We start from the raw sequence: 72,089 nt of genomic DNA, 5'->3' as shown, positions 1-72,089 counted from the left end.
CGGGGGAGGGGCAGAGAGAGAGGGAGACACAGAATCGGAAACAGGCTCCAGCCTCTGGGCCATCAGCCCAGAGCCCGACGCGGGGCTCGAACTCACGGACCGCGAGATCGTGACCTGGCTGAAGTCGGACGCTTAACCGACTGCGCCACCCAGGTGCCCCATCTCATTCTTATCACCATACAGTATTTTCTTATGGGAATATATAATAATTCATTTACCCATTCTCTCGTGATGAGCATTTGGAGAATTTCCAGTTCTGGGGTATTAGAAACAATGCTGCAACCATCTCATACATGCCTCTTGGCAGACCTACGTACACATTTCTAGTGGGGACATATTTGAGGAGTGGATTGCTGAGTCATAGGTTATGCATCAGTGGTTGCTACCAACAAAGTTTTCCAAAGTGATTGTCACAATATACACTATCCCAGTGAATGAAGGTTCACATCCTTGCCAACACTTGGCATTGTTTATCGTTTCCATTTTAGACATTGTGGTAGGTGTCAGGAGAGACTGAATTGTGGTTTTAGACCTGCTTCTTTCTTTTTCTTTCTTTCTTTCTTTCTTTCTTTCTTTCTTTCTTTCTTTCTTTCTTCCTTCCTTCCTTCCTTCTTTCTTTTTCTTTCTTTTCTTTCTCTTTTTTTTAAAATATGAAATGTATCGTCCAATTGGTTTCTATACAACACCCAGTGCTCCTCCCAACAGGTGTCCACCTCAATGCCCATCACCCACTTTCCCTTCCCTCCTACTCCCCATCTACCCTCAGTTTATTCTCAGTTTTTAAGAGTCTCTTATGATTTGCCTCCCTCCCTCTTTTTTTTTTTCCTTCCCCTCCCCCATGGTCTTCTGTTAAGTTTCTCAGGATCCACATAAGAGTGAAAACATATGGTATCTGTCTTTCTCTGTATGACTTATTTCACTTAGCATAACACTCTCCAGTTCCATCCATGTTGCTACAAAAAGCCATATTTCACTCTTTCTCATTGCCAAGTAGTATTCCATTGTGTATACGAACCACAATTTCTTTATCCATTCATCAGTTGATTGACATTTAGGCTCTTTCCATAATTTGGCTATTGTTGAAAGTGCTGCTATAAACATTGGGGGTATAAGTGCCCCTATGTATCCACACTCCTGTATCCCTTGGGTAACTTCCTAGCAGTGTTATTGCTGGGTCATAGGGTAGATCTATTTTTAATTTTTTGAGGAACTTCCACACTGTTTTCTAGAGTAGCCACACCAGTTTGCGTTGCTACCAACAGTGTAAGAGGGTTCCCATTTCTCCACATCCCCTCCGGCATCTATAGTCTCCCGATTTGTTTATTTTAGCCACTCTGACTGGCATGAGGTGGTATCCCAGTGTGGTTTTGATTTGTATTTCCCTGATGAGGAGTGATGTTGAACATCTTTTCATGTGCCTGTTGGCCATCTGGACGTCTTCTTTAGAGAAGTGTCTATTCATGTTTTCTGCCCATTTCTTCACTGGGTTATTTGTTTTTTGGGTGCGGATTTTGGTGAGTTCTTTATAGATTTTGGATACTAGCTCTTTATCCAATATGTCATTTGCAAATTATCTTTTCCCATTCCTTCGGTTGCCTTTTAGTTTTGTTGATTGTTTCCTTTGTAGTGCAGATTTTTATCTTCATGAGGTCCCAATAGTTCATTTTTGCTTTTAATTTCCTTGCCTTTGGAGATATGTCGAGTAAGAAATTGCTGCGGCTGAGGTCAGAAAGGTTTTTTCCTGCTTTCTCCTCTAGGGTTTTGATGGTTTCCTGTCTCACATTCAGATCCTTTATCCATTTTGAGTTTATTTTTGTGAATGGTGTAAGAAAGTGGTCTAGTTTCATCCTTCTGCATGTTTCTGTCCAGTTCTCCCAGCACCATTTGTTAAAGAGACTGTCTTTTTTCCATTGGATATTCTTTCCTGCATTGTCAAAGATTACTTGGCCATACTTTTGTGGGTCCAATTCTGGAGTTTCTATTCTATTCCATTGGTCTCTGTGTCTGTTTTTGTGCCAATACCATGCTGTCTTGATGATTACAGCTTTGTAGTAATCAGCTAACGTCTGGGATTGTGATGCCTCCCGCTTTGGTCTTCTTCTTCAATATTACTTTGGCTATTTGGGGTCTTTTGTGCTTCCATACAGATTTTAGGATTGCTTGTTCTAGCTTTGAGAAAATGCTGGTGCAATTTTGATTGGGATTGCATTGAATGTGTAGATAGCTTTGGGTAGTATTGACATTTTAACAATATTTATTCTTCCAATCCATGAGCACGGAATGTTTTTCCATTTCTTTATATCTTCTTCAATTTCCTTCATAAGATTTCTATAGTTTTCAGAATACAGATGTTTTACATCTTTGGTTAGGTTTATTCCTAGGTGTTTTATGATTCTTGGTGCAATTGTGAATGGGATCAGTTTCTTTTTCTTTCTGTTGCTTCATTATTCGTGTATAAGAATGCAACTGATTTCTGTACATTGATTTTGTATCCTGCGACTTTGCTGAATTCATGTATCAGTTGTAGTAGACTTTTGGTGGAGTCTATCGGTTTTTCCATGTATAATATCGTGTCATCTGCAAAAAGTGAAAGCTTGACTTCATCTTTGCCATTCTTGATGCCTTTGATTTCATTTTGTTGTCTGATTTCTGATGTTAGAACTTCCAAAGCTATGTTAAACAACAGCGGTGAGTGGACCTCCCTGTCATGTTCCTGATCTCAGGGGGAAAGCTCTCAGTTTTTCCCCATTGAGGATGATATTAGCTGGGGGCTTTTCATAAATGGCTTTTATGATGTTTAAGTATGTTCATTCTATCCTGCCTTTCTTGAGGGTTTTTGTTAAGCAAGGATGCTGAATTTTGTGAAATGCTTTTTCTGCATCCATTGACAGGATCCTATGGTTCTTTTCTTTTCTTTTGTTAATGTGATGTATCACATTGATTGATTTGCAAATGTTGTTGAAACAGCCCAGGGATGAAGCCCACTTGATCATGGTGAATAATTCTTTTATCAAAAATCTCCCAACAAATAAGAGTCCAGCACCAGATGGCTTCCCAGGGGAATTCTACCAGACATTTAAAGCAGAGATAATACCTATCCTTCTCAAGCTGTTCCAAAAATTAGAAAGGGAAGGAAAACTTCCAGACTCATTCTATGAAGCCAGCATTACTTTGTGTATAGTTTTCTCTGCCTGGAACCCATTCTCTGACATCAGTACCTGACTGGCACATATTCAGTCCTTATGACCAAGCCAAAACATTGTTTCTTCCAGGAAGCCTGTGCCGATCACCATGACTTAGCTGCTTATGCTGGGCCAAAATGCACACTTTGCTTGTTCACGTCCATCAGTTCTTCAAGTGCAAAGGCAACTTATGCTTGTCACAGTGTATAAGCGGCAAATGTTTGCTGAGTGAATGAATGAACAAACAAATGAATGCATTAATATGGGGGATTTGGAAATGGGAGCAGAGATTTGACTGTGTTATTTATCTAAGAGGATTAACAATAATGTTTGTAATAATAATAATAATAATAATACCCTGTGCTTCCTTTTGCTCAACTGGCTTCAGCAGAGGGTTGGTTCTGGAAAGCACAACAACACATTCTGCATTCAGTTCAATTCCAGTGTTGAAAGGACATTGAGAGACACTCCAAGTTCATGCGAAAATGAATTCCTTTAATAGCAGTTAGTCAATAGGCCATAGGAAAAGTGATTGAAATAGATGATTCACTGCTGGGTTCAGTGAGAAGTAGTTTCAACCCTCCCCCGAGTACCTGGCAGGTAGGGAAGCTTGATGTCCTTTCGGCTGTCTTCAGACTCCAACATAGTCAACACAGGTTTGATCACTTAATATTTCTTTCCAGATTTCTGAAATAGGGAAGCTCTTATAATCCAAGAATTATGTATGGAACAATGGGCCACCAGTGGGTACTGGATTTAGCTTTAAATATCAAAGTGCTATGATTCTTAATGAACAATAACATATTGATTGGTTCCAGACTTAAAAGTAATGATGGATAAATCTAGCAGTCTAGCTTAAGAAACACTGCTCTGAAGCAGTTACCAATGTATGCCAGTGATACTGGGCTAAAATAGAAAGAAAAGGTGTGTCTAGCTGGCTGAGTCAGTGGAGTGTGTGACTCTTGACCTCAGGTTTGTAGGTTTGAGACCCACACTGGGTGTAGAGTTTACTTAAAAATCTTTTTTAATTTTATTTTTAATTTTTTAAAATTTACATCCAAATTACTTAGCATATAGTGCAACAATGATTTCAGGATTATATCCCTTAGTTCCCCTTACCCACTGAGCCCATCCCCCCTCCCACACCCCGTCCAGTAACCCTCTGTTTGTTCTCCATATTTATGAGTCTCTCCTGTTTTGTCCCCCTCCTTGTTTTTATATTATTTTTGTTTCCCTTCCCTTATGTTCATCTGTTTTGTCTCTTAAAGTCCTCATATGAGTGAAGTCATCTGATATTTGTCTTTCTCTGACTGACTAATTTTGCTTAGCATAATACCCTCCAGTTCCATCCACGTAGTTGCAAATGGCAAGATTTCATTCTTTTTGATTACTGAGTAATACTCCATTGTATATATATACCACATCTTCTTTATCCATTCATCCATCAATGGATATTTGGGCACTTTCCATACTTTGGCTATTGTTGATAGCACTGCTATAAACATTGGAGTGTATGTGTCCCTTGAAAACACACACCTGTATCCCTTGGATAAATGCCTAGTAGTGCAATTGCTGGGTCGTAGGATAGTTCTAGTTTTAGTTTTTTGAGGAACCTCCATACTGTTTTCCAGAGTGGCTGCACCAGTTTGCATTGCCACCAACAATGCAAAAGAGATCCTCTTTCTCCACATCCTCGCCAACATCTCTTTTTGCCAGAGTTGTTAATGTTAGCCATTCTGACAGGTGTAAGGTGGTATCTCATTGTGGTTTTGATTTGTATTTCCCTGATGATGAGTGATGTTGAGCATTTTTTCATGTGTCAGTTGGCCATCTGGATGTCTCCTTTGGAGAAGTGTCTATTCATGTCTTTTTCCCATTTCTTCACTGGATTATTTGTTTTTTGGGTGTTGAGTTCTTTATAGATTTTGTATACTAACCCTTTATCTGATATGTCGTTGCAACATATATGTGCAAATATATGTTGCAAATATCTTCTCCCATTATGTCAGTTGCCTTTTAGTTTTGTTGATTGTTTCCTTCACTGTGCAGAAGCTTTTTATTTTGATGAGGTCCCAGTAGCTCATTTTTGCTTTTGTTTCCCCTGCCTCCGGAGACGTGTTGAGTAAGAAGTTGCTGCGGCCAAGATCAAAGAGGCTTTTGCCTGCTTTCTCCTCAAGGATTTTGATGGCTTCCTGTCTTACATTGAGGTCTTTCATCCATTTTGAGTTGATTTTTGTGTATGGTGTAAGACAGTGGTCCAGGTTCATTCTTCTGCATGTCGCTTACTTAAAAATCTTTAAAAAATAAAATAGAAGAAAACATTAAATTCATAACCCAGATGGAACTGCCAGCTTTATTTTTTCAAATTCAAATAATCAGGATTTGTTGGAAGAAAATTACCTGCTAGTGAAAGTCATTCATTAGAGTTGCTTTAAGGATACAATGTTATTTTAAAATTGTTTTCTTTCTGTAAAAAGTAACAGAATGGGATCAAAACTACAATGAGATATCACCTCACACCTGTCAGAATGGCTAAAGTCAAAACCACAAGAAACAACAAATGTTGGTGAGGATGTGGGGAAAAAGGATCCCTCGTGCACCGTTTGTGGGACTGCAAACTGGTGCAGGCACTATGGAAGACAGTGGTGTATAAGAGGCAAATGTTTGTTGAGGAGTGGAGTGGATGTCCCTCCGAAAGTAGAAATAGATCTACCATACGATCAAGTAATCAGACTACTGGGTATTTACCCCCAAAATACAAAAACACTAATTCAAAGGGATGCACGCACCCCATGTTTATTGCAGCATTATTCGCAGTAGCCAAATTATGGAAGCAGCCCAAGTGTCCACTGGCAGATGAATAGATAAAGGAGAGGTGGTGTATATACACAATGGAATATTATTCAGCCATAAAATGAGTGAAATCTTGCCACCTGCAGCAACATGGGTGGAGTTAGGAGTATATTACGAAGTGAAATAAGTGTCAGAGAAAGGAAAATACCATATGATTTCACTCATAGATGAAATTTAAGAAAGAAAACAAATGAACAAAGAGGAAAAAGGAGAGAGAGAGACAAACCAAGAAACATATTCTTAGCTATAGACAATAAATTGATGGCTATCAGAAGTGAGGGGGCTGGGGGATGGGGGGAATAGGTGGTGGGGAGTAAGGAGCGTACTTGTGATGAGCACTAATTCTGAGTATAGAATTGTTAAATCACTCTATTGTACACCGGAAACAAATGCAACACTGTAGGTTGACTATACTGGGATTAAAATTAAAAACTTAATAAAAGAGAAGAAAAAAAACCCACCCCAAAAGGCCAAAACCAAAGCAAAGCAAAACAAAACAAGACAAACAACCAGTTCCTCACCGTGCATGTCTAGGATGTGGCCTTCATCCCCAAGCTCCAAGATGCCAGCTAGTGTTGCAGGATGCTCGGAGCAGCAGGATGGAGGAAGGGACCAAAAAAGGGGAGCAGAGTACCTTTTTTTAAAACCAGATTTCTACGGGTGCCTGGGTGGCTCAGTGGGTTGAGCGTCCGACTTCGGCTCAGGTCACGATCTCACAACTCGTGGGTTCAAGCCTCGTGTCGGGCTCTGTGGTGACAGCTCAGAGCCTGGCGCCCGCTTCAGATTCTCTGTCTCCCTCTCTCTCTGCCCCATCCCCACTCATGCTCTGTCTCTCTCTGTCTTAAAAATAAATAAAACATTTAACAAAATAAATAAATAAAACCAGACTTCTGTTTACATTCCATTGGCCAGAGAGTAATCCCATAGCCACAGTTATGGGAGTACAGGGAGGGCAGGGGCATATACCTTTTATATACTTTTACATAAAAGTAAAGTTCAATAACAAATCTTTTGTCCGTAAGACAGACGTAGTATTAAGCCTTTGTCCTAAGAAAATTTGAAGCAGAGGAAGGTTACCCAGGTACTGGATGGCCAACTTAAAATTTAGGAATTCTAGTCTGTGTCATTATACCATGTCATCTCTCAATCTCTTATTTAACAAAGTAAATACATGATTTCTATACCAGTACATTTAAAATTATAAATTTGTAATGTACTAGTGGAACTGGAAACATGCTATTACCCAAGGGAGAAGGAAACTAGTATGTTCCAAGAGGGGGGGAAAAAAGGAGTAGCAGAATGGGGAATTCTATGTATCACCCTTGGAAAATGCTTGTGTTCTTTGGGGGACCACCCAGTATGCCACACCCCTCCCACAAGCACGAGCTCCACAGAGGTAGGGACCATGTTCTTCTCTCTACCTTCCCAAGGCTTGGTGCACAGCCTGGGTCTGATAGATGCCCAATAATCCTTTGAATGAGATGGCATTTATCACCCACACATCGGCCATCTCTGTGGATTTTGTTTTTGCTGTGCAGCCACTTTTGAAGCACAGCTCAGCACTTTCTTACATCTATAGCGAACGAATTGCATTAGCTTCCAACGTCGATTTGATTGAGAGGTTTTTAGGGAAACTAGAGAAAAAAGCTTACCTTAACAGAGCGTGACACACTTTGTCCCCCCTCAAACATGCACTTCTCATCTCTCACTGTGTCTTAGGTTTGAGCACTGATTCCTTCTCCCTTAGAAGTCTATGTTTCCCAAGGAGTAAGATACATATCCGTAAGAGACGCTTTTTGTCGTACATGGAACGATTTTACATCATTCCTAGAAATGATGTAATATCAAATCTTGTGGGCCGAAAAAACTATTCTTAACAAATGTTTTTCTTAATCCTTCTGAACACGCTGAGAATGATTTCAGTTTGCTATTCTGTCTCCTTTATTTTTGCATTTGTTCTATGCCTATCTTTTTGTTGTTTTTTTTTCCCTTTCTTTTCTTTTTCCTCTTAACAAAAACTAAGTAGTACTCAGGCCAGAACCTCGATGAGATGGTGGTTTCTTTTCCTTTTTTTAAAAATGTTTATTTATTTATTTATTTTGAGAGAGAGAAAGAGAGGGAGAGTGTGAGTGCAGAAGGGGCAGAGAGAGAGGAGAGAGAGTCACAAGCAGGCTCCACACTATCAGTGTGGAGTCTGATGTGGGGCTTGAACCCGTAAACCGTGAGCTCATGACCTGAGCCCAAAATCAAGAGTTGGACACACAACTGACCAAGTCACCCAGGCACCCCGAGATAGTGATTTCTAGCTAGACTTTAGTACCTTAAATTTCTTCAAATTGCATTCATTTTTATAATTACTTCTGTATATATAAAATTATACTAGCTTTTATTTCTTTTATTTTTAAGTTTATTTATTTATTTTGAGAGTGAGAGAGGCAGAGAGAGAAGAGAGACAGATCCAAGCAGGATCTGTGTTGTTAGTCAGAACCCGATGCAGGGCTTGAACTCATTAACTGCAAGATCATGACCTGAGCTGAAATCAAGAGTTGGAGACTTAACTGACTGAGCCACCCAGGTGCCCTTAGCTTTTATTTCAATGTAGTGCAATAGATCTTTCTTCTAGAATAAATTTAAATTTAAAATTCAGTCAATCCGGGGCGCCTGGGTGGCGCAGTCGGTTAAGCGTCCGACTTCAGCCAGGTCACGATCTCGCGGTCCGTGAGTTCGAGCCCCGCGTCGGGCTCTGGGCTGATGGCTCAGAGCCTGGAGCCTGTTTCCGATTCTGTGTCTCCCTCTCTCTCTCTGCCCCTTGCCCATTCATGCTCTGTCTCTCTCTGTCCCAAAAATAAATAAACGTTGAAAAAAAAATTAAAAAAAAAATTCAGTCAATTCAAAGAAAAATAGTAATTGATGATTGATAACTTTAGAAAAGTAGAAAATGGTAATATTTGGGGTTTGGAGAAATGGCATTAGATTGAGTTGGATTTTTCATTATTATTGTTGTTAAGAACAGAGACTCTGGGATGGCATAATGACTAAATTTATGTGTCAACATGGCTAGGCCACTGTACCTAGATAGTTGGTCAAACATTATTGTAGTTTTTAAAGATATGACTAACATTTAAATCAGTAGACTTTGAGTAAAACAGACTATCCTCCATAATGTGAGTGGGCCTCATCCCATTGGTTGAAGGCCTTGAAAGAAAAAAAACTGACCTCCCTCATGTAAGAGGGAATTCTGTCAGCAGACTGTCTTTGGACTCCAACTGCTACTCCTCCCTGGGTCTCCAGCCTGCTGGTCTACCCTGAAGATTCTGGACCTGCCAAGCCTCCACAATCATGTGAGTCAATTTCTTAAAATAAATCTTGCTCACTCTGTCTCCGTGTCTTTCTTCCTCTTTCTGTCTTCATATACACACCCATATACACACACCCACACGCACACACCCTATTGATTTTGGTTCTCTCTGGAGAACTTTGACTAATACATAGTGTTACCTGCATTTTAAATGAGGCTCAAAAGTTAACTGACATCCCTTAAACGTGGCAGGGCCAGGACTCAGCCATGGTTCCGAGTCTGTCCATGATCCCATGTGGCCTTTGCAATTACAGAACCTGTTATAGAAGAAAAAGAAGACAAAAGTGTTTTCAAACTTTAGTCATGGCCCAAGAGATCCATAGGTTCACAGGTCAGGAGAAGCAGGTAAAATGGATGTGAAATCCCCGTGGCCAAAGAAAGATTCCTCTTGGATGTCATCCTTCAGAAAATCCCTAACAGCGCCCGTGCATGCCTGTGCACACACACACACACACACACACACCAAACTAATACTCACAGAGCTCAGGTCTAGGATCAGTTACTTGTATTTATTCTTCAATGCTTCTTTATGAAAATATTGCTGGAACAATCATCAGCCAATCTGAGTTTATTGCCACCTTGACGGTATAACAGAATATTAGAATTGGGTGGGGGGCAAAATCAGGATATTTGGATATTTTGAGGTGTGAGGAGCTGGTTTAAGACAGGTCTTTCAATGCAGGGGCTTGATTAGGATCCGTGGACACAACGAGGCAGGGGCTACCAGGGGGAAGGTTTAGAAGCGTCTTAAGGTATAAACAGTCATTTGATATTCTCTATTGAAATATTGAGCAGTCTGATGTTCATTTACATCTGTTTGATTTCAGAAAGTTCCTAACAGGAACAATAAAGTCATTTGCAACTTTTTATCTTCCTGGGCAAGAGTTTCCCGGAATAATAAAGTCATGTTGTCAAAGACAGTAATGGTGCAATTTGTTTTTGCCATTTAACAACTTTGCAGCACGACTTATTTGTTTTTTTTTTTAACTTTTAATTTAATTTATTTTTAAATTTAAATCCAAATTAGTTAGCATATAGTGCAACAATGATTTCAGGAATAGATTCCTTAGTGCCCCTTACCCACTCAGCCCATCCCCCCCTCCCACAACCCTTCCAGTAACTGTTCTCCTCCTTATTTAAGAGTCTCTTATGTTTTGTCCCCCTCCCTGTTTTTATATTATTTTTGTTTCCCTTCCCTTATGATCATCTGTTTTGTATCTTAAAGTCCTTATATGGGTGAAGTCATATGATATTTGTCTTTCTCTGACTAATTTCACTTAGCATAAAACCCTCTAGTTCCATCCACATAGTTGCAAATGGCACCTTGTTTTTTTTTCTCCTTTTTAAAAATTTTATTTTATTTTTTTAGTTTACATCCAAGTTAGTTAGCATATAGTGCAACAATGATTTCAGGAGTGGATTCATTAATGCCCCTCACCCATTTAGCCCTTCCCGCTCCCACAGCCCCTCCAGTAACCCTCAGTTTGTTCTCCATATTTATGAGTCTCTTCTGTTTTGTCTCCCTCCTTGTATTTATATTATTTTTATTTCCCTTCCCTTATGTTCATCTGTTTTGTCTCTTAAAGTCCTCATATGAGTGAAGTCATATGATTTTTGTCTTTCTCTGACTGACTAATTTCACTTAGCATAATAACCTCCAGTGCCATCCATAGTTGCAAATAGCAAGATTTCATTCTTTTTGATTGCCAAGTAACACTCCATCGTATATATATACCACATCTTCTTTATCCATTCATTTATTGATGGACATTTGGGCTCTTTCCATACTTTGGCTATTGTTGATAGTGCTGCTATAAACATTGGGGACAGCACAACTTAGTTTTTGCATTCACAAAAAAAACTTGTATTGCTGTACAATGTTGATTTTACTAAGAGATTTTTTTTTAAAGCTATTTAGCCATTCTATTTATTTTTTTTTCAACGTTTATTTATTTTTGGGACAGAGAGAGACAGAGCATGAACAGGGGAGGGGCAGAGAGAGAGGGAGACACAGAATCGGAAACAGGCTCCAGGCTCTGAGCCATCAGCCCAGAGCCTGACGCGGGGCTCGAACTCACGGACCGCGAGATCGTGACCTGGCTGAAGTCGGACGCTTAACCGACTGCGCCACCCAGGCGCCCCTACTAAGAGATTTTTTAAGGGGCAGTAGAAAAAATAGGTTTGCCTTGCAGAGTAAAGTCATGTTGATAAAGACAGTAGAATACTAATGTCATGTCAAGGTAGACAGCATGTGGGTGTTCATGGGTTTGGGTCTTAGGATCAAGATTTTTGGTTACAAGTGGCAGAAAACACAACCCAAACAGGAATTTCAGACAAAGAGATTCTGTTGGCTCATGATCCTGCAAAGAATCCAAGTGCAGGCATGCCTAGAACCAGGGACTCTCACTGTTACATCATCTGTTATGCATATATGATTATTGAAAGATATATCACTACTGTGTTCCTCTCCATGTCCCAACTCTGCTGTCTTCTATATCAGCCATATTCTCAACCCAACCCCCTCTACTTGTGGGGAGTAGCACCATGGAAAATGATGGAGGGGTGCTATTTTAGAGAGACAGACCAAGGCTGTCTCTAGGAAGAAGGGATTTAAATCAGCCATGTGAATGCCTCGGTCAGGCCTTCTGGGCAGAGGAAAAGGCAAGGGGCAAAGACCTCAAGTCAGGAATAAGTTTGGGGTGTATGAAACTGGGAGCAGGCCAGTGTGATTGGAAAGGGTAAGCAAAACAGAGAAATGAGTTGGCGATGCTGCAGATTAGAAATGAGACCAGAGAGAGAAGCGAGGGTCGGATTATACAGAGATTTACAAGCGGTCAGACTTTATTCCATATGTGACAGGAAGACTTTGGAGGGTTTGGGCAGGGAAGTGACAGGTCTGTCTTATGTTTTAAACCATTCTAGGTGGAGAATTCACTATAGGGGAATGGAAGCAGGAAGACGGATTAGGATACAAGGTGAGATGAGGGGGGTTTGATGATAGATCAGCAGGGCTTGCTCATGGACCAGACGTAAGGCATAAAGGAAACAAGGGAGTCAAGGATGGGTACTAGGTTTGCAGCCTGGATGCAGGGATAATTGTGCATTTATAGAGGTGGGGGCACCTGGGGAAGGAGCAGGCTGGGAGAGTTCTGGACATGCTTCCTTTGAAATGCCTGCTGGACGTCCACGCAGTGTGTCAAGCACTTGGACAAAAGGGTCTGAACCCAGAGGACAGATTGGTCTTGGGACACTTTGGGAGGCAGAAATGTAAATGACAAAAGCATGGTTCCGAGAACCCATCCTTGGGCCACTCCAACATATAGAGGTTGGGAAGACACGAAACTGCCAAAGGCAACTGCGGAGTGATGACCCGTAAGGTGAGGCAAACCAGGAGTATGATGTCTGGTATCCAGGTAAAGTGAGTATTCCCGGAAAGACCGAGTGATCGATATGTCAGAGGTCCTCAGACTTTGAGTAAGGCAAGCTCTCAGAGCCCACAAGCAGAACTGAGCGCATTACAATTCAGATCTACAAAACACACATTTTCTGTGGATCATTGGTTCTGTGCTTTGAAATCTTCATTCCTGCTAATGATGGTGGAAGAGGGGGTTGGGTGATTCAAGATTCCTTCCCTTTTTTTTGGATTTTAATTATTCTCTCTGGGAGTAACTCAATGTCTTTGGGGTCAGTATTAAGTTCAAAGGTAGAACTGCTCATCAGCGTTATTTTTCCCTCTCTCAAGGGATTTCTCCTCCACCACCTTATTCTCAAAAAGGCTCTGGTGGCAGGAGGGAATATATGGGGCAGGGGTGGGGCCACTGGGTTCTGGTCTTTTCTGGTGTGTGGGTCTCCTGACCGATGGTTCTTTAGTCTTGGCACTGTTCCTGCTCTTGGCCTTTGTCAGCCTCCCAGGCCTCTTTTGCTGCATGTTTGAGGCCTCCCTTCTCAGGATGGGGAGCACAGCGCTCTGGGGGTCTTTCACTGCCCTTTCAAAATCCCTCAGCCATGGCCACCTTAATGTGGGTGCCATGCTAAATGAAGGCATTCTCCCAGGGTCTTGCCATTTACCTTAGTGATGAGAGGAGAGCAAGAATGAAGTTCCTCCCTTATATTGACTCCAACCTCATGTAGATATTTCTATTGTCTTTCACTCCCTTCTACATTTAGGGGCTTTTATCTTGAGTGGGCATAGCCAGGACACTTCCTTCTGATCCCTTTGCCCTATTCTTCTTGAATTGCCTTTTCCTGCAGAGGCACATCACTTACGTCATATCCAGGGGTCTTCCCTCTGGCCTGTGGTGTGATTCTGTGATCCTTGGCAGCCAGATTTGGTTCTAGATAAGTAAAGGAGAACTTTTCCAATATAGAGAAGACTTTCCTGAAAAAAACAAACAAACAAACAAAAAACCAAACAACTTGGTTTTTAGCCCTACTGTGTCCCTAGGAAGTCAACTTTGAGAGTCAAGGCTAAGAAAAGAAAATTTTTTTTAAAAGAATGAGTGTTGAAATTTGTCAGAAGTTATTCAGTACTTATGGAAATAGTAACATATTTTTTCTTCTTGAATCCATTGATGTGATGCATTCTATTCATGAATGTTCTTATATTGATATATCATATATTCTCTTTTTCAACTGAAGTATACATGACACACAACATTGTATCAGTTTCAAGGGTAGAACACAATGATTCACTATTTGTATATATGGTGAAATGATCAGCACAATAAGTCTAGTTAACTTCTTTCACCACACAGTTACAAAGTTTTTTTTTTTTTTTAATGAGAACTTTTACGATCTATTCTCTTAGCAATTTTTAAATATGCAATATAATACTATTAATGCTAATCACCCTGCCGTACATTACATCCCCATGACTTATTTATTTCATAACTGGAAATTTGTTCTTCTTGTGTATGAAGTTAATCAGAAATACCTTCTAATTAGCTCTTCTTCCAAAGCAGAGACATCCATCCATCCATCCATCCATCCATTCATCCATCAACCCATCCATCATCCATCCATCCATCCATCCATCCATTCAGTGTGATATGGAGCCACAGGGCAATATTCTCTAAAAGGAATGAATAATACAACTATTTAATCAGGCACACTATTTTAATAACGTTATCTCCTTTTTGTCTGGCCTCTTACAACACTGCCTGGGGTAGTATCATGAAATAATTGCTCTTACTTCTCGTGGGCTTTCCGGCCATATCAGAGCAGTTGTCTCTCATTCCATATACTCAAACCACTCAAACAGTCCATGTGCAGCGGGGCGGGGGGGTGGTGGTGCTCTGCTTCAGTCTGCTCCTGCCTTTGCCAGACAGACATTGTCAGACGGTCCTGAATTCAAATTATGTTTCTTGCATCCCCATATGTGTGACCATGTGTAAGTTACCTCTGCTTTCCGAGCCTAACTTTTAACTTAATTATAAAATGTGCATAATACTGATCTCAAAGGATCATTGCAAATATTGAAGGGAATTCATAAATGTAAGAAGCTGGCTATGGAGTTGGTATTCCAAAAAAATACAATATAAGAGTACTTAAAAGGGAATTCAAATTTCTGATCATAGCCTCCAGGTCTGGTGGCTGGGCACTCTCTACGTCTAATGACTTAAGAAAAAAATTTAATGTTTTTATTTTTGATGCAGAGAGAGAGCACGCGAGCATGAGCAGGGGAGGGGGAGGGGCAGAGAGAGGGGGAGACATAGAATCTGAAGTGGCCTCCAGTCTCCAGGCTGTCAGCACAGAGCCTGACACGGGGCTCAAACTCTTGGAGTGTGAGATCATGACCCGAGCTGAAGTCGGTCGCTCAGCCGACTGAGCCACCCAGGCGACCCTCTACATCTAATGATTTTTCTGTCTAACCAGCCACTCCTGCAACCCCAATGGGGTGTCAGACAATTCAGTTTGGTTCTGTTATGCCCAGAATTCGTGATCCCCAAAGACCACCAGGGAGCCGAATCCGATGCAAAAGCAAAGAGCCTTTATTCGAGCTAGCTCGAGCTCAATCCCCTACCTGCACAGACGCAGAGGTGAGATGCTGGAGAGAGAGCGGGTTTCAAAAGCACAAAGGTTTTATAGGGATCTAGGGGCAGTTGGTGGGGTAATGGTCGTGGCCTTAGCTGATTAGCTGGGGAAGGGTCAGAGTCCCATTGCGCAGGTTGCCGGGCGTGGTTTGAACGGGAAGTTCGAAAGGGAATTTCTTTCTGCGGTTTCCCTGGAAAGGGGGCCATGTCGCGGACTTAGTCACTCAAGATGGAGGACACAAAACAAAATGGAGTCGGCCGGTCTAGGTCCGCTCTTTCAGTTCTGACACTAACTGCCAGGAGTCCATCTCAGACTCACCAGGACGTGTTCCCACAAGACTGCCTACCCTCACTTCAGATGCCAGTAGCGAGTATCAGGTCCCCAAGCTTCCTACACTTTGGTCAAAGTTTGGCTACAAAGTCAAGGGTTCCTACCCTTCTCCCTCCCTCCGGTTCCATAATTTGCTTCTATGATTCACAGAACTCAGGGAAATGCTCTGCTTACTATCACATTGTGTTGTAAGGGATGAAAATGAACAGCCACATGAAGCAACATATAAGGCCAAGGCCAAAGGCACCTGAGCACAGGAGCTTCTGTTCCGTGGAGTTGGACTGCATCACCCTGCCAGCACACGTGACTGCCAATGTGTAAGCTCTCTGAGCCCATTGTTTAAAGCATTTTACGTAGGTTTCATTATGTAGGCGTGATTGATTAGATCTTTGGCCATTAGTGATTGAACTCCTCCTCCAGCTTCTGTCCCCTCCCTAGAGTTTGGGGCATTGGGCTGAAGGTTGTAACCCTCAAATCCTGGGGCTGTTTCCTCGGACAGCTAGCCCTTACCCTGAGGCTATCAAGAGTTACCTCATTAGTGTAAACTCAGGTAAGGTTCACAAGGGCTCTTTATGAATAACAAAAGTTGCCCCAATCATCCCTGTCACTCAGGGAATTCCAAAGGTTTTAGGAGCTCTGTGCCAGGAACTGGGGACGATGACCAAATTTATTTTTAGTATTATTATTTCACCAGTTTACCCCCTAGTCTTTGGCGACAGATCCCTCACAGCAAAATGATCATACCTGTCAGAGCATTCACATCTGATTTAGTATTTTAAAAACAGATACAGCAATAGTACCAATATGAATCACCTAACAGATTTGGAGAAGCCAATGTAAGCTAGAGATAGATTTAAAGAAATAACTAATTTGTCTCATAAAGCCATTACATACACTTTCATATTCTTGACAATTACATGCATTTTCTCCACTCTGCTTAAAAGTTTTCCACGCACAAAAACAAGGGTGATATGTATTTCTGCATAGCACACTGTGGCACATGGGGCTGCCGTTTTGTTATTTTAAGATTTGATTGCTAATTGCATTGTTCTTTCCCCCTATGATCTACTGCCTTTTGTGCTTCTCAGGAGCTTGGGCAGAACTACTTAGCATAGAAATCAGCTGATGGTTAGCTAGATCCAGTTCCTCCGCAGGCCAGTCAATTTCTGTAGGTGTTCTGTCCTGAAGAGCTTTTGACTCAATCCCCCAATACATTTGATAACCAATATCAGTGTTATCACACGACTACATGAAGTAGTAGCCTTACCGACAACATCAGTATTACACCATATGGCAGTAGGGTCATGGTACAACTTGGTATCATGAAAAATCTGAAAAATAGAAGTCCAAAGATACAGTTGTGTTACTAGAGCTCCTTTTGTTGGAGAAGTGGGTAAAGGGCACCAAAGATGGCTGATTGGACTAAAACAAACTCTGGTCTGTAGCTTCGAGACCCCTCCTCCGGTTTCTTCTTCCTTTGTTTGCCGTGCACGCGAAAACCCCCACAGATATGGAGGCTGTCGGCTATAAATTATCCTCCTCACTTGCATTCCGGGCTCAGACCTTTGGAAAAACAGCCTCCTCTGAGTTTGCCGGTGTAAAATAAATCTCCAATCCACCAAGATGTCTGAGTGCCGCTTGGTTTTTCCGCCAGCGTTCCAGCCTGGTTCCGTAACACATTTAGTCATTAGGGGATGGTCCAATTCATTATCATATCACATCATATGGCCAGAATGTCTTCCAGGGTGATCTCACTCAGATTTGCAGACTGCCATTTGACCTTGTCAGATTCCAGAAGCAGGAGTGGTCTTGGCAAACACTAGCTTCACACTTCTGGGTCTCCAGTATAACTGTGCTAAGAGATAATACTATTCCTTTGCTCTGAGTCTCTTTAGAGGTATTAATATAATATTGGATTTCACTCGTTGCATAGCTCACTTATCATTTCTTTACTCTCAGCTATTATTTCTCCTTCTCTCCATTTTTTTAAGTTTATTTATTTATTTGGGGGGGGAGGGGCAGAAAGGGAGGGAGAGAGAGAATCCCAAGCAGACTCCATGATGTCAGTGCAGAGCCCGACATGGGGCTCGGTCCCACAACCATAAGATCATGGCCTGAGCCTAGATTAAAAGTTGAATGCTTAACCAACTAAGCCACCCAGGCAACCTTGTTTTTTTTTGTTTGTTTGTTTGTTTTTTTACACAAACTTTTTCACCTTTGGAAGGGACATTGGTCCAGATATCTGGCAGTAATAGTAGCCTCGCAACTGCCTACCCTTCAGTCCACTCCCATTCATGTAGGGTAGGGTGACACATGGACAGAACTAGTGGGTCATCTCAACCACAGGCAGCACAATAGCATTTACTGTCAACTCCAACTTTCCCAGATGGGGTGCAGACACAATCTACCCATCGGGCCTTGAGGAGTTCTGACATAAAGGTTTAAAAGGGTTGTTATGGTTTCCTACTGAGGAATCATCTCTGCTTCCAGTAACTGCCGTGGGACCCCTGGCTCTGGAAGCACTGCATCATGTAGGAAAAAAGAAAGTCGTGGGAGAGAACTGTACGATTGGGCCAGCATTCCCCCTCACCCCTGTTCCCAGATATCCCAGAAAATTAGAGGGATCCATCCAGTGGGGACCTTTAGCCCCACTCGTGTTGAGTGTGAACACACGGTCATGAGGTTGTGTAAGCCAGCCACTCACACATTTATCTCTCCCCTCCCCATTTTATTAACAAGTTTCTTTAAGATTTTCTTTTTAAGGCATCTTAACTCCCAATGTGGGGCTCGAATTCACAATCCTGAGAGTCTCGTGCTCTACCAACTGAACCGGCCAGGTGCCCCTCTCCACTCCCCATTTAGACAGCAAATGTTCAACTGTCCATTTGAATTTGCTATTAAACCTCTCCTTGGAGAAATGATGTGCAGCTCATATGCCCATTTGATGTGATACCTCTTGCCCACTGTTGGACACTATGGGCTGTAAAGTGCATCCTTCGGTCTGAAGACATGTAACTCAGCCACCTCAATTGATCCAGTATATTCTGTTCCAATCCTTTAATAGTGGTGTCAGCATTTGCACACACTTGGGCACGCACGGCCCAGTCTGGAGTAAGAGTGTTCCGCTCAGGGCCCACCTATAGCCTCCTGGGGCCACCAGCATTTTTCCGATGCATCCACTCACCACCTGTGGGTGAGATTTTTTCCCCCGGGGAATTTTCCCCATTACCACTTGCAGCCTCTCTTGTTGGCAGACAGAGCAGTTCTTGGCATTTTGGGACTCAAGAGGGTGCACGAGGAATGAGTTTAGTCTCAGCTCATCTCCACGTTGCTGCAGCACTGCCCTGCCCTCTCATTTCATGGACTCAGGCAGTCGCTTCCCGGGAGAACACCAGAAAGGCCCCGTGGTGGTTCCAATCACTTTCTGAACCTGGAAAAGAGTTCTTCTGATGGGCATCAACATGTCTCACTTTAATACACTTCTTAAATTCCCAGAGTGATTTCCATAGGGTTGTACACTATATAGGCACCCTTGAACAGGCCAGTTTTCTGCTGCTCATTTACCTGACCACGTGGCCAGGCCATTGGCTCCTGCCCATGAGTTGGTGAAAACTCAAACACAGGGACCTTTATCATTGTTCAATTCTGCCATCGCTGTTACAAAAAGGGCATGCAGTTCAGCCAATTGAGTTTATTTATTCTTCCCTCCTTCAGAGTCTTTCCATCCGCTGGTCTTAAACTTGCAGCCTTGCAAACAGGATACTCTCCATTCGCCTTGGAACTGCCCCATGAACCAAGTGGCTTGGTTGGTCAGTTGAGTGCTGTTCATGCGATAGGTTTCAGCAATTTCTGAGATGATCCCAGTCAGTCGTAGGAGAAAAGCGGCTACTTGCCTAGGTGTAGAGGCAGGTGCCTCCTCAGTTCCCCTGGTAGCATGCTCCTGTAGGAACGGTTTCCATTTTCTTCTGGAACTCCTCTGGACCCTGCCTTCCTTATTAGAGTGCTTCTCTGATGTCACCCAAGGCATTATGGGTATCTCAGGGGTCGTGGTTATTTCACGTCTTTCAGTCATACAGACAGTCTCAAATTCCCAAGAGCAAGCTAGTAATTGTCTCCCAAATGCTGAGTACTGGGCAGTGACATGTGGAATTTTCTGGTCCAAAATTCAGTGCTTGTCCCTGGGAAACACACACAGGTTTTTGCCGTAGGCTTCAGTCTGCATGTACAATAGCAGATACTTCTAAAATTATATCTGAGCAGGGATCACAGGGCTTAAAAGCACTGAGAGAGTTATCCTTTTATATAATTGAGACGTGGCCTACTTTTGGTCAGCTCCCGGCTCAAACATGGCCTTCTCTAGGGAAGTCTTGTGAAACTAGCAATATTTCCAGATGTGAAATATGTGTTCTCCAAAATCCAGATAAACCAACCAAATGCAGGGCTCTTTGTTTGGTCCTAGGGGTGGGTAATAAATAACAGCGGTTTGTTTTCAGTCACTTGTGGAATGTGCTGGATGGTTCCTGCCCAGATTAGTTTTCGAATATCGCTGGTTGAGTAGGTCCTTGGATCTTTGTTGGATTTATTAATCTACCTTGCACGTTCATGTGAGTCACTGCAGTGTTCAAGTCAGCCCTAGCTTGCTCTTAGGTTTCCAATATTATCATAAAGTCATCAATATAGTATATATTACACTTGGGAGTTGCACCAAATCCAATCCCTTCTGACCAAATTATGACAGTGAACTGGTGGATTCAAGATCACCCTGTGGCTGTAAAGTAGATGTATATTTGGATCCTTTGCACATGAGGGCGAACTTCTGTTGGTTCTCTTTTGAGACTGGAAAGTGTTTGCAAGATCAATCACAGAGTATTTTATGATCTGTTTTTACTCATAATACTTCTGACAGTAAATGTGTGTGTGTTTTTTCCCCTCCACACCAACCAATTCTACTTTCTGGATACCAAATAGCTGTTCTACAATTCAGTTTGGATCTGAGGCCAACCTCTTGCAGTTAGTCTCAGACTCTACAGCTTAAAAGTTTTTTTTTAATGTTTATTTTTTAGAGAGAGAGACAGCGCATGAGCAGGGGAGGGGCAGAGAGAGAGAGAGAGACAGAATCTGAAGCAAGCTCCAGGCTCTGAGCTGTCAGCACAGATCCCCATGCAGGGCTCGAACTCATGAACTGTGAGATCATGACCTGGGCTGAAGTCGGACGCTTAACCGACTGAACCACCCAGGCACCCCCCAGAAACTGCTATATTCCTAGTTTGTCTAGTGTTTCCTCCTGGTGTCATTTAAGTTGTTCCTTAAGCCCCTGTATTTCCTGCACTCCCGATGATATACAGATACTTGACTAGATTCACATTAAATACTCTTTCCCAGAATACTTAGCTTTCCTATAGCTGCTGTAACAAATTATTACAAATAATTTGTGTGGCTTAAAACCACACAAATGCATTACCTTGAAGTTCTGGAGGTTAGAAGTCCTACTCAGGTCTCACTGGCTAAAATTAAGGTGTCAGCTGGGCTGCGTTCGTTTCCAGAAGTTCTCGGGGAGAATCAGTTTCTCGGTCTTTTTCATCTCCTAGAGGCTGCTCACGTTCTTTGGCCATGGCCCCCTCATCCACCTTCGAAGTCACATTGTGTCTCTTTGGCCATTCTGCAGTCACCTCTCCCTCTGAAAGTTCTCTTTTAAGGGCTCCCATGATTAGATTAGGCCCACCTGGATGTTCAGGGTGAGCACTTACCTGCAAAACTCCTTCTGCCAGGGAAGATAGCACATGCACAGATTCCAGGAACTAGAACACGGGCGTTTTGGTGGGGATCCGTGTCATGCCTACCACAAGTTCACAGGTGATGCTTCGTGGGTCATCAGAACAAAAGCCCCATTAGGAAACTGTCCTTCTACTAGTAAAGCCAAGTTTCAGGGGGTTCAATCACAGAGAGGAGAGCAGTTAGCAAAGCCATGTGGGCACAGAGCTACCTGGGTGTGCAAGGGAGGGGATAAAAAATGTAGCTGCCAGAACCCTACCCCAAAGATTCTGATTCCTTAGGTCGGGGCTGGTAGCTGCCATACGACGTCCTCTTTCCTCCTACAGAAGCGGGTGAATCACCCTTGCCCAAGCCTGGGGCCCAGTCTTGGAGGAAACAGGCAGGAGAGTACAGGTAGAAGCTTGTTTTCTTGATCTCCTTCTGAGGTCTGGCCTCTCAAGGGCACCTAGTTGGTGGAGTCATTTCCCCATTTGCCAATAGTCACCAGCAAGAACGAACATGCAGGTGACAGTCAAAATCGGTGAGCTTCCTCAGGGAAATGGTCACTGACAGATTTACTTCCGTGGGAGACAGCAGACTTCTTCACCCAGGTCATTTGCCAAAAAAAAAAAAAAAAAAGGAGGGGCTGACAAATTTTTTTTGCAATATTTAGCATTTAAATTATATGAATTTAAAAATGTGAATTTTAACTGATTATATTAATTTAAAAAAGGCAGTAGAAAAGTTGAAAAAAATCAAATGTGTAAAAGATAAGCCTCCTTCCCTAGTTCTCCTTGTTAGAAACAGGAGATTGGTTGCCTTGTCAGTTCATCTCCTTGTTATCAACTTGTTATGTATCCTTCCAGAAAAATATTCTGTTTCCACAACATATTTATGCAGACATGCCTGTATCTTATACAAATGAGACCATCCTATACAAACACCATTCCATATTTTGTCTGGACCTGACTTCATATCAGCATGTAAAATCTCCCACATTCCTTTTACAATTGCACACCTTGCATGGGTGACAAGGATTTATTGTGCTATCTCCCTATTTATGTTCTTTCAGGTTCTTTCCAGATTTTGCTACTACAATCCCGAAGTAATTACTACTCTTGCATAAATAGCATTTCCCACACATCTGAGTCTGTTTTACGGCAAATATCTAGAAAGGGATTTCCTGAGTTAAAGGGTTTATTTGTAAGTTTGATCAGATACTACCAAAAAGGTTGTGGCAATTATAGTCCCAGCCAACAGAGTGTGAGAGTGTCTATTTCAAAACACCTTCTTTTGGGGCACCTGGGTGGCTCAGTCGGTGGAGCGTCCGACTTCGGCTCAGGTCACGATCTCGCGGTCCGTGAGTTCGAGCCCCGCGTCGGGCTCTGGGCTGACGGCTCAGAGCCTGGTCCTGTTTCAGATTCTGTGTCTCCCTCTCTCTCTACCCCTCCCCTGCTCATGCTCTGTCTCTCTCTGTCTCAAAAACAGAGAAAACATTAAAAAAAAGAAAAAAACACCTTCTTTTACCCACTCTTAGGCAACTGGAGTCTCGAACTAGAGTCTATTTTAGGAGATAGGCCAGGTTTCTGAGTGTGAGGGAAAGAGCACCAGTCTAAAAATCAGAGCAAATAGGCCCTAGTTCTGGCTCTCTCATTCCTTAAAAGACCTTGGACCACTTATTCTTGGGACCCAGGTTTCTCTGGGACCCAGGTTTCTCATCTGATGACAAGACGTTTGAACTAGAGAGATGTTGACTCCACGAACCCATGTGACTCCTATCCAATATGGCGATGGTCCTTCACCACAATGTGTAAAGTAGCTCAATCCATACACTCTGGTCAAGTCCCCTTATGAGCCATCGTCATGCGTTCGGTGGTAAAAAGATAAAGCGTGAGCCTTGACCTTTTAAGAACCATAGCTAGCAAACCTCAGGGAAGTAGCAAACTACAAATGACAGCATATAATCCAGGGTCGTACTGGGTGGCGTAGACTATAGGGCTGAGATGGTTCAGAGAAGGGAGGCCGGACACCAGACACTTGGTCTCAGCAGAGGATTCATAGAAAGGTGCTGTTTCCTTAAGATTTTCAAGAGAAGTCGAAATTTACCAGGCGAGGCTGGCAGGAAGGAACCTGGGGGCATATGGTGTTGTGAAAGCCCAAGTCACGTAATGGAACATCACACTGGGGCACGGGGAAAGCCCCCACACCCAATGTGGTTGTGCCTTATCACTTGTTGGCATGATCACTGAGAAAAGTGAACTCCTAACCTGACATTCCTTCCAAAGCATTTCCTGTCTCAGGTGATGGTGGCTCTTTTCTTTGGTTAAACCTTCAAACCACCTTGGACTCCTCTTGTTCGTGTCTGGGCAATCGCCAAATCCTAATGACTCTATCATCAAAAGAGATCCAAAATTCAAGTTCTTGTCTCTACCTTCACGGCTCCCACATCTCTCAGCTCGAGTGCTGGGTATTCTGTTTCTACCCGTGACTGCTTGCCTGCTATTCTCCACATAGAGGTCAAGGGATCCTGTTAAAATGAAAGTCATATCATGTCACTCTGATGGCCTCCCATGGAACCCAGAGTGAAAGTCAGTCCTTGTGATGACAAGATGCTACAGGATGTGAGCTGTCCCTCCTGTCTCTCCCCAGATCTCATATCTGTCATTCTCTCGTCTTCATTTACTCCTTCCCTTCTGTCCAGCCCTACCAGCTTCCTAGTGAACTCCTGGCACACTCCAGCATCAGGACTCTTCATTGGTTGCTCCCTCTGCCTAGAAAATTCTTCCGTAAGACAGTAGCAAGCTCATACCCTTGCTGCCCTCTCAATGAGTCCTACCCTACGATCCCAACCCTCTGTATCATGTTCTTTTTCTCCCAGCACTTACTTTACTATATAATAAAATCATGATTTTCTTACATTTATGGCTTACTGCCTGGCTCCCCCAAACCCCTGCCCCACTAGAATATCAGGTCCATGAGGGCAGGAATTTAGGTCTGATCACTGCACTGCCTTAATATGGTGCCTGGCTCATAGAAGGACTCAACATATATTCGTTCAAAGAATGAATAAGTAAATCATGGCATTTTCTGATGAGCTGCTAATGAAGACACAATGGGCTGGACAGTCACCATCAAAATGGGTATTTTTCTCTTGCCCTGTTTTTGTGTCTGATGAGAAAATTGGTATCTCTATTCTGATTCTCAACTGGATGCCAACCTATCCATTATGGAGTCAGAGGGGGAAAAGCAGAATGATTGTACCAATAACTTCGCTTCTGGCTCTGTCACTCTCCCTGGACCTCATTTTCCTGTTTGATTCAGTGCAAACTGGGGGCAATGATACAAACCTCCTAGGTTAAATAAGAAAACATAAAAAGCATTTTAGTACGACGCCCATTTTGTAAGTACTTAAGAGATTTTAATCAATTTCTGATATGTAACAGAGACATTATGTCTTCTCCTAGAACCACCTTCAAGAAGGGCCTCAAAACTCAGGGGAAGCTCCTGGCTCTAAGGAAATTCACGGCAGAAGCGGGTGGGGGTGGCCTGCCAATCACGCCTCGGGGCTCTCACCCAGGACCCCCTCTTTTCACTGCACACTCATTGCACCTGCAGATTTCCCCCAGGTTTGCATTTCCTCGTCTGCGAAGTCACCTCCCGTGACAACCTTTTGCCAGCAAAGCGGAAAAAGCCAGTTTGGGTCTTAAAAAAATAAATAAATAGAATAAAAGCTAGCTCAAGGCCAACCTGGTAAGAACTGCCCTGCCGGCCAGTGACTCCTTGTCTCTCCCTCCCCTCCCCTCCCCTCCACCCCTCCCGCAGGAATTAAGGAAAAGAGGCCGTCAGAAGGCACGGGGCGGGCAAGAACAAGGTGGGCACGTCGAGGCTCCGGCGGGCAGGCGAGCGAGCGCAGGTAGAGGAGGTGCGGCCGGAAGGGCGCTCGCACCCCGCCCGCCCCGCCCTGCAGGCGCAGGTGCCAGCCAGGTAGCAGGAGAGGGCGGCGGGCGCGCTGATTGGCCGGCGCGCGTGGGGCGACATCAGGCGGTGGGGCGGGGGGGCGGGCGCGGCCGGCCTGGGGCGCCCGCTCTGCCCGGGGCGCGGCCCCTGCCCTGCTTCCCTTCTTCCCCGGGTGCGAGCCGAGCCCCCGCCCGCTGCCAAGTGGGTGACTGAGTCCGCTTGGTGGGAAAGGAGAGCGAATTTAGAAAGAATGCTAAAGGTTTCCGGACCGACAGGTGGCCGCCTCCAGAGGGAACCCGCCCTGTAAAAGAGGCATTTCATTGGCCGCTGTGATGAGTATCTTACGTGCTCACCCAGTGGACTCTCACAACAATCCTAAAACGCAGGGAGTGTTTTAAATTCCCACTTTATAGATGAGGAAACTGAGCCCCAGAGAGGCCAAGAATTACCCAGACCTCTAGAGTCCGCAAGGGGCAGAATCAGGCTTCCAACCCACAGCTCTTTGCCTCCGAAGGGACTGAATTGCTAGCCTGCATTTTTTGTTTTTTAAAGACTGTAAGTTTCTGTTAATAAAGCATCTTCTTTTTACAATTGAAATATAATTGACATGTAATACTATATTAGTTTCAGATGCACAACATAGCCATTCGATATATGTATATATTGCAATGTGTATCTGATACATATTCGATACATGTATCGGTGTATCTATTATGATGATATACCACGAATAATGGTCACAAGTCTAGTTAACATCTATCATCATACACAGTGACCTTTTTTTCTTGTGATGAGAAACAGCCATCTTTAGAATGTTTGGCTTTGTTTGGCTTTGTTGTTTGTTTAAGTTTTAATTTTAATTCCGGTTAGTTAACATACAGTGTTATATTAGTTTCGGGTGCACAATTAGTGATTCAACAATTCTATACATCATCCGGTGCTCCTCACGAGTCCTCCTTAATCCCCATCACCTATTTCTTCCCTCCCCCTACCCACCTCCCTTCTGACAACCATCGGTTTGTTCTCCACAATTAAGAATCTGTTTTTGCGTTTGGCTTTCTCTCTGTGTCTTTTTTCCCCCTTTGCTTGTTTGTTTCTTAAATTCCACATCTGAGTGAAATCATATGGTATTTGTCTTTCCCTGACTGACTGATTTCACTTAGCCTTGTACTCTCCAGCCCCATCCATGTTGTCGCAAATGGCAAGATTTCATTCTGGTTTTTTATGGCTGAGCAACGTTCCATTGCGTATCTCTCTATACCACATCTTCTTTATCTGTTCATCAACTGATGGCAACTTGGGCTGCTTCCGTATCTTGGCTATTGTGAATAATGCTGCAGTAAACACAGGGGCGCATGTATCCCTTTGAATTAGTGCTTTTGCGTTTTGGGGGTAAATACCCAGTAGTGAGATTGCTGGATCCCAGGGCAGATAGAAGTGCCTCTACCACTGGGCCACCTGTCACCCCTCACCTATGTCTCTGCAACTCTAGCTCTCTCCCTTCCCTCTCTCCATTTCCCTCCTTCTCCCTCTCCCTCACCTCTTTCTCTTTTTCCTTCTTTCCTCCAACTTCCCTTTTCACCTTCCCCCAGTCTCTATCCCCCCCTTTCTCACTTGCCTCTCTGCTTTCCCCTACCCCCTTCCTTATCTCTTCTCCATCCCTGCCCCCCTCCTTCCCTTTCTCCCTCCCTCTTCCTCTCTGACTCTTTCATGGGACAGAGAGGTCAGCTGTGGAAACAAGCAGAGTTAGCTCCTCATGATTGACTTGGTTTCCTGGGAACGTGTTCCATTCCAGAATCCTTTCCTTGAATTCCTGACCCACGTCAGGTGCTGTGCTCAGGCCTAGGGAAACACAGGGAAAAACCACCCTCCCCAGCCTAGGTTCACAGGGCTATAAGGAGTCAGCTATTCAAACAACTAATGAGCACCTACTGGGATCCAGGCACTGGGTGCTTGCAGGGGTGAAACTGGCTTTACTCTGCCCTTAGGGAACTGGGAACTTGCCAGCACCTGCCTTTGGTGGCAGCATAACGAAGATGGAGGGGCACTGGGGGGTGTAAGGGGGCTACGGCTCCACTGGCCTGAAGGGGTCAGGGGTTAGCAGAGGACTGACAAAGAGCCTGGAACTATGCTTTCAAGCTGAGTTAACACCTGTCGAGTGGGTTCCCCCATCCGCTCCTGATGGGAGCATAAATTGGGATGCTGTTCAAAGGTGGAGAGTTGGCACAAGCCACGAAGTGAAACTGCAAATATCCCCTGGCCGAGGTCTCTACCCCGTGGGATTTTAGTCTATGATTTCCTCCCAAAAGCTTGCCCGGAGACAGGTGCGGCAGTGTTCGTGGTAGCTTTGTCTGTCATCGAGAAAGCACAGGAAACAATCCCCAGGGCTGGGTTCAAGAAAGGAATGTGCTGGAATGAGTGCAGCCCAGAAAGAGGCAGGTTTGTATATGTTGCTACAGAAAAATAGCCAAGATATAGTAAGTGGAGAAAACAAGATGCAAAACCATGTAACTCATCATCCCTTTCTCTAAATGGGTTTAATGGGGGAGGAGGTGGATATGCTGGTCTGTGCTTTATAGATCGGGTGGGTGGGAAGCTCAAGAAACTGTCCGTAGCAGTTCCCTGTGGGGAAAGCCATAGGAAAGAGGAAAAAAAAAAAAACAACAACCCGCATTCTGTTTTTATTTTGCATCTTCTGTTCTGCTGGAGTCTGTCTGACCTTGTGTGATGGGCTGAATTGTGTCCTCCCCAAATTTCCTGTGTTGAAGGTCTAACCCCTCAGTACCTGAAAATGTGACTATGTTTAGACAGGGTCTTTAAAGAGGTGATTAAATGTAAATGAGATAATATAGGTGGCTGTGACCCAACATGACTATTCTCTTTATGAGAAGAGGAGACTGAGACCCCGATATGCACGGTGGATGTGGGGAGAAGGTGGCCATCAACAAGCTGAGGAGAGGCGTCAGGAGAAACCAACCTGCTGACACGTTGATCTTGGACTTCCAGCCTCCAGAGCTGTGAGATGACACAATTCTGTTATTTAAGCCCCTCAGTCTGTGGTACTTTGTAGCCTGGGCAGACTCATCTACCATGTGAATGTATTACTTTTGAAATATATATTTATATGTATATTTGATATATATATTATATACTTCTCAGAAAGTCAGTGGAGTTAATTAATTAATTAATTAATTAATTTATTTATTTATTATTTATAGACAGAGAAGGAGGGGGAGGGGCGGAGGGAGAGGGAGAGAGAGAGAATCTTAAGCGGGCTCCAAGCCCAGTGTGGAGCCCCATGCAGAGCCCAGTGTGGGGCTTGATCTCACAGCTGTGAGATCATGACCTGAGTCGAAATCAAGAATTGGACATTTAACCAATGAAAAAAGCTCCTAGTAAGTGTCATGTCAGGAAATCCACTGTGCTTGGCCCGGTTTGGGAGGTGGGGATCAGGGGAGAGGGGAGCAGAGTGGGGGGAGGTAAGCAAAAGCAGGGACGGTCAAGGTCCCAGGGTGCTGGTGTGGTGGCAGTGGGCAGGGGGTGGGGAGGTATGTCTCAGTGAGCAGGTTGCTCAGGGTCAGGACTGGCAGGACTTTGGGCTCTGGAGGAGTTTGGTCTTGCCCCTGAAGGTGGTGGGGATGCGTGGAGGGTGTCCCGCAGGGAACAAGGATGTGGGCTGACTATTGCATGGAAAGACCATACAAGGGGACAAGGGTAGCGAAAACCAGACGGGGATCTGGTGTGGAAGTTCTGAGAGGTCACAGCAAGCCAGAACCTACGCAGGGCGATGGGCAGGGACTCTGGAGCCAGGCCACTGGGTTTGAATCCGCCTCTGTCACTTAGTTGCTGTGTGACCTTAGGCCAGTTGGTTAATCTCTCTGTGCCCCAAATCCTAGCTGCAGGGCAGGGATACTGAGAGTGGAGGGCGGTCGGGAGGCTCCACGGGATGAATATATGCCAACAGTTTGTAACAGTGTCTGGGTGTGGTAAGCACTAGCCTGTGTCTGGTTTGCTACGTTGTTACCTTCCCCAGGGTTGAACACATGATGTGTGATACATGCTTAACCCATTCTCCTGGGGTGATGGAGAAAGCGTGCAGCCCCGGGTTGCCTGCTCATATTAATTAGATAAGAGAAGGGAGTGTCCCAAGTCCACGCAATTAGAAAGGCGATGGGCTGGAATGTGAATCCAGTCTGTCTCCAAAACCTGAACTCTTAACACTATGTAACCTAGCTCGGGCCTGCTACTTAGTAGGACCTCAGTGAGTCATTTCTAAGTGAGTCGACTGAAATTAAGGTGCACAGAGCTTAAATGACGTGCCCAGGACCACACAGCTCGTCAGTAGCCGCTGGGAATAGAACCTCGCCTTCTAGTCGCACAGGCACATCTCAGGCCACCAGAAATTGGGGAGGTCTCAGTGGTTGTGTGGGAATCCTCCGAGGTTCCTGGCGTCCATGTCTGTGGAGTAAACTCTCTCTAAATGAGCAACGATGTGGCATCACACTGCATCAGAAGCGTATCACGGGATCTGCAGGCTGGAGCTCGACTCTCTGCTACTGGGCAAGTTCCGTGGCATTTCACTCCATTCCAGCAGCATATACTGGTCAGCCTTGCTCTTGATAAAACTCGGTAACACGCTGGTCACCAGAGATCACTGACCTGACAATGTTGGTTGTTCAGTCCGGACAGGAATGAGGTTAAGAAATCAGCCTTCGGGAGCCCGACGGAGCTAGTTTCGGAGCCCTGCTGCGTAAGTTTCCAGCCATCAGTCTTGGCGCGCTTAGCTTGTCTTTTGCCCACCCCTCCTGCACATGAGAACAGGAGAGAGTAAAGACATCCGGCTCTCAATTATATGAATAGAAATTAGTATCCCTTAACTTTCCAGAAAGCTATGTCTCTTCAACCATTGAAATAGGTATTAACTGAACACTAAAGCTTGTATGTACTGACAACTGAATACATGCTTCAGCCTTCACTAAAAGCTTAAATATTCTTATTTGGGTTGCCTGCTCTACGGCCTGCCCTACCCCCCTTTGAATGAACTTAAGAGAGCGGAAATGTATAGAATTTATTTTCAAACACATTTATTCACAAGGATTCCAATTTTGTAGGTTGGGCCTTGTGAGATGATAGAAAATATGTATACTGGTCTCTGCCCCAGTTCCTGGCACAGAGCTCCCGAGACCCTTGTAACTTCCCCAGATACTAGGAGCATCTTCTCTTCCTTTGTCTATGACTCAGTTCCTGACCCAGAGTTCCCAAACCCCTCGGAATTTCCTGGGTGACAGGAGAATTTTGTGTTCTCATGAAGTGACTCTTGGTGGGCTCCTGGATGGGGCTGGTCACCAGAAAGACGAAACCATGATTAGAAGCTTGGAATTTTCAGCCCCACCTCCCACTTTCTAGCGAGGGCAGAGGGGGTAGAAATGGAGTTGATGGCGAATATGCCTCCACGATGAAGCCTCCATAAAAATCCCCAAACTATGGGGTTCTGAGAGCTTCCAGGAGGTGACATACCCCACCTCCCTGGGGAGAGAAACTCCTGCGCTTGAGACCCTCCCAGACTTCACCCTATGTGAAGTCTCTTCATGTGGTGTTTCACCCATATCCTTTATCATATCTTTAAGAAGCTAGGAAACTCAGTGTTTCTCCGAGTTCTAGGAGCTGCTCTAGCAAATAAATGGAGCCCAACGAGGGGGTTGTGGGAACCTTCCGATTTGTAGCCGAATGGGACAGAAGCTGTGGGTACCCTGGGACTTAGTACTTGTGACTGGCATGAAGGGGGGGGGGGGGTGGGAGCAGTCCCATGGGACTGAGCCCTTACCTGTGGGATCAGATGCTGTCTCTGAGTAGTGGGAGTAAAGTCGTAGGGCACCCACGGGTGTGGCAGGATTGCTTGATGGGGAGAACCCCCCACATCCAGTGTCGGAAATGTTATGAGTGTGGTATTGGTATCAGAGCAAAGGTGGTGGGGCAGGTGGGAAAGAGGGGGTTTTCTGACCCAGACCTTTATGCTCCTTAACTTGCGCTATGGACACCTTAGTTGAAGGAGGCTGTGGGATTTTTTTGTTTTAATTTTTTTGTGTGTGTGATTTATTTTTTAGACAGCGAGAGAGGCAGAGCATGAGCAGGGGAGGGGCAGAGAAAGAGGGAGACACAGAGTCCAAAGCAGGCTCCGGGCTCTGAGCTGTCAGCACAGAGCCCGGCGTGTGAGATTGTGGGGTTTTATGGAAAGAATATACAGACAAGCCGCACTGCAAAACACAGGCACGTGAGAAGCCCTAACTAGTGTTAGTTGTCTCTGTTTTAGGACTGTCAAATTGCCAGTGACTCACCTTGTGCCCCAGGTCCTGCCTTCAGTGTGTTAATCTCAGAGAGACAGAAGTTTCGGCACGCTCAAGGACTGGAAATAGTCAAAGACCCTTTGTCCTCAGACAAGAGAAACTAAGCAACATTCAAACACCGTCCACACCACTTCCAGCCCTTGGCCCAAGGCAGGGATTTTATTTTTTAAAATGTTTATTTTTCATTTTTGAGAGAGAGAGAGAGAGAGAGAGAGAGAGAGACTCTGAACAGGGGAGGGGCAGAGGGAAAGAGGGACAGAGGATCCAAAGCAGGATTTGCACTGACAGCAGCCAGTGAACCCGATGCGGGGCTCGAACCCATGAACTGGGAGATCATGACCTGAGCCGTAGTCGGACTGAGCCACCCAGGGGCCCCCCAAGGCAGGTGTTTTAAAATGTAGGTTTCACCTTTATTTCGGTTCAGTGGGGCCCGCAGGCCAGAAGATGATTGCCATTGAAAAAATAGTTTGTTATTCCCAGTTCCCCGAGAGAAGGGGGCACATCATACCATTCGAGGCCACTCAGGGAGGCGCCAGGGCGGATCAGGAGGTAGAGAGAGCACAAGGAACTCATGGCAAGAGTCTGTATTGTGGTTTCTGCAGAAGCGATGTGCAAGGCAGGTTAAGCAGGCTCAGAAATCGGCTGGTCTGAATAATTTCGGCAGGCTCTGGGGCGTAGGGGCTGTCCTGAGTTGCATGATGCCTGGCCTGGGATGATGAATGCAAGGGAGTATTAGCCAGTAGCGTAACAGTCCTGTGAGAACCTGAGGGAGGAGATGTTTGGGGTGTGGGCTTTGCACGTAAAAGGAGCCCTTGCTGGTGGGTCCTTTGATGTGTCTAGAAACCGGCTAGCCAGGGGAGGAGGAGTCCCTCTTGGGTCGGCAAGGCTTGAAGATGTCAAAGCGTCAGTGAGTGCAGAAAATAAAAAATATGATTAATACAGTGGGGCGGTGACCTTGGCTCTATGATGCCCTCAGAGAGGTTGGGCTGTGGAGCACAGCCAAGCTCTGCAGCCATGAGCAGCTGACAGAAGGTTCGAGATGTCCGAAGTCCTGTCACGCCCTCTGGGACAGGAGTCCCAGCTGTCCTACGTGGTTTGCACTGCAGCGCAGCAGGGGTGAGTGTTGCCTCTCTATTTTGTAGCAGAAACACAGCACTCAGCCCGGACGACCTCCCCAGCAAGAAGCCTGGCTGTGAGAACTTCCGTGGGCAGAGCGTTTTCTCCTTCTTCGGAGTCATTTCATTTTGTTTGTTTTCCAGGAAAAGGACACATCGGAGGTCGGTGGACTGGCTTCAGATTTAGTTAATTCTATTTGTTTCCCCAGGGGAGGAACGGTCACCAGTGCTGTCTGTCTGTCCCGTACAGCCTCTCCACCACCACTGCCCTGCTCTAAACTGAGCCCTCACCCCATCTGGGACTGGGAGAGACAGCACCTTGCTCACATTCACCTCTTTCTGATGGGAAGTGGTAAGAAATGCATCCCCACATCATTGGGTGAAGGCACACTATTCATTAGTATGGCGTGTCAGCATTGTTTTGTTTATGTATATATTTTAAAATGTGGACAATACTTAGCAGTTGCTAATACTTACCATTGCTAGAAAGAGCATTTATAAAATTTTTTTAATGTTTATTTATTTTTGAGAGAGAGACAGCCATGAGTGAGGAAGGGGCAGAAAGAGAGGGAGACACAGAATCCGAAGCAGGCTCCAGGCTCCGAGCTGTCAGCACAGAGCCCGATGTGGGGCTCGAACTCATGGAACATGAGATCACGACCTGAGCTGAAGTCAGACACTCAACCCATTGAGCCACCCAGGCGCCCCATAGAAAGAGCATTTATCAATATTCATCATTGTGGCATTGTGAGCTGAGTTTTTAGAGAGGATCTGTGAAGGAGAAAGGTCAGTAAGATTCCCAGTAGGCATCTCTGTCCCCTTTCCCAAGCCCCTTGGAATCCAGCACCAGTGTGCAGAAGCAGAGAAAGTCACAAGTCCCTGGGTTCTCCGGAGAAGCCCGTGGACCCTTGGGGAGGCCGGTCTGGCCCAGCTGGGAGAGTTCTAAATGACCAGCAGAGCCAACAGGAAGAGGGGAGGGTGCCTGAGAGGAGCGAGGTGAGGCCAGGCACAAATGAATGACCTGCTTTGTCTTCTCAGAGCCCCCTGAGAGGGAGTTAGGTAACAGCTTGCCTGAAGCCACAGTTGTCCCCCAACAAGAGGGTCAGGGAAGGCAACTGGGAAGACAGAGAAAGCTGATGGTGATTTTCACCGTATTTCATCTTCTAAAGAGGGTGAGTTCTAAGGGGGGGTTGACTACCTGCCCGGTGTGTGCCAGCCTGCAACCTCTGAGAGGCTCAGAGAGACAATGAACTCATTTTGGAAAGAAGAAGGAAGAGTTCTAGAAGCATGGGGGAGGGGAGGGGTTGGAGCCCCGGAACAAAGAAGTGAGGCCCCTGTGGCCACAGCACAAGGTAGGGGAAGAAGAGCGTGGTTGGATGGAGATTGCAGAGTACGTTCTTCTCTGTGACATGCGACGGAGCACTCTTTTCAGACTCTCCATGACACCCTCAGTTAAAGGTAGACCCCTCATCAATGGCATGTTTCAGGTTTACTCTTCTGAGCATTGAGTCTCACTCCTTACCCATCCCCTGCCTCTGGTGCCCAGCACAGTTCTTGATACATAGTAGGTGCTCAATTAGTGTTTACTGCATGAAAATGTCTCCGTGGATTTGCCTTATCTTCCCATCACCACATCCCAAGTCCAGGATGGACCTGGGTTATTCCAGTGTCTTTTCCACAGCTCCCATCTTTCCAGGCTGTCCCATTGTAAATGTAGCCTGCATTCCATCGCCACTGATCTCCAACACCACCTGGATGGTAGTTTTCATTGACTGATCAAACTTTAGCCGTTCTATCCTTTCCTTCTTGGAACTCTGAAAGGGCCCCCCATTGCCTAGAATCCCATCTACATTCTCCATCCCGAGGGTTTAAGTCACCTGGGGAGTTTGAAAAATGGAAAGAACTCAGGTGTGTCAAAAGTTCTTGCAAAACATTCTGAGTGATACAGGTATGAGTTTCCTGTGGTAGTCATTACTCTTTCCAGTTTTCTCTCACCCAGATACACAGTAAGAGGGCATGTTCCTGCCTCTTAAACTTGGGTGTGGTTGCTGGATTTGCACTGGCCAAAGAGTGGAAATGAGTGTATCACTGGGTGGAAGCTTTAAAAATCTATGTCTCATCTGCCACACTCTTCTTTTCCAGGAGTAAGACCACCCTGGCAGGTCCCCAAGCCATCCTCTGGGGTGAGAACCTCACAGAAGAAACCCCCAGGGCTGATGTGAGACAGGCATATGGTAGGAATTACTGTTCCCATTTACAAAACAGGAACCATTACACCTCGTATGGCAGGAGGGGAGTGGGAGGGAGGCTCTTACCCAGGTCACTCTGCTCTTTAGGGGTAGAACCAGACCTCCTTGCTTCCAGTGGGAGATCTCATCACCAAGGTGGCCACACCTGGCCCTTCCAGGAAGACACATGGGTAAGAATGAAAGACACAGAAACTTTGTCGTTAGACAGACCTGATTCAAATACCAACTTTGGTGTTCGCCAAGGAGTCCCAGTTGACAACAATAACAATAGTCTGTCCTATAAATTTATGGGAAAGGTGAAGTAAGCTAGGGTGGGGAGCCCTGGCGGGCATGCGCAGGTCAATTAGCCTTGTCTCTTTCCTAGTTTTGCTCTCCTCTGAAACCCTGGAATGATCACAACCACCGTCACCTCTGAGATCTTGCTCAAGATGTTCTCCCTGATTATAAATCCTTCCCCACCTCCTCCCCACACTCCTCTCAGAGCCCAGCTGAAGTCCCTGCTTTCCCACACTGCCTTCTCCTGTATTCCTATTCACACTCTTCTCCCCCCACATGGATTCAGCTGCTTCCCTGGTGAGAAGCTTATCTCCCTAACTATACCAGACCTACTCACGGGCATTGACTAGCCTCAGCTTCCTGCATCCTTACTGAGTCAGTGGCTCTGGGCACCTCCTTTCGCATCACTGTGCCTAATTCCTCCCTTATCCATGTGGGGAGTCACTCGAGGGGCTCTGAAGACTCTCCCACCCATGGCCATCAGGTGAGTAAATTCAACAACTGGGCCCAGTCTACAAGTAGGAAGAGACCCCTGGGGATGGGTGGGCTTTCTTGAGTGCCTCTATGGACCAGGCAGGCATCGTATCCAGTGCCTTGCATTATCTCTAGCTGTCAGAAGGACTCTAGGTCACGAGGTGTTTATAGACGAAGAACACAAACTTTGGCGGTATTTGGTAACTTAATTGGCAACGATCAATTGAGAACGATTTCTTGTTAATAACCTGGTATTTCTGTGTCAAGGACTGTGCTAGCGATTCAGAGAGGTAAAGAAGGCAGATGTGATTCCTAGTTCCATGGAACTCACAGCCCAGCTGATGAGACATTCAATGATTCTGTGAACCCTCCTCCTCTGCCACATCCTGTTCATTATATTCCATGTATGAGAAGCACCATCATCACTGCAGTTACCTCTAATTCAGCACCTCTCGTAAATTGTCACCAAGTAATTTTATAGACACTATCTCATATACTTCTTAGAACATTCAGAAGGAGAGGTATTATTGTTCACTGATGTCCTCTAAGTGCCTAGCTTAGTGTTTGGCACACTGCAGGGGACACTTTTAATTGAATAAATTTCCATTTTACAGATGAGGTTCATGGGGGTTTTGCCCCTGCCGATGGGGAACACGAAGCTGGAATCCAAGGAGTGAGCGTGTTTTGTTCCTTCTTAAAGGAAAATACCGGCTCTTTGCTTTCCCCTTTTCCCCTCACCCTCTTCCCCAAATGACATTTCTTGTTTTGTCTTCCAGTGTGTTCTGAGCCAATCAGCATGCATTTGACTTTTAAAAAAATCTTTTTATCTTTTTTTTTTTTTTTTAATTCAAGTTAGTTAACATACAGTGTAGTCTTGGCTTTAGGAGTAGAACCCAGTGATTCATCACTTACACACAACACCCAGTGCTCATCCCAACAAGTGCCCTCCTTAATACTCATCACCCATTTAACCCATCCCCCCCAATCCCCTCCATAAACCCTCAGTTTGTTCTCCATATTTAAGAGTCTCTTAAGGTTTGCCTCCCTCTCTGTTTTTATCTTATTTTTCTTTCCCTTCCCCTTTGTTCATCTGTTGAGTTTCTCAAATTCCACATACGAGTGAAATCATATAATATTTATGTTTCTCTGACTGACTTATTTTACTTAGCAATATACCCTCTAATTCCATCCATGTTGTTGCAAATGGCAAGATTTCATTCTTTTATATTGCCGAGTAGTATTCCACTGTGTGTGCGTGCGTGCGTGTGTGTGTGTATATATACACACACATCTTCTATGTGACTTTCTTGGTTGATGCAGCCAACTGCGGGCCCAAAATAGTCCTATTGCCAGATAGGAGGGATTAACTTTGGAGGACATGGTCTTTGAGACCTCGCCCAAGTGAAGCAAGAATCTCTTCCTCAGCTCTTTTTGCAAGTGGCCAAACCTTTAGTTGTTCTGGGAGAGAAATTCAACTGGAAACCAAAAGACATGCCTTGAGAAAGAAACAGACTCCTCCCACCTCCACCCCCCTCAAGATAAAAAGTGAAATAACACACATCACAGTAGACTCTTACAAGCCAAATTAAACGAGCTAATAAACACCAGTGCTGTTCAAATGTTCAATTCATCTAAACATAAAGATTGCTGGTTTCCAGCCTGTCTGGCCCTAGTCCAACAACTCTCACTAGAGGCCTTCATTCAGCCTGATAGGGTTGGGGGTTTTGTTTATGGGTATGTGTCTTTTAAGTATATCTGGAAAATTTCCTCACTGAAGACCGTTATGTTGCTCAAGGTGCCTTGAATTCTGTTGGATGAGTTCACGTTTTGAACCTTAGCCTCCTGCAAGTTGCAGAGAGAAGCATCTTTTCTTATGCTCTTATAGTGCTGAATATCCACCCAGCAATCCACTCAGTCATTCATTCACTCCTCAAGCACTGAATGAGCACAGCCACATGACAGACAATGTGCCTGACACAGCAGATATGAGCTCCCATCTAGCAGTGGGGTTTGGGGGTCTGGACAAATAATCAGGCAAGGAGTGTAAAGGGTGGTTGGCCCTGGTCCCTCCAGGTCTGGGCTCCATCAGTGATCTCTCTTCTCACGTGTGATCAGCTTCTCCCTCTTCTCTGCTTCTCCTTCTCTACCAGTTCTTTTTAAAAGCCTATTTCATATCATAAAGCTCCACACTGAGCTGGTGGTCCTTCTAGGTATCATTCTACTTTTCTCCCTCCTCATTCAGACTTGTAAGCAGAAGAATCTACATTCTCAGTGTCCACCTCGTCCTCTTCACTTCATTCCTCAACCCATGGCAATCCATTCACCAACTTCAGTCATTACTGCTCTTTTGTTGTTGTTATGGTTGTTTAGCTTTTATTTCATGATCATACACTTCGCTCTGCAATCCAACTGAACTTGGAGGGGAGTGAGGAAAACAAGGGACCATGGAACTGCAGAGAGAACACAGAGATTATAGGAGATTTCGAGCAGATGGGGGCAGAAGGGTGCTCTCCCGAGCTACAGAAGGAACGTTCTGGTAGTTAAGATAAAAGTCAAGTCAAATTTATTAGATTTGCCCACAGTCAGCAATGGCGATCTTCTTGCTGGTCTTGCGGCTCCTGGACCCAAAACGTTCCATGGCTTTGGCGATGTTCGTGCCCTCCTTCACCTTGCCAAACACCACGTGCTTGCCATCCGACCACTCCGTCTTGGTGGTGCAGAAGAAAAACCGGGAACCGTCGCGTTGGGTCCAGCATTCATCATGGACAGGATGCCAGGACCTGTGTGCTTCAGGACGAAATTTCCATCATCAAATTTCTCCCCGCAGATGGACTTGCCACCAGTGTGATTGTGGCGTGTGAAATCCCCACCCTGGCACATAGATCCCGGGATAATCCTGTGAAAGCAGAGACCTTTGTAACCAAATCCTTTCTCCCCAGTGCTCAGAGCACAAAATTTTTCTGCTGTTTTTAGAATTTTGTCTGCAAACAGCTCGAAGGAGATGCGGCCCAAGGGCCCTATGTCCACGGCGGTGTCAAAGAACACAGGGGGGTTGACCATGCCTGGGCGGCGTGGGTGGTTCTGGGGTGGCAGCGTCCGCAAGGCCCATTACTGCTTTTTCTAAAGACTCATGACCGGGGCGCCTGGGTGGCGCAGTCGGTTAAGCGTCCGACTTCAGCCAGGTCACGATCTCGCGGTCCGTGAGTTCGAGCCCCGCGTCGGGCTCTGGGCTGATGGCTCAGAGCCTGGAGCCTGTTTCCGATTCTGTGTCTCCCTCTCTCTCTGCCCCTCCCCCGTTCATGCTCTGTCTCTCTCTGTCCCAAAAATAAATAAACGTTGAAAAAAAAAATAAATAAAGACTCATGACCTACTATGTTCTGACCAGCAGCTGCGCTTATCTTTTTCTTTCTATAGTATTTAATGGTGTTGGTCCTCTAGCCTCTGCTCTCAGCAGCTTCATTCTCCTGGCTCTCCTTGTCGTCTCTGGACTTTCTCCTTGTCTGTCTCCTTTGTAGTGGTTCTCCTCCACCTGCTTCTCGGTGCTAACACTCCCAGACAACTTGGCTTTCTTCTCTGGACATCCCTCTTCCTGGGACATCTTATTCACTCTCATGGTTTTAAACTAGAATTTACCTACTGATGGCTTTGCTATCTAAAGCTGTAGATAGAGACTAATCAGTATTTGGATGCAAATCAGAATATCTGCTAGATATCTACATTTTGATTTTTCATAAACAACTTAGCTTCAACTTGTCCTGAATGAATCTCGGTCATCCAAGAGGATCCTGGCTTTTGTCTTCACTAAGAACCACCAATTTCTATCTTTCTGTTTTTAAAATCGAAGCTTAATCTCTTTCTTTCATTCTATTTATGCCCTTTTCCAGCTCCTTGTCATCTTTCACCTGGATACATTCCATCTCCTTCTACCTCTGTCTCTTATTCTTCACCATCTCTCACCTTGGCCCTTCTTTTCCCTGATCCAGCAGGTCTCCCTAGCTCAGGCCACACTGCTTGCAGCTCTGTCCACTGAATTACTGCCATAGAGGTCTTTGTGAAAACCCGTATCTGACCAGATTGCCTCCCTGTGCAAAACCCTTCAATGGCACTCATCACTAATGGGATAAAACTCCTTAACCTGGAAGTGTTGGGTGGTCTCCATTTGTCCTTCCAGATCGACTTGCCACCTTTCTCTACCCTTCTCTGACCTAGGAGACTGACCTCATAGACTGGTTCAGCTGGGCTCATTCACCCTCTGGCCTCTGCTTGGGTTTGGCCATGGGGAAGCACCAGAAAGATGTCAGGAGGCAAGAGGAGAAAGAAGCTGGATATTTTCCTGCTTCCCTCTGGACTGGCCAGAGGTTCTCTTACCTAAGGCTCCACATCCAGTGGAGTCTCTAGGGTCAAAGTCACCATTTCCACATTTCCACCTTGGGTTCTAGTAAAATCCTCTCTTTTTGCTCCTTCTGGGTGAGTGCTGGCTGCCTGGCTCGGAGTTGCTGGCCCAGGTATCCCACTACTCCTTGGTGATTTCCCTCAACTCTGGCAACATCTTGCAATAGTCCCTTCATTAAACTCCCTTTTGTTGCCCTGCATCTTACATGCATCTTACACCTGTATCTGGCAAGCACTCACTCGATTGGTGGCAAATGAGGCTTTCTGTAGGCTGGCCACTGCTTCGTCTTCTCCATTCCATCCGCAGGCATTGCCCCCCAGCAACATCCCGCTGCTTGAGGCTCTCCGTGGAGCCACGCTTTCACTTACCACCATGCCCTTGCCCATGCTAACCCCGTGTCTAAGTCCTGAGGCATCACCTCCTCTGAGAAGGCTTCCATGTGTCCAAGCTGGGTTTAAGGTTCTGTGTGTTTTCATTGTATTTGTCGCTTTCTTATTAAATTCGTCTTTTACCTTGACATTTAAGAGCATCGGATTTAATGACAGATAGCTTGGGTTCACACCCCCATCCTGCCTCGATTTTTCCCTCTGAAAATCAAAAGTCCCTCCCTTGTAGGATTGCAGTGTCGGTTAAGTGAAGTAATACACGCTGAATGCCTAATGCAATGCCGGGCACGTAGCAATGTCCGCTAACCATGAGCTTTTAGCCGATGTCTGCCTCTTGCCCTTGAGAATCAGTTCTATGAAGCAAAGGATCTTTACTTGGTCAACTTTCGTCGCCCAGATGTGATTTAATGACTGGCATAGGGTGGGTGCTCAATGCAAAATTGTTGAAACAAAGAAGGAATAAAAGATGGGAGGAAGAAGGGAAAAGTTAAAAAAGAGAGAGGAAAAGGAGGGATGCCAGACTTGAGGGAAGCACAAGGGCACCAGAAGTCAAGAAAAGGAATCCTGGCTCAGCTGGAGATGGGCAGGGAACAGAGGGCGGGGAGGAGCATTAGGAAAGGACTCTTACAGTTGGCCACAGGCGCAGTGTAGGGGGAGGGTCCTCCAGGCAGACACAAGCATGGGCAGTGGACAGAGGCAGTTGGCTTGAGAGGGCACAGGGCACTCTGGAAAGGGAAAGTGGTTGGATTTTGTTGGACGGTTATCTAGCAAGAGCTGAAGGTCGTGGGAAGAGGGGATACTGGCAGGGCAGGTGGGGCCGAGCACCTCCTGTATGCTGCACTACATTTGGATTCTATTCTGAAGGCGATGGGGAGCCACAGAGGAGTTTGAAGCAAGGGAGTGACCTGACCAGATGTGCTGCCCACCACCCTTCCTGGTCTCTGAGCAGTCCATGCCAAGCAAACAACACCTGCCCAGCGTCTGCCTCTCCCAGCCGGCATCATCTGTCACCAGCTAGCATCTTTGACATTTGTCACATCCAGGGTGACCGTTGGGAGAAGGAGCTTTGGAGTAAGACGGACTTAGGTTCTAGGTTATTGGACTTGCTCAAACCTCATTTTTCTCCCCTGTAAAATGGGCACAAGGTCCTGCACCTTCCTGAGGGAGATGTTATGAGCTAATGTGCTAAGGCTCTCGGTTGTCTCCTGCTTTTCCTGATGTTATAGTTATAGCCTCAGGGCTGTGGTGTCCCAGCTGCAACACCCACCCATATGACATGCTCCTGGTGAATCAGAACAATTTCAGCCATCTGTGAGAGGCCCTCCAAGTCCCTGGCAGGCTCTGGAATGTGAAGAGCCTCGGGCTGTTTTTCATCAGATGCTGCCGAGATTGCTTAAGTTTTTTTCTTATGTCTTCAAGTGAAAAAAAAAGATTGCACAGAAGCCCTGGGAACAGATAGCTCCCACCTCAATCAGTGGCGGAGGGATGATTGGCTTCCAAGTTTGGGTTTGTTTTGTGCCTTCGGCAGCATGTGGAGCTGACGGGAGAGCAGACCTGGCCTGGCTCTCAACTCTCCTTCGTTTTAAGTGCATTTAACAGTCCATAGAGTCTTGAGAGTCAAGAAGCCATTCTTGGAGACTCTTCTGAAAGAATCGAGCTCGTGGGATGTTGCCTGAATTTCATCTTAACTCTGAAAGGACAACGAATCGCCCTGATACTGGAGGGGGTGATATATCACTGGTCACCTTCTTACTGAAAATGTCAACTCCAAAGTCGCATTCCAATATAATAGCTCTTCCTGACCATTTAGAAATTAGTTACTTCTTTTATCCATAAAGGAATAGTACCATAAACCACATGAAATTGCTGTTTTGTGGGTCAAAAATGACGGAATGTTGGCAATTTCATGTGGCTTAGATTATTCCAAAGCACGGTGAATGAATTTTAAAGTACAAAGTGTAAAGAGATCTCTCTCCTATTCCAGCCACCTGCTTCCTCTCCCCAAAGGCCATAGCTGCTGCTAGTGACTTGAGAAACCACTGGATACAATTTGAGACATGCTTTACACACGTATTAGTTTATAAACATATGGAGGCCTGATAAGCATGCTGTTTCATTAAACCTTTATTTCTTTAGTTGCATCTCTTAGAAGTCATTCCAGGTAGCTCATTCATGTTTTTAAACTGTGCCTATGGATATGTCCATTGTTTCCAGTGTTTTGCTGTTATAAACAGTGCTGTACAAGCATCCACACGTGCGCATCTTTGTCACATGTAAGTAGACGTAGCTTAAATCTCTGAAAGGGAAATTATTAGACTAAAGGGCTTAAGATTTAAAATTATGAGAAATCCTGACAAATTCCCCTCAAAATGGCTTATACAATTTACATTCTCTCCAACATAAGAGAAGCGAAGGCATGGGGGGCTGAAGCAAACTCATCTTCTAGACTCCCTTGGCCAGTGGCTCCTGTTAGGATTGGCCAGTGGAGCAGAGAGAGGGAAGAAGCCAGGACACTGCTCTCTCTCTCTCTCTCTGTCTATTTCTGCTGTTATTCCCAGTGGTCACTGATGCTAGTTCCCCCGAAGGATTCCTTCCTCCAGGGTCCCAGCTCCAGATGGGTGCCCTGGCTCTTGGACTCACTATGCCTTGTTTGTCCTTTTAGCTTTTCCAATATCTTTGTAACTAATTCCCCATTCTAAATCACCTCTGTTGAATTATTTGCTTTAGTTTTGTGTGTTTGATTCCTTCCTGCCACCCCACCCCTTAACCGGACACTGAACCGGCACACCCAGAGTTGGCAGAAGTGAGGAGAAATGGCCATGTTCTTATACTGTTGGGAAGAATGGAAACAGTTGCAAAATTTTTTGGTAGGCAGTTTGGCAATATGTGCCAAGAGCTTTAAAAATGAGTGTGCTCTTGCCCTATCTTTTAGAGATATGTGTTGAAATGTTTATGAATGAAATGATGTACATCTGTCACTGACTTCTAAACAATCCAGGGGGGAGAATAATTGGGACATCGTGTAGATCAAATGAGATTTGGGTTGATAGTTGTTTAAACTGGGTGAAGGATACTTAGACATTCATTACGCCCATCTCCTTCCTTGTGAATGTTTGAATTTTTCAATAGTAAAAAGTGTCTTTCAAAAGCCAAATCTTGGGCATTGCAGTCTACTTTCTAGGGATTTATCCTAAAGAAAACAAGTTCCTCAATGTAAAGACAAATAAATATCTTTAAAGATAGTTTTTTGTTTGTTTGTTTTAGGAATGGAGTGAGTGAGTGAGACTAGGGGAAGGAGGCAGAGGGGAAGAGAGAAAGAGCCAGAGAGAGAAAGAGAGAGAGAGAGAGAGAGAGAGAGAGAGAGAGAATCTCAAGCGGGCTCCAGACTCAGCACAGAGCCAGTTGCGGGGCTCAATCCCATGACCCTGGGATCATCACCTGAACCAAAATCAAGAGTTTGACCCTCAACAGACTGAGCCACCCAGGCGCCTCTAAGGATAGTTTTTAACAGCATTGTTTATAGTAAACAATTGGCAACAAGCTAATTTTTCAACAGTGGAAAGGTTCTACTGTAATTTCAATATATCACATACCGCAAACTGTTTAAGCTTAAAAAAGATGTTGCAGAAACAAGTCTATCATCAGAGATGTTCTTGCCTTTTTATGGTTCGTGACGATTTAAGTAAAAAAAAAAAAAAAAAAAAAAAACAAGTTATAAAAGCATGAGATATTGTAATCCAATGAAAATATTTTTACATGTGTCTAAGGAAGGATGTGAGGGATCCATACCCAAGTATGATCAGTGTTGTCTCTCTCTCTCTCTCTTTTTAAAGTTTATTTATTTATTTTGAGAGAGAGAGAGGCAGAGGAGAGAGAGAGAGAGAGAAATGTGGGGTGACCGGGAAGGTCAGAGACAGAGAATCCCACACAGGCTCTACGCTGTCAACACAGAGCCCAGCTCTTGATGTGGGGCTCGACCTCATAAACTGTGAGATCATGACCTGAGCTGGAATCAAGAGGTGGATGTTTGACTGAGCCACCCAGGTACCCCAATCAGTATTGTCTCTTGGGGGCTGTGTTCTTTCTTCCTTACTTGTGTGCACTTTCTGGTTCGTTTATTATTGTTCTTGTTATGATGTACTACTTTGGAATTACCAAAAATGACTAGCACATTCTTTCTCTGCCCCCCTCCACCCCAGCCCCTTCTTTTTTTTAATGGCCCCTTTCAAATGGACACTGCCCTGGATGGAAGGTGTGCGTGCACTCATTGTGATAAGGAGAGGAAGGGGGTCACACCTTAGCTTCTTTCTAGCAAATGCCAATTATCTGTCAACCTTTGCCAGGCAGGGCTTAGGAGAAAATGAGCAGTTTGGGGACAGAGGGAGGGAAGAGAACAGTGGGTGCTAAGGGAGATGGGGGTGACCACAGTGGCTTCCACACTTGGCTGACGCCTGTGATCGGGGACTCAGGGGTGAGAAGCTGTGGATGACAGGGACAGACACTGCCTGGCATGGCCCCATCACATGATCCTGGCTATGCTGGCCTTGTCCCCTCTTACATGCCTCTGTCTATCAGACTACTGGTCCCCCCGCCTGGGATTGGCTTCAGTTTTGCCTTTGCCTGCCCTTCAGCACATGATGCCTCCTGTTTCGAGTGATGCTCTCTTCTTGATATCTGCCATCCCACCTGCTGACCCATTTTTGTAGTCTAATAATGATAAAGAACCAAGAAATAAATGATGCGCCAGAAAGACTATAAGAAGCTTCACAAACGCCATCTCATTACGTCACCAGTGCTCTGTAAAAGTGACAACATCCCCCTGTTCGGCAGATAAGAAACTGAACGAAGCAGAGAAATGAACTGACTTCCCCAAGCAACTCCCCCCACCCCGCCCAGGCACTAGGGGGGGCTGGAGTGGGTTTCAAACCGAGGTCCTCGCTCTTTCCATTATATGGTAGTTGCTTTCATGCCTGGATTTTTGCCTGTGGGTGTGGGCTCTGGAGGCAGGCAGCCTGGGGGAGATTCTAGGCTCTGCCTCATTCCCACTCTGACCCTGGTAAATGGCGAACTTCCCTGCACCCCTGGCTCCCTATCTGTAGGATGGTCTTGATCACAGGGCGGTCACTAAGATGAAATGAAATCATGCAGGGAAAGCACGGTGAACAGTGCTGGGCGGAGCAGATCTCAACCTTAACCAGGCATCGCAATCATCTGCGCAGCTTGAAAAATCCCTGTGCTTCGATGACACTGGTCTGGGAACAGCCCGGGCAGTGAGGTTTTCTCAAGCTCCCCGGGTGATCCTGACCTGCAGACAGGGTTGGGAGTCACAGCTTCTAGTATCAGAAAGCACCCTGTCTGGTCCTCACACCTGCTTCTGTGTCTGGTCTTGCCTGGTTCCCAGAGTCCGAGGTTCCAGGCTCAAGCTTCCCGGACCGCAGTGGTGTGTTTCTTCTGGGTTCTTAGGCTCCTCCTGGAACCCATCTGGGTTCTCGGACTCCTGATTTGCTGAACCCCAGCCTGCCCTGGGGCTCCCGGTACCTGGCTCAGAGACACCCCCCTGCCCAGTTCTGAGAAAGACAATTCCAGAGCATTTGTGCTGTCAGAAGAGTGTGGAGAAGGTGTTGAGGCTTGAGCACCCTAGATGCTCTGGAAACCCTCCGTGGTCCAGCAGACACACCCCCTCCCCTGCTGGTCATTATGGGGGCTGTCACTTGACTTTGGAAGCCACTTCTGACTGCATACAGCTCACCAGTGCCATTGCCAAGTCACATTGCACATGGCGGTCAGGTTCTAGGGTCAGCATCTGCTTTGTAGAAATTCATTTTAGTCAAAATTGCCTTGGGGCGCCTGGGTGGCTCAGTCAGTTGAGCATCGGACTTCGGCTCAGGTGGTGATCTCACAGTTCCTGAGTTCAAGCCCCGCACGGAGCCTACTTTGGATCCTCTGCACCTCTCTCTGCCCCTTCCCCACTCTCACTCTCTCTCTCAAAAATAAATAAAACATTGAAAAATTATTATTTAAAAAAAATGCCCTTATGGACTTTCTTTGGCGGAGTGCCAGAAGAAGTCATTGGTTTGCATTTAGAGCTGAAATAAACAGGATAGTTCTCAACACTGGGAGTGACGGAGTAACAGCAAAGTCACCTCTTCCACGTCGCGTGGAAACCCCTGCGGACCACCTGCTGCATTCTCACCTGGACACTTCTGTCTCCACCCCAGGCCCTCCGCGGTGTGGAATGCACTGTGCACCCTGAGGATGTGTCACAATTTCCCTGTTGTCCAGTCGTTCTCTAATAGGGGAGAGTCTGTCCCCAGGGCACCTAGGACCCCCACACCTAAAGGCGTGCTGCCTCTTTGTGCAGGCGAGGCTGCAGGAGACAAGGGATTGAATCAGAGACCCCCGTGTGGCCAGGACTGCTGAGCAATGTTTTGGTCCTTTTATGATGACGGTTGAGAGAGTCTCTCCAAGCTCCGCAGGGGCCACTCTCTGTGCACATTTGGTTTGCCCAGGGAACCCCCTTTCCCTAAAGGTCTGATCTCCACCATCATGTCTTTAGGGAAGGCTTCTCTGACCTCGCGACCGCTCCTCCCCCTCCTCCGGCTACACTTGCTGCCTAAGCTGATTGCACTTCCCACCCCACCAGTTGGCCCTACACCATGCTTCCAGCCCCATGGCATGTTTACACTGGAGCTTCCAGCTTTCGAAAGTACTCTCGTGGCCAAACGAAGGGCCCCTGCAGCCGGAACGCTTCGACTTGACTTCCACGTCTGATACTTACTATGACCTCGAGCGAGTTTCCTGACTTCCTCGGCTCCTTCAGAGGAAGAAGGGTAGTGCCTCCTTGTGAGGGATTCTGAGGATTAAAGGAGATAATACACACGGGCAGAGCAGGGCCTGGCTTGCGGTCCCCGCTCCGTAAACACTGGCTATTCTGGTGACTTATCCCGTGGCCCCTGGTGGCCAGCACACAGAAGGCACTCAGTCGCACTTGCTGGATGAAGGAAGCGGGGTCTCTGAAACGCTGAGGAACACGCCAGGGTCGCACAGCTAGTAAGCAGCGAACTCTTGCCTCCAAGCCGGTCTGCCTGCAAATGCACAGCTCCTCTGAGCCTCTCACCCGACCCCCCTCAACTCACCCGGAGGAGATGGTAAGCCCGGCAAGAGCTCTGAGCCACGGGGCAGAACTGGCACCCCTTCCGGAAAACGGGGCCCTTTGCTTCTTGCCTACCAGAGAAGGCAGCCTGCTCTGGTCCTTTCTGATTTCTCCTTGCACACCCCCACTCTGTCCTGGCCCCTCTGCTGGCTGAGCGTCTTTCCTGTGCTCAGCAATCAGACTATCTGGGGTCCACGCTACACTGATGTGTTCTTTCACTTATCCTTTTTTCTTTTTTAATGTGTATTTATTTTTTGCCCGAGTCCAGTTCCAGCAGGTCCAGGGGTTCCCGAAGGAAGAACGGCGTCGGTGAAAATAAAGTAAAACTAAAATAAAACACTGGAAAATAAAAAAGTAAAATAAAAAACTAAAACGAAAATAAAAATGGACACAGGCAACAGCAGTGTGTGGAACTGGCCGATTTATCGTAGCAAACGCGGCATCATCTTTGCTAGCGATTTCCTTGGAACATACGCCATCTATGTTTTTCTACATTACCTAATTTTGAGAATGTTCCTATGTGTAAACAACCTTTAAGAAATAACATGGTGATTTTCCCCTAACTTTCCCGCATACCCTTTGATTATAGATTAATTTCTTACATTATCCCATTATGCATCTGCGTTTATCTATAATGTACAAAGCATTCGCTTTGCTGTTCTCGTGAAAGGCCCCCCATTTCTCAACACCTCAAGCGGGACAGTTACAGGGACATGACCTCCTAACCACATGAGGACAGAAGGACAATGTGTTTGCCTCGGTCCGAGGTGCCAGAAAGGGGCCGAGAAAACCTTAGAAACCCGTGCCTCATACATTCCGAGAGAGACCATGCATCTAGGAACCAATGAACCATTCTGTAGCTTAACCCACTAGGTTCAGTCATCATCTGGAATGCCTCCGGGGGGCCAGGTGGGCCTAGGGGTTGAAGTCACCTGTGCCCAGAGATACACTCCTTAGTTGTCGGAGTGGGGCTTTCAAATCCATATGTCTCTCCTTCACAGGCCCTCTTTGCTGGCAAAGGGATGAGGCTATCCTTCCTGTAAGTAGAGGAGTCTCCATAGGGGATGGCAAGGGCTAAACGTAAGGCCATGCAATTTCTTGCAGAACCTTATTTTCTTCCTAATGGTTCTTTCCCCAGGGGGCCTGCTGAGGGCAATTCCCCGACAGACAATACCCCAGGTAGTTTTGAGGCCAAATTACCTAAAGGCAGGAATATGAGAAGCTTCACTGTCGTGGGGGGGGGGGGGGGCCCTGCAGTCACCAATCCGTCCACAGCCCCGGCCCTGCCACTCAGGCTGGGTAGCTCGGCTTCCAGAAATTTTTTTTTTTTTTTTTTTTTTTATCTTCTGCTTCACTTTTATTTTTTTTTTATATATATGAAATTTATTGACAAATTGGTTTCCATACAACACCCAGTGCTCATCCCAAAAGGTGCCCTCCTCAATACCCATCACCCACCCTCCCCTCCCTCCCACCCCCCATCAACCCTCAGTTTATTCTCAGTTTTTAACAGTCTCTTATGCTTTGGCTCTCTCCCACTCTAACCTCTTTTTTTTTTCCTTCCCCTCCCCCATGGGTTCCTGTTAAGTTTCTCAGGATCCACATAAGAGTGAAACCATATGGTATCTGTTTTTCTCTGTATGGCTTATTTCACTTAGCATCACACTCTCCAGTTCCATCCACGTTGCTACAAAAGGCCATATTTCATTTTTTCTCATTGCCACGTAGTATTCCATTGTGTATATAAACCACAATTTCTTTATCCATTCATCAGTTGATGGACATTTAGGCTCTTTCCATAATTTGGCTATTGTTGAGAGTGCTGCTATGAACATTGGGGTACAAGTGCCCCTATGCATCAGTACTCCTGTATCCCTTGGGTAAATTCCTAGCAGTGCTATTGCTGGGTCATAGGGTAGGTCTATTCTTAATTTTCTGAGGAAACTCCACACTGCTTTCCAGAGCGGCTCAGCAATTTTTGAGAGAGAGGGATACAGATTGCAAGTGGGGGAGGGGCAGAGAGAGAGGGAGACACAGAACCTGAAGCAGGTTCCAGGCTCTGAGCTGTCAGCACAGATCCTGATGTGGGCTGTGAGATCATGACCTGAGCCCAAGTCGGACGCTTAACCGACTGAGCCACCCAGGTGCCCCTCCTTCACTTATCCTTTCAAAACATTTTCGTAAAATCAAAACCTCCTGTCTAATCAGGTTAGTGGAATGGAAATCACAAAGAAAGCATCTTCATAATATTTTAACGCACATAAGCTGGGAGAAATGCAGAGTTTTCCATCTTTGGCAGGAACCCAGAGACCAGGCAACATGCCCTTTGGAAGGCATGATGTTTAATAATAATAATAATCTCGGCAAAACAAGAACAACTAGCATAGTTGTTCAATGACTTTGTTCCGAGCAGAGAAGTTGCTACTTTATATTTATTGACTCATTTAATTCATAAGAGTTTCTTAAGTATTATTCTCCAGATAAGGACACTTAGACTTATTAACGGAAGCACTTTAACCTCAATCACCTTTCACCTGAACGGGAATTGAGGCCGAGGGCTGTCTGACAGACAGAGATCTTGTCTCTTGATTCTCTTGTGGTTACATTGTTTTTTCAAACATACGGTAAAACCTTGGATGGCAAGTAACTTGCTCTGCGAGTATTCTGCAAGATGAGCAAACATTTCTAATAAATTTTAACTTGAGAAACGAGCGATGTCTTACAATACGAGTAGTGGCTGATGCCAAATATCACATGATCACAACTGAGCCAATGGTTCTTCTCTCTCTGTGGGATTGTGGGTGATTATCTTCTGTGCTCGGATACTCAGTCTCAGACCACAGTGTTTGGCAGAAATCAGTGATTTTTCAGAACGTCGGAAGGTTTCCACAACTGGCAGTAGTGTATTTTTTGTCACTTCAAAGCACCTCGGACAGTCCTTTGCTTTTCCGTACAAGAGGAAGCTTAGGAATGCTTTGCTTCGTTTTAGGTCAGGTGATGCCTACAGATATAGACCCTTTCCTCTGCTGTTTCCTCTAATTGCCAGTTACACTAAATAACAGTATATGACAAGAGTTTGTTAATACTGGAGTGAGGTCACCATCTATGAAAGAGTATACAACGGCCCCCATGCAGAAAAAGTTTGAAAAGAAAGGCAGTAAGAAGAAGGAGATGAGTTATGGTGGAAGTTAAGAAGGAAACCTTCGAGAGGTATGAACGAGGTGGGCGAGTGGCCGAAATTGCAAGATTTTATAAGAAGTCTATGTCAGCATCTCGTCTGCAGAGGAGGAGGAGAAAAAGGCAGAGGAATCCCTCACTTCAAATGAGATTAGGGAGATGTGTAAAATGTAGGAAACCGTGCAAAATTTTGTAGAAAAGCACCACATGAATAAGGCTGTAGCAGTGCGAGCAATGAATCTATTTGACGACAATGCGATGTCACACTTCCATGAAATCCGCAACAGGAAGCAGAAGCAAGTGTCATTGGATAGATTCCTTGTTAAAGTTGCACAAAAAGAAAAAGATTCCATTGAGCCAATAGATAGCAGTGATTCCGTTAGTGAAAGTCGTTTTACGCAGTAACCCTCCTCTCTCTTGTCTCCCTCATACCAGCCACAAAGGTTTTCAAAGGCAAGTACATGTTAATGTGTTTATTTTTCTTTATATTTTGTATTTTCTTATTCTTTTGTATCATTTTACAGTATTGTAATCATTTTTATATGAATATTTTTGGGTTGTGGAACGAATCATCTGAGTTTCCATGATCTCTTATGGGGAAATTCTCTTTGCTGTACAAGTGCTTTGGATTACAAGCATGTTTCCGGAATGAATTATGCTCGCAAACCAAGGTTTTGCCCTAGAGGTAAACAGGTATATAGAGCTACACTTTTTGCAAAATGCTGGAGGAACAGCAGTGACCAAAACAAAGTCTGCTCTCAGGGAGCTTATATTCTGAGGGGAGGCAGCAAGAAACCGATAAGCAATTGAAACAGGTAAATATAGTTACCTGTCGGGTGGAGAGAAGTGGTATGGGGAAAATAAAGCAAAATTGAGGTCCAGGGTGACATTTGAGTTAACATCTGAAGGAAGGGAGTTCTCTAGGTAGAGAGAATAGCAAGTGCAAAGGGCCTGAGGCAAGAGAGTACAGAGTGAACTCCAAGAACAGCAAGGCCAGGATGGCCGGAGCAGAGCACCCCAGGGATTATATCATAGGATACTAGGTCCGAAAGTAGTAAGGGTCTGGCTTATAGCCTTCTGTAAGGCTTTGCGACAATTTTTGGCATTTACTCTGAGTGAGCTGATGAGCTGGGTAGTTTTAGCAGAGAAGGGGGTGCTCCTACAAGTACTTTGGAAGGGATATCACTGCTGCTGTGCTAGAACAGACCCAAGGAGGCAAGGCCAGCGGCAGGGAGATGGGTTAGAACCCTACTGCAATTATCCAGAGGACAGGTTGGGGCTTGGTCCAGACTGGCAGCGATTAGGTGGCAAAATGTTATGTTTCAGAATATCCTCTGCAGGTGGAGATGGCAGATGAATCAGATGAGTTCAGTGAGAAGAGTCAAGTATGACCAGCAACCGTTCTGACTTGACTCATGGGAGGGATGGAGTTACCATAAACTAAGTTGGGAAGGACATGGAAGGGTAAGAATTAGCAGGGGAGGTGGGGGAAGATCGGCAGAGTGTTTGGGTATATGATGTTGAAGGCACCTTTTGGGTATTCAAGCAGTGAAGCTGAATGAGGCCGGAGGTCAAGAGAGAGGTCTGGCTGGAGATGCAAATGTGGGAATCACTGGTGTGCACGTGGCATGTGGAACAGCGCCCCCCAGGGACAGGACCCAGGCAGCCAGTGGTGCACTGAGGCTTGCAGCACTCAAGCTGTAGACGTGTGGGGGATGAAGGGATAGGACCGTGGTGGGTCACTGAAAGGCAGGTTGAGAAAGTCTCAAAGGTTGCCCCAAAGAACAGCTTTGCCTTCTTCTTCCTCCTATTTCTCGGAAAGTGCTTCCGTCCATGTGTGTGGGATGCCTCCAGGGCCGTTAGGTAGAGGGTGGTCTTTGGGAGGTGATAAGGAGCAGCCAGGCTCCATTTGGCCGGCATAGTGAGTCTTGAGTCTCATGTAGCCTTCCTAGAACATTTCCTCCTTGTCTTCTCTCTCATCTAATTGGCTCATTCATTCATTCATTCATTCACTGATAACCAAATCTTAGTGAAAATCTAATGCTGTAAGGATCTCACTTTAGACTTTAGTTAAATCATGTCTAATTCCTATTGGATGGATACTCAGACCCCTTTTATAAACAGGGAATCTGAGACTAAGAAAAAATAACCTGTCTCAGGTCACACAACTGGAAACTCAAACCCAGTTTCATTTACTCTGAAGCCCATAATCTTTGCCCTTGCCCTGATTTTTCTCCTTCTCTTTTATTCACTCAACCAGTATTTACTGAGGATCGATTATATGCTGGCCGGTGACCTAAGTGCTGGGCTGTAGTGATAGATGAGACCACTTTTGCTGTGTGATTTCCCACATATCCAACTGCCTTGATGAAAATTCGCCTTGGATAACCCACTTCAAATTCATGAGATTCTGAAACACCCTTTTTCTGGAATCTCTTCCATTTTTCATCCCGATCCCTCATTTAGCAGGGTTCCTGATGGGTGTTTTCTTGCACATTGTTCATGAAGTCTCACTTCATGAGAGACATTTCACGGGGAGTACTGTGTATGTGGCATTATGAGAACCAACACCACAGATGACGGCTATCCTCGCGTTTGTCGGTTCCAAACACTTTTGCCTCCTTTCCTTGTTCTGCCAAGAACAATTCCAGAGGGAGCCTGGGGAAAGAGGTGAATGGGTAGGAGGCCAGTGAGATGGGCTGGACTCCAGAGATTCAAGTCAGTACCGGTATGGTTGTGAATTACTACACAGAGCCAGTGCTGGAGGCAGGGAAGAGGCTCTCTTTCTGCTGAGAGGTAGTTTTATAAGGAATACAAGACAATCCCATTGCTGAGCTGCTTAGGGAATGCAGACATGCCATCCTGAAGCACCTCTTACCTATCTGAAAGTGTCCTGTCTCTTGCTATTAAGAGGGAATCGTATCTTAAGCGTGCGCGCGCGCGCGCACACACACACACACACACACACACACACACACACACACACACAAGCTGGCCTCTCCGCTTCACATTCAGAAAGTCTCCAGAGAGAAAATATTGAGTGGCAAGTTGGATGGAAGCTAATGAAAAATCTTTGTTGTGTTTTAAATTTGTTTTTCTTTTTTACTGTGTTTTTAAAACATTGCCTTGGGATATGACTATGAAGGAAGGCTGAGCATGAACAAAAGCTTTAGCTTCTGGAACTTACTTTTTGTAGAGCATGGAAGGGGACATGTGCATGGAAGTGACAGGCATCCTGTTCATTTCACATCTTGGTCCAAGTCTAAAACCACAAATTTCATTCTTCTCCCATCAAGCGAAGAAAATCATGAGCTTCAGACACAGAAAGGGCGGGGGGACCTCTGGACCTGGCTTTCTCACTTACAGCCTCTGCCATTTCATGCTTTGTGACCCTGGAAAGTTACTCAGCTTTTCTGGGCTTCAAGTTCCTAATCTAGGAAATAAGGATGGATTTTCAACTCCCTCCACAACTAGTGCTGTGAACTTTAGACAATCACTTGTGTTGAACAGCTCCTGAGCAAGCAGTGGGTCACTAGGTGCTTGAGATTTATTGACCAATGTGAGTCTTACAGCAGCCCTTAAAGGTGGGTTTCATTGTCTCCATTGTTGAGATGAGTTCATTGGAGTTCAGAAGAGTTAAATACTTGGCACAGTGATGCTGTGCAGGAAGCATTAGAGGCAAACCTCCAGCCCAAGTCTAGATGACTCCACCATGTTGGAAACAAACCACCTCCCAGTTTTTCCAGTGGCCAAAGTCCATGAGTGAACAAGAAAAACCACCACCTCCTGGGCTGTAAATGACCTGAATGTTTATGTCACTCATAAACATAGTGTTATTTTTTAATGACCCCCGGAAGTGTTCAACAGGACTATGTAGAACCGAAGTGTATGAGTAGGGGAGAAGATCCAGAAAGCTCACAACCTGTGTCCCTCCTGTGGAGTGGCTAGGAGAAGCTTGGGACAGACTGGGATGGTGGTTCAGTTCTCTTGCAAATGGGGGTAAGGTTCATAAATCAGGTCCTGGGTCCTGTCCTGCAATGGTTCTGCAACCTTTGATGTTTCTGAACATGCCAAGCATGAGCTAGTCATTGGAATAAAAGAAACATGAAAAAGAAAGATTTTTTTTCTTTTTGTTTGCTGCCATTTTCTAGCCCTAGAACAGTGTCTGGCATATAGCAGGAGCTTACAGTAGGCAATAAATAAACTAATTAATTTCAGGGCATTTGCACTGACTGTTCCCTCCGCTTGGAACATCTTTACCCCAGAGAGTTACCAGCCTTGCTTCTTCACTTCATACATATCTAGTCTCAAAAGTTACCTCCACAGAGAAGTCTTCCCTTACCATCTTGCCTAAGACTGGGTACCCTTCATCACTGTTACCCTGTTCTCCTTTACTTTCCCTGTCTCTTGTATGTTTTTGATTTTTTCATCACTTTCTCTACTGGTAGCTGCATGGGGGGCGATGCAGAATATCCACGCTGTGGACTGATGTATCTCCAGTGCCTAGAACAAACTCTGGCAGAGTCAGTGCTTAATAAGTTACATGTTGAATGAAGGAGTGAATGAGTGAATGCATGCAGACACTATGGAAAGAGCCCAATGTCTGGAACATAGCAAGTGGGAGAGAGATGTTAGTGGTGATAATGTGAATAATGACATTCAAATGTATCTCTGAGGCTGTCACACTAGATTGGCCACTGACAATCCTCTGTGTAGGTCCTGGTAATTTGGTGAGTGTAAATGTCCACTCTTCCATCCCACATGCCATTCCTCCTTGTAACTTTCAGAGATTCTAAAGTGCAGGGGTTTTTTTTTAACCATCTTTTGCTCCTTTTGCTCTTAGTGAAATTGTGACAAGACATTGGAGCTACAATCCTCCTTTCTCCCCAGCTCCTGAATAAAAACAGTTTCAGATCCTTCTTACTAACATGTGAATGACTAACAGTAGTGTCATCCCTACATCCCACCATATTCCAGCCACATGTCTTGTCTCAGCTTCTAGGATTTTTACGTCTCTTTGCTTTCACACAAGCTGTCATCTGTCCAAAGTGCTTCCATTCTGCCCTATTTCCTACCCAAGGATACTCTTTCCAAATTCCAGCTCCATAATACCTCCTCCATGAAGTTCAACCAGAGTTTTTCCAGTAACTTTCACCTCCTCTCTCTGGTTTTCCACATTGCCTTTTCCTCTTTCCTTTGGAATTTTCATCACAGGACACTGTACTTAACCAAGTCCCTTTTCCCCAGGCCAGAAATGAGCTTCTCAATATCTGGGGTCCCAAATATAGCAAGAAGTTAATGTCCAGCCCTGACCTAAGTGGAGGGCATTCCTCTAGCTGTGTACTTGGCTGTGCAGAAGTTCTGGGTTCAAATCTTGCCTCCCTTCTTACCATCTGTGAGACCCTGATTTGTGTTTTTAATTATACCATGCCTTATTTGTCCCACTTGAAATCAGGGATCCTAATTATTACAGTGCAGTTAGCCACAAACCCCATGGACCAATGGATGAAAAGACAAAGATAAGGATTCTGGAATGGGTCATCTTTGGGGATGACTTAGGATGGGTGGGAAACAAAACATCATTACTTAGATATTTTTTTTCCCACGGATATATGGGGACTGTTTATGAGTTCATTGAAAGTTGACATAAAGAAACAAAAAAATTGTCTGAACATATTTCTGAAAAACATCCAGAGCTTTATTAACTTTGCTAATTCACCAGAAAGTGCATTGCACTGAAATCATCACTCTGGCTCATTCAACTCAGAAAATGGTCCTTGCTGCTCGTCTACACATAGCTTTGTGGGCCATGGAAACATATGCTGAGGGAAACAACCCCTGAAAATAAAATTGAAGGAAATGAATATAAAGCAAATTCCAAAACACAAAAACAAAAATTATAAAATCTGTTTAAATATTCTACTGCGCTCTCACAGCACAAATGTTCATCTTACTCGGAGAGCTTTACCACATGCTAAAGAGGTTTACATAGCACCTCCTAAAGGACTCTGTTCTCTTTTGATCTCATTAGCATGTATTGTCCTGGATCATGGCGATGAAGAATTTGCAGATGGAGCTCCAGGATTCCCCACAGTAGTCCAGGGCCATCTTCTGCTTTATCAAGTCTGGGTCCTCTGCACACTTGGGATCCTTGGTGGCTGTGGTCTGGGTCTCTGCTGGGCCAGAGGGGATGTGTTCTTTGACCTTTATCTGCTCCTTAAGGGATAACCCTTTGGCTTTGTTAGGCTCCATGAGGGAGGCTTCACTGGCTTTGCTCTGCTCCCTGGATGAGGGTTCCATTAACTCCTGGCTGGGTTTCTTGTTCCAAATCAGAGTGGAATTCACCAGCTTGAGATTGGATTCTGGAAACTTCTTTCTGCACACCCTGGTTTTCAGGATGGTTTTGGCATCCCCACAGAGGACCTTCTGAGAGCGCAGGTTCCGGCCAATTTGTTTCCAATAGACATTCTTCTTGTTTGACTCTAGGCAGGAAGTTGGATTGCCCATAAAGACACAGGAAAACTTGTCGTCCTGTCGGGTGCACTCGACCTTCAGCACTATGCCCTTTCCTTGTTCAGTTACCTCCCATCTGCATTTGGCATGGTCTTGGGTGACAAATTTGCCTTTGGTCAGGCGCTTGGGTGGCTCAATCTGGGGCTCTCCCAGAGTATGCAATTTCTCTGTGGTGCCTTTGCTGACATGTCTATTCTTTGCTTCCTTTTTGCTCTTCACCAGTGACACCTGAGCAGCCAGAAGAAGGAAGAAGAACAGGGTGAGGCTATGGATCCTCATGGCTTCAGTGTGGTGGGAACCTGTTTGACAAGAACAGGTGAATCAGTGCTTGGCAATAGTTCAGCAATGCAGGGCTGCAGATGACTCTCCCTTCATCCCGACATGTGTCTCCTTGCTTAAGAGTGAGGTCAAGAATCCTCTGGCTCTTGGAACTACTAGACCAGCAGCCCATCTATTCACATTTCTGCTTGACCAGAGTCCTGAATGTCAAAAACCTACTCTTCCTTCCTTCATTCACCACGTCCTGAGCCAAATGAATTCTCATCCCTCGCTCACTAGTCCTTTACTCCTGCATTTGCTCACTCACTCGCTCCTTCATTCACTCATTAAACAAGCATTTATGGAACATCTACTATATACCATGCACTAGACTAGATGTTGGATTTATCAGTGTGAATGAGGAGGTCGCATCTTAGAGATTAGAAGCAATTTTTTGAGGAATTTAAATAGCATTGGCAAGTAGTCTGGCCCAATTCGGCCCCCAACTTGATCTTGGCCAAGTCACTCTCCTCTCTGGTCTCAGTTCCCCTGGATATCGAGGTGTTAGGTGAAATAATTGCCAAAGTCGCCTCTCGCTCCATGTGCTGGATTTCTAACCCAGTTCTACATGGACTCAGGTGATCACACAACGAGAAAGAACATGGAAAGTGATATGAAAGGTGATGATTGGCCGAAAGTTCAAGATGTGTGGCGTTTGGCCACTCTGAGATAGATGGGTTTGTGAGAGGGGGCATTTGGGGGTGCAGTAAGAGCCTAAGGAAAGGCATGAAGGAGCAGAGGTAATCCAATTTGACTGTACAAAGTAAACCAGATGGATGGGGTGAATTTCTACCACAGCATTTAGACTAGGAAGTTGAAGGGAAGGGTGATACCTAATTGATTTCTTGAGCCTTGTTGTGGCACAGTGCTGACCATGTAGAAAGCTCTTGACCAATGCTTTTAAAAATAAATAACTGAATAACTAGGATGACCTTGAATGCTACACTAAACTGCATGGATTTTATCAGGTTAGCATTAAAAAAAATGTTGAGGGAAGAAGAGAAATAGTGCTTCTATTTGACACCTACTATGTGCTATGCCCTCAACCACTATTTGATTCTCACCTTGTTTAATCCACTCAACAGCTGTCCCTGGTAAGTAAAAATAAATCACCCCCAGGTAACAGATGTAACAGTTCAGGCTCATCCTGGCAAATAAATTGCTCAATATCCCTTATTGGGCAAGTGAAAAGCCTGGGAAAGAAGCCAGACCTGATCTCTTTGGTCTTTTGTATACGACCAACTTTGCTCACCTCTTGCCTTTCAACTTTACTCTGTCCTTTGGAAAATATTGACAACAAATAAGAAAAGTTATGGATTACTCAGGGTTTCATTTGGTGTCGTTCATGATAAGATGATTCATATTGTCCCTGTTCCGTTTTAAAAGAAAACACAGATTTTTCTTGTATAAGGAGCAGGCCCAGAAAATGGTTGAGATCTTATTTCCACCCTGGGCATGTGGCCTCTCCTTAAGACTGAGAGAGGGAGACAGTCACAGGTGTGTGGGCTCCTGAATGAAGGGCGGACAGGGGCCCAGGTATACCACGTGAATACCCCCTTGTTTATTAGAGCATTGGGACTCTGCCTCCATGTGTCCCTGATGGGATCCATAGCCCAGGCTCCTGATGTCCTCAGGGGTATGAGAAAAAAAAGGTGGAGAATGAAACTCTTAAAAGAGCCAGGCTCTTACCTTGCTCTCAGTGTGCAGATCCAATGCAATCCCAGATGTGAGAGTGAGCTTGCTGGTCCTCAGCTGTCTCGTCTGCAGTGCCAGCCACGGAAGGCCCTTCTTTTAGGGAGCCCTGGAAGAAAGGGATTTTATAACACACACACCTGTCAATCTTTATCGCACGCCTCCCAGCCACGCCCCTTGGGAGGGAGCCAGTTCCTGCAAGGAAAGTGGTTGATGTAATCCTATGCGAGTGGGGTACATGCAGAGCATTACACTTGCTTCTTCTAAGTGCGTCCCTTTCCCCCAGGGCCAGGATAGGAGGACAGCTCAGCCTTGCAGAGACCCTCCTTGATGGGATAAGGACCCCAGTAGCAGTATCTGTGGGAGAGTGATAAACAATAACAAAAACTATCATAGCTTCCAAGCCCTGTGCTGCCCATTTTACCTAAAGCTCTCCCTGAATTCCCATCATACCCACCCCCAAGATATGGTAACTAGGAGTCTTACCATTTTACAGCTGGAAAATTGGAGTATATTGATAATTCAGGGCTTGTCCAAAGTCACAGAGCTGGGAGGATGAGGAACCCAGAGTTGAACCCTGGGACTGCCAGCATGCATTGTCTGAACTTTCCTACCTGTCTCTCTCAAGAAATACTTGGTGAATGATTGACTGAGGCTGGGGAAGCCACTCAGTTTGAGCCCATTTTCACTGAGGCACCTGAAGTTACTGTGTGGGCAGAGGAATCCATGGGCTCTGAGAGGCTGATAGAGAGTGTGTTCCTGGTCTGGGGGGTTTCTGCTGAAAATATTCACTTTCAGGTCCCACAAAAGGACTTCTCTCTGGTTGGCCTTCTATTGGCAGGGTCTCGTACCGGAGATGCCATCCGGAGATGGCATTCTTTTAGCTCTGTGACCTTACCCCAAACAATAACCTCTCTGAATCTCCATTTATTCATCTACAGATGGCTGACAATAACAGTAGTTTATTTGGGGCTACATGCTAAGTATTTTATGGGGTTGAGCTATTCACAGAGAGTGAATCAGAGTAAGTTTGGCTCATATTGGGGTTTCAAGTTGTATTCATTAAAAACAGACATGCTTGGTTTTTATAATAAGTATATTGAAGGAGTCTCATGTCATAAAGAAGGTGTGGACATTGCTACATGTTGTCACCCCACTTTTCATGCTGTTCGGGCACAAAAAATTATTTATTTATTTTTATAAGTCAGGTATAAGGAAACAATAACACCAGAGTGATAGTAAATGCCAATTGATCCTTGCCTTTGGGACAGGGATAATAGAAACAGTAGGGAGTGTGACAAACTGGATGGTTCCTGATTTCTAAGTGTTAACACACAGCAACAGTTGACTAAGAACATGTTGGCATGAGAATCAGTATTTTCAGATCTCATGAATTCTTTTCACATATAGTTTTGTAAAAATAAAAGAGGAGACTTCATGTACTTCTAAGAGATACATTAACATCCAGACGTGTACATATGAAATTGGGTTGGCATCTAATAGAAATTTTCTAAAAACACTGTCCTGGCCCACAATAAAGATACCAAAGGTCATAACTATGGTTGGTTTCCATTCAAAATCCACCTGTTTGGGAATTCCAAGGTCACAGAGATAGGGATATTGACTGGTTCACTCAGAGGTTCAAAGAGTTTCTTCATGAATTCCATCAGAGGTGGCTATTTCCCCCAAACTCCAAGCTTCTTATAAAACAAGATCATCCCAAGATCCATCCCCATACACCTTATTAAACCATGACCTCCATATACACATGCTCACAATGTGGTATTTAGGGAGATTATTTGGAAATAGGAAAAATGAAACTGCTTTGTTTCCCAGGGAGCTATAGACCACAGTGGTCTTTTGCAAAACAAGAAATTTGTCTTGATCCTCGGGTGGCAGCCATATTCTTTCTGGAAGGAGACTGTAGGTCAGAACATGAAGTATATTATAAGGAAACATGGACCCCAGAATATTTTTCTGAGAATTGTTTCTGGCCTTTGCTAGGGAGCATGGAACTTCCCCCCACTGGCTTTGCATGGACCTTCAGCCTTCCTGTGATCTCATTCCAACTTCTGCCTTGATTGTTCTTTTCCAACCAGATGGAAAATATTACCCTAAGCTGTGTAACTCTTCCCCTTTTGGCTCAGTCTGTCATTCCAAACTCATTTACACACACACACGTGCACACACACACACACACACTATCTCTCTCTCTCTCTCTTTCCATTCTGGACACACTCAACACCCCCCCCACCCCACCAACATTTCTTGAATACTTGGTGCATTTGCTTCTTCCTTCCAGTTGTTGATTCTGCTGTTCCCCTTACATGGAATGACCGCAGTCCTACTTTACCAGGCACATACCTGCTTATCTTCAAGATTCGGCTCAAATGTCATCTCCTCCCTGTTGGTGTCATTGGTCCCTTCATCCTTAGTTATGCCCTCCACCCTTTCACGGATGTTCGTGGAGAGAAATAGACCATAATTGCCAGTTAGTGTATACAGTGTGCCAGCACTGTGCTGAGGCTGAGCTATTATTTCACATGTTGATATACTCAGAAAATGTTACACTTGTACTACAGTGCACTGGGGAGACTGGAGAGGCTTGGGCCCCAGCAAGGCTACCCACAACGGGTTCCCTCCAGCTCCCCATGCTCCCAGGACCAAGGGGATTACTGAATCCTGGAGAAATATGTGAGGCTCATTGACTTTTTCCCACATGAACCCTAGGAGGAAGTACATGTGGATCTTCATGGTATAGACATGGAGCTGAGGCTCAGGTGGGCAGAGCACATGCCTGCCACACCACTGGAGAAGAATTAAATGGAGGCTGCTTCCAATGTTCTTATTAAAAAGAAATTAATGCTCTCAAACTTTGGTAAATTGTAAACTCTCATTTTTTTCTCTTCTCATTCTAAATTCACGTTATTTTCAAATATAAGAATATTATTAGCCTTACAAAATAATTGGTATGTTTTTAAGTTTATTTATTTATGAGAGAGAGAGAACACATGCCTGAGCAAGCGAGGGGCAGAGAGAAGGGGAGAGAGAGAATCCCAGGCAGGCCTAGTGCTGCCAGCTCGGAGCTCGATGCAGGGCTTGAACCCATGAACCGCAAGATCATGACCTGAGCCGAAATCGAGAGTTGGACACTTAACTGCCTGCGCCACCCAGGCACCCCTAGCCTTATAAATAATTGTAAAGTTAGTTCTCTTGCTCCACTTCTCACCCAAGTTTTTCTATCATTCATCTTTTACATTATAGTGCTACATTTATAAAACCATTGAGCCAATATAGATATATTATTACTAGTTGAACTTCATCCTTTGTCCAGCCCTCCAGAAAAATTCCCAGAGAATTACCACATATACCCTGTCACTCTCTGACACAGCTAATGACACTTGACAACATCGTCCACTGGAGAGGTACAATTATTGTAGTTGATGAGCCTTTCTTGGCACATTATAACTACTCAAAGTCTACAGTTTCCAAAATAGCTCACTCTTGGTGTACAATCTATGTCTTTTGACAAATGTATAACATGTTTCCACAATTATGGCATCATACAGAGTACTTTCACTGCCCTAAAAATCCTGTGTGCTGCCTATTTATCCCTTCTGCCCCCATCCCCTGGTAATCTTCAATCTTTTTTACTGTTTTCATAGTTTTGCCTTTCACAAATATCATACAGTTGGAATCACACCAAACTTATTCTTTCAGATTGGCTTCTTTCACTCACTAATATGATTTCAAATTCCTGCTATGTCTTTTCATGGCTTGATAGTTCATTTCTTTTTAGCACTAAATAATATTTCTATTGTCTGGATGGACCACAGTTTATCCATTCTCCTACTAAAGGACATATCGGTTTCTTCTGACATGTTTTTGCAGTTATGAATAAAGCTGTTATAAACATTCATGTGGGGATTTGGATGTGAACATAAGTTTTCATCCCCTAATGGATGATCCCAGCCAAGATTCCACATGACAGTTAACATCATGACTCTTCAAGTTCCTCTCGCCTGTGATGACTCTTAGCTGTTCCTTCTTTTCTGATGACCTTGAGAGTTTTCAGGAGGACTGGACAGGTGTTTTGAGACTGTGTCTCTTTTGGAGCTTGCCTGGGGTTTTTCTCATGATTGGGGTTATGTCATTCTTCTCTTCAACAAAGATTTAAATGATGGATGTCAGGTTTCCATGGGGGGGGGTCCATAAAGTCTGAACATAATTGGTGATACCCACAGATTAAGGCTGGTAGTTGAATGCATGCCTCATGCATTCTGGTCACTGGCAGGTGATTTTAAGTTAAAAATCTGATTTTACTTTTTGTTCTCATTTGTTTGGTACTGCAATATGGTTCTTTGACATAGCGGCTGGCACCTGTAAGTGCAGTCATCATTCTATTACTGGGTGCGATTTTGTTCTGAGCTGAATCTTAACTCCGCAGTGATACCAGGCCATACTTGGTAGAAAATCAGTCCCTTTGTCAAAAGTGACCTCATGTTTAGACAAAATGCCGAGTTGTTGCATCAAAGTGATATTAATCTGTCGCATCATGTGCTTTGAAAACTTAATCAATGGCAGAAAAGGAGGAAGTTGGCTAAACAACATCAGCTGAAAGCTAATTAGGTGGCAAAAAACATTCATCTTAGACCTGCTGAACAGTATTGGCATTCCAAGCTTAAACTGCTCATTAGTCATGGGATTTCTGAATTCCTATTTAGCAAATCAGGTGATGCATAGTGCTAAAGGTTTACTTTAGAAAAATACGAACCTGCAGAGTTGATAGGGGATAGCATTTGGTATGAATGCAAATTGAAAATCTATTAAAGTTTATTAATCCTAGCTTTCTTGCAGTGGGTTTGCCACCAGAACACAGGTGTCATGAAAGCCACCACTAAACCTAAACCAAAATGGGAAAGGAAAAGACTCATTTCAACATCATCGCCCTTGGACGTGTAGTTTTGAGAAGTCTACCACTACTGGTCATCTGATCCACAAATGTGGTGGGATCCACAAAAGAACTTCAAAAAATTTGAGGAGGCTGCTGAGATGGGCAAGGTCTCCTTCAAGTATGCCTGGGTCTTGGATAGACTGAAAGCTGAATGTGATCATGGTAACACCATTGATATCTCCCAGTAGAAATTCAAGACCAGCAAGTATTATGTGACCATCATAGGTGTGCGGGGACACAGAGACTATCAAAAACATGATTACAGGCACATCTCAGGCTGACTGTGCTGTCTTGATTGTCACTGCTGGTGTTGGTGAATTTGAAGCAGGTCTCTCTAAGAATGGGCAGACCTGTGAGCATGCCCTTCTGGCTTACACACAGGGTGTGAAACAACATATTGTTGGTGTTAATAAAAGGATTCCACTGAGCCCCTGGAAGTCAGCACTTACGTTAAGAAAATTGGCTACAACCTTGACACAGTAGCATTTGTGCCAATTTCTGGTTGGAAAGGTGACCACATGCTGGAGCGAGTGCTAACATGCCTTGGTTCAAGGGATGGAAAGTCACCGTACAAAGGGCAATGCCAATGGAACCACTCTGCTTGAAGCTCTGGACCAACTCGTCCAGCTGACAAGCCCTTGCATCTGCCCCTCCAGGACATCTGCAAAATTGGTGGTGTTGGTACTGTCCCTGTGGACCGAGTGGAGACCGGTGTTCTTAAACCAGGCAAGGTGGTCACCTTTGCTCCAGTCAGTGTTACAACTGAAGTAAAGTCTGTTGAAATGCACCATGAAGCTTTGAGTGAGGCTGTTCCTGGGGACAGCGTGGGCTTCAATGTCAAGAATATATCTGTCAAAGATGTTCATTGTGGCAATGTGACTGGTGACAGCAAAAATGACCCACCAATGGAAGCAGCTGGCTTCGTGGCACAGGTGATTATCCGGAATCGTCCAGGCCAAGTCAGTGCTGGATAGGTACCTCTGCTGGATGGTCACAAAGCTCACATTACCTGCAAGTTTGCTGAACTGAAGGAAAAGATTCACCGTTGTTCTGGAAAAAAGCTAGAAGATGGTCCCAAGTTCTTGAAATCTGGTGATGTTTCCATCATTGATATGGTTCTTGGCAAGCCTAGGTGTGTTGAGAGCTTCTCTGACTATCCTCCTGCGGGCTGTTTTGCTGTTTGTGACATGAGACAGGTGGTTGCTGTGGGTGTCATCAAAACAGTGGAAAAGAAGGCACCTGGAGCTGGCAAGGTCACCAAGTCTGCCCAGAAAGCTCAGAAGGCTAAATTAATATTATCCCCCATACCTGACACCCTAGTCTTAATCAGTGGTGGAAGAATGGTCTCAGAAATGTTTGTGTCAATTGGCCATTTAAGTTTGATAGTAAGAGACTGGTTACTGATGACAATGTATTGTAAAACCTTCAAAAGGAAAAGAGAATGTTTTGTGGACCATTTGTGAGCGTGTGTGTGTGGCAGTTTTAAATTCTTAGTTTTTAGTCAGTACTTTTTAATGGAAATGACCAAAATCCTGTCACAGAATTTTGAGACCCATGTGCAAAACTTGGTTCTTTTTCTGAATCCATCTAAAAAGTAACTCATGGTTTTGTATTAAGTTAAGCCAAAAGAAATTGCTGTTCGTGGTAGGTAAAATTGGCAGAGGAACAGCAATTTTTAATAGATAGACCTAATAATAATAGTTAAGGGCTTTTACCTTAAGTAATAGAGCTGTTTCAATGTTTTATTTGTTCCTTAAAATTTTTTTTAGTGTCTTATAACAAATTTTCCATAGAAGGCAAGTTCATTGATCATTTTTGTGTTCTTCATACCTTTAAAAAAAACCAGAATACCACTCTAAAACATCGCAAACATCTTTTAAAAAAGTCTGATCCTTTTGGATAAAATTGCCAAAGTACACAGATGGCTGTGCACCTATGAAACATGCACATACATGCACACACACCTATATCACATGTGGGTATACACATGTATACACACCTGCCACCTCAGTATCTCGGGGCAGAAAATTCTCCCTTTTAAATTTCCATTCTCTAACTGATGTTTGTTACAAAGCGTGCCAGTTGCCACGCTGGAAAGCTGGCAAAGGGAGAAGACAAGCTTCCCTTTTTCTGTGTTACTGCTGTGAGTCACCATGAACTTGGGCAAAGGAATTGCTGCTTCTGTCACATGAGGAGGTGAAGATATTTAGATGAAAGTCATCGGAAAACAGCTCTGAAAAGGACTTTAAGGCACCTGGGGCCAATGGCACCCATGCCCAGAGAACCAAACACTCTCACATGCTGACATTGGTTGGCTCTAGGAAGTACAGGGCTGACCTCTAACCGAACATCATTCATTCTGCCATGCAATCATTCATTCATTCTGTCATTCCTTCATTCTTCTATTCACACAAAGAGCACTCACGAAGCGTCTAAGGTGTCAGGCTCTCTCTGTCATTGGCTGGAATGCAGTTCAGAGTGACATGTCTTTTTCATTAAAATGATGGCAGACAATGGGGGGAAGACAAGGATATCAATCATGACAATATAGGAGTAATTGCTATATTGGAGGGAAAGCTGGGGTGATCTGGGTGAGGACATCTAACCTAGCAGAGGCAGAGAGAATGTCTTAAGAGCCTGAAACTGGCTAAGAGACACTCAAGAGCTGGAGGAAAAAGAACAGTATTTATTCAATCATTACTCAGTAACCACCCTATGCAAAATGCAATATTAGTCATGGTGGGGAATGCAAGATGAGTGTGATTTGTCTCCTACTCTTGAGACTGCCAGCTTAGTCTCTGGCTCACTATCTGATGATTGCTATGGTGGTGACATAGTGTCACTTCCTAGCCTCAAGCTTCTGATAGTTTTTTATCCACTTATAGAATGGGGTCCAAATTTTTGAGTCTGATATATGTGGCCTTTCCCTTCTCGATCCCAGTCAGCTTCAAGGTCAATACCCACTACACTATACACACATGTCCTTGGGCTTCAGCTGTATCTTACTGTCCACTCTTCTCCCCACATATCAGGCTGTTTCAGGACACATTACCTCTGCCCAACTGCTCTTTGCCTAAGATTCCATCCCACCCTTATCTACCTGGCAAATTCTCCCAGTACTTGACTCCCTGTGTCCTTGACAGATCTCAATATTCTTTCATCTGGGTTCTCTTAAAATTTTTCACAGACTTCACCATTATTATAGTTGATTTGTCACCTTGTTGTGGTTCATTCATGTATGTGCCACCATCATCCTGGGAAGTGACATCTCTAGCCCAGAGCTCAAATATGAAGCTTAGAAAACATTTAGTACATACTTATTAGATCTAATTGAATTTTGCATTTATCATATTGTTCTGATTGTAATAATAGGAAGAAAACTGAAAAAAGCAGAAACAAAATTGGGAATTCATTAGAAGTTTCTTATAACTCATGGAAGGTAAGAGTTGTGTAGGACTACTGTCTCAAAATGTACCTTTGAGATTTTAATTTATGGGAGTGACTAAATGGCTGTAGGAGAGGCTAATGCAATTGAAAGAAAAAATTATAGCTTACATTTCCCAAGAGAAGGGGGCATGCCATGCCATGCAGGGCCACATAGGGAAGCATCTGGTTTGGACAGGAAGTAGAATCAAGAGGGAGGGGGAAGCTGGAGCCAGAGCCCTTATTATGGTTTCCAGGGGAAAGGTCAGGCTGGGCAAAGTAAACAGTTTTGGATTGGCCAGTTTGAATAATTTCAGGGGGGCTTTGGGGCCTACAGGTGTTCCTAGCTGTCAGGTACTTGGCTTTGGGTGGATTTAGGGTGGGGTGACTATGAGCTTGCTATGTGAGGGTCCATCTTTCTTGGGATAAAAGAAATGCTTAACTTGCACATGAGAAGTAGTCTCCCAGTTGCTATCATCAGGAAATAACTAGCCCTGGGAGGGGCAGTCCATCCTCAAGTTTGTAATGCCCTCCAAGATATCAAAACGTCATAAAATACAGAATATTAAAGCAAACTTAATTCAATCTATCATCTGATATTTTGACATCATATTAAAGAAATCTTGGTGTGATGGTCATGGAAACTTTTAGGGAGTAGGGCATAAGTTGCCCCAAATAGCAAAGAAAATATTTTATTATGAAGGTAGTATGGAGGAACACAAGTAGAGGTCTGTGGAGTCCTTGTAGGCCAGCCCATAAATATGCCTTTTATTATATGGCATAATCCAAGAAAATAGATCTAGAGTTTTGGGAGGTCTCTAACAACACTACCTTGGTGGAATTAGGAGCTGTTAAAAAGTGTAAGTTTGACAATAATATCTCGGTGCATTTTTTGGGTCAAGGTGGCAAGTCCAGCAGTTATGTTGTTGGAGGGTATGAACTGATAAGTTAGTAAAGTATATGTAAATATTAGTGGGATTGTGTGTAACTAAGGGGAAGGACTCGTATGGTGATCATGATTGGAGACCAAAGCAGCAGGCAGTGGTGCTAAGCTGGCGAGGGTGGTAGGAGAAGGCACTGAAGAGTGGGTGGTCCTTTACCCAGTGGGTCATGGGATTGACTGACAAGAGGCAGGTATCTCCGGGTGACAGCCATAATTTTCATTAATTTCTTGAATGGCACAGGCAGTAATAACCTTTACCAGACTTCCCTTTAGATACTTGGGGGAGGGGTTTCATTTTGGCAAAGAGCAAGGAGTATAACAGGATCATGAGCTAAACACATGAGCTCAGAAACACAATAGATTCCTAATATCAAAGGAAGAAAAGCAAAAAATGTACCGTGTTCAATTTGTACCTTAGGATAGGCAGCCCATGGGCATAGATTTCAGATTAAAATGAAGTTGTCTGTGGCACAGGGGTTGGATTGGAGTCTAAGGTGAAGTCTTGGGTAGGGTGATGTCAACTGAGGCCGTGTCATTTCCAGGGATGAGCTGGGCCAGGTGATGTCATCTGGGATGTGGGACAGGGATGTCTTTCTGAGTAGGAACCCACTTGAATTGATATGGGTCTGAGCATATTCCATGTTTGATTGAAAAATTGGCTTATTTGGGGTATTTGGACCTCTAGACTATACCCAGGAAAACCCCGAGACCAAGAGTAATAAAACCACCATCCATAGAAGGTATACAGCTGCACTAGACCGGTTTTGTGTTCAGTGCAAGTATAGGTTCAAATCAGTCCTATGTCACATGAGCAACCACTTGACTTTGGAACAACGTATGGCGTATGGGTTTCAGAAGAATATGCGCCCTGGATCTGACCTCCAAACCTTAGGGGCTGGGGACAAGATAGAAAATCTGTTAAAATAGATTAAGGCCTGGTACAAAATAGAAGCTCTTTTAGAGGTTTATTTGCTAGTCTGGAATAGTAAAACCAGTTATTTGAGAAGTGTCTCTCAATTACATTGGTTATCTGGGAACTGCCGGGGACATAGCAGATTTATTATTTATTTATTTATTTATTTATTTATTTATTTATTTAATTCCAGGAGCCCGGCATTGTGTATTCCGAGAAATAAAATGTGTGTCTTAGTATTTGTAAAGCCTGTAACTCTGACGGGAATGTAGAATGCCCTGGCATGGCCTTGGGTTGTGGCCTTAGTATACACAGAGTCATGATTTTCATTGATGTTTTGGATATCCGTGAGAAAAGAGAATCCCGAGTTCTTGAACCTGAAGGGGACAATTTTTAGGCAATGGGCCAACGGTTTATAACAAATATGAAGATAGAGCCACTTATCCAATTAAAATTAAAATAAGTCTCTGGCCCTTGTTTTGTTTTGAGAGGCAGATTAACTTCCAGAGATTGGGATTGTCTTTGCCAATGATTTAACTCAAGTTTGGTGCAAGAATTTTACAAGGCAATAAGCATACAGGATAATGTCTTTTAATAGGCTGTAAAGAAATAACATACCCCAAGCCAATGACTGATTAATCATATTGTCATTTCAGGCAAGGAGCGATGAAAGGAATAAAGTCCAAATTTAGTTGGGGTGGACCTTTATACTAGCTGGTATTAGAGAGAGAAGTTCAACGGCCAGTACAAAGTAAAAGTCTCTCATTGCTAGACACGTTGCTAGGGAACAATGGTGCTGGTGTTGACCGGCAAAAGTGTCTTTTTAGAGCCAGGCTGCTGCAAGGCTTTTGCCACTGCAGGTAAATAGTGGCCTTTACTGTGGCAGGAACTCATTGCCCCATGTCTTTGGAAAGCTCTTTCATATCAGCAAAGTGTAGCCTTGCCCAGACCAAACACTCAGATTGTCCTCACAAACTCTTGGTGTTGAGTTAAAGTGTCCCCTTGCCATAATGATTTCTTCATATGTTTTTCTTGATAGAACCCCAGTGGGGCCCCTCACCACACGAACTGCTGACTTCTTATCAAGGGCAAAGGATAAGATGATGACAATCTCATACGGCTTACTTCATTTTTGTATCGGAACAACTTTGCTTCTAAAAACAAGTTCATCTTTCTGTCTTTGTCATGAACAAATGGGTTCAAAATCCCATTACACCAATACATAACAATACATATATATTTTTTATTTGATTACCCTTTTCTCTCTCTCTACTTATACTTAGGGATTTTTTGGTTTGCTTGTTTAAACTTTTAGTTGCTTACAGCCACAGTTTTCAGTTTCTGTCTCTGGCTGACGGGAGAAAAAGGGGAAAGGAGAGGGGCCAGTGCCTTCAAGTAGCATCCTCTCCCTGTGGCAGCTCTGCCTGCAAATTAATCACCCCTTTCACTCTACTCCCTCTTTTTTTCTCTTAAACAAAATATTTTAGAATGACATATCTCCAGAAGACTAAAATTGTCTTGTTGTTTTTTTTTTTTTCCTCTCCTGTCTGGAGGACCATTTTTTCCCCCTCTCTGGGTATTTACCCAATAAGCTCCTGGTGGTCTTGAGTAGCTTCAGTTGGGACTGGCAGCCTCCCTTAATAGGGGGTCCCAGTCAACTTCAGAGGGTCTGGGGTCTACATAAAAGAAAGCAATGGTGGCAGAATCCTGAGTTTATTTTTTTTTTAATATGAAATTTATTGTCAAATTGATTTCCATACAACACCCAGTGCTCCTCCAAACAGGTGTCCTCCTCAATGCCCATCACGCACCCTACCCTCCCTCCCACCCCCCATCAACCCTCAGTTTATTCTCAGTTTTTAAGAGTCTCTTATGGTTTGGCTCCCTCCCTCTCTAACTTTTTTTTTTCCTTTCCCTCCGCCGTGGTCTTCTGTTAAGTTTCTCAGGATCCACATAAGAATGAAAACATGTGGTATCTGTCTTTCTCTGTATGACTTATTTCACTTGGCATAACACCCTCCAGTTTCATTCATGTTACTACAAAAGGCCATATTTCATTCTTTCTCATTGCCACGTAGTATTCCATTGTGTGTATAAACCACAATTTCTTTATCCATTCATCAGTTGATGGACATTTAGGCTCTTTCCATAATTTGGCTATTGTTGAAAGTGCTGCTATAAACATTGGGGTGCAAGTGCCCCTGTGCATCAGCACTCCTGTATCCCTTGGGTAAATTCCTAGCAGTGCTATTGCTGGGTCATAGGGTAGATCTATTTTTAATTTTTTGAGGCACCTCCATAC

General features: G+C 44.7%; 2 protein-coding genes and 1 pseudogene across 2 annotated transcripts; 1 reads left to right on the top strand and 2 right to left on the bottom strand.

The window, feature by feature from the left end:
• Positions 1-38,360: 38,360 nt before the first annotated feature.
• LOC115513097 lies at positions 38,361-65,971 on the top strand (annotated as a pseudogene).
• On the bottom strand, positions 38,431-38,982 carry LOC115512791 (peptidyl-prolyl cis-trans isomerase A-like). Its single transcript, XM_032593012.1, is given in 2 exon segments — positions 38,431-38,664; positions 38,667-38,982. Coding segments are annotated over 2 exon segments (492 nt in total). The 3' UTR covers positions 38,431-38,488.
• Positions 56,708-59,659, bottom strand: FGFBP1 (fibroblast growth factor binding protein 1). Its single transcript, XM_030314171.2, has 2 exons — positions 59,552-59,659; positions 56,708-57,843 (listed from the first exon to the last, which is right to left on the bottom strand). Exon 2 carries the CDS (start codon positions 57,821-57,823, stop codon positions 57,059-57,061), a length of 765 nt encoding a protein of 254 aa, XP_030170031.1. The 5' UTR covers positions 57,824-57,843; positions 59,552-59,659; the 3' UTR covers positions 56,708-57,058.
• Positions 65,972-72,089: the final 6,118 nt, after the last annotated feature.

This window comes from Lynx canadensis, chromosome B1, assembly GCF_007474595.2.
Source record: "Lynx canadensis isolate LIC74 chromosome B1, mLynCan4.pri.v2, whole genome shotgun sequence".
NCBI classification, from domain to species: domain Eukaryota; kingdom Metazoa; phylum Chordata; class Mammalia; order Carnivora; family Felidae; genus Lynx; species Lynx canadensis.
This window is presented reverse-complemented; position numbering and strand designations above follow the sequence as displayed.

Coding starts and splice junctions, on each gene's coding strand:
- FGFBP1 (XM_030314171.2), bottom strand. CDS start 57,823: ATGAGGATCCATAGCCTCACCCTGTTCTTCTTCCTTCTTCTGGCTGCT.